Source organism: Chelonus insularis, unplaced genomic scaffold (genome assembly GCF_013357705.1).
Source record: "Chelonus insularis isolate UGA/USDA-ARS -01 unplaced genomic scaffold, ASM1335770v1 contig_42_pilon, whole genome shotgun sequence".
NCBI lineage: Eukaryota > Metazoa > Arthropoda > Insecta > Hymenoptera > Braconidae > Chelonus > Chelonus insularis.
The window spans coordinates 884,114-953,987 of NW_023276578.1; the positions used below are offsets into that span (position 1 = coordinate 884,114).

Here is a 69,874-nt window from a genome sequence, read left to right on the forward strand (position 1 = left end):
GATATAGCTTTTTCGTCCTGGTTTTAATATGTATCTGTCGAAGCTCGTCTACTCGAGAGCAATTAGCTTAGCCTTAAGACTTGAGATGTTGAATGATGATTGAATTGATTGAAGAAAATGATACTCATACACTTATTACTTACATCATTACATAAATATTATTCATTTATATTTATTATCAATTAAAAAACAATACCGAGGATAATTTTGGTCTTTAGAGTAATGAATTATTTATCAAAAATTAATTAACAATTGCAGTTAAAAAATTATTTCCATTAGCCCGATTTTTTGCAGTAATTTAACTCAAAATAAGCCTAAAAATGTGATATAATATTATGATCATTAATAACTTGAATAATCAATACTTTGGTTTAAAAAAAACTGATTTATAAAAGAAAATTAAAGTGTAAGGCTTGGTTAGCGATAACATTAATTAATATCTGGTAAAGTAGCCATTCAGTGTTAATTATGGAGAAAATTATGACTACGGTTATTTTGAGCAATACTGTAAATAAGTTATTGGGATAATTATGAATTGAAAGGCTTGAGAGTCACTGTAGCTGTAATGGGAAGAAGGGAGAGTCGTCTGAAGAAGACGATGGCAGCAAGCAGTGAGGTGAGTTGGCAGTAGAGAAAGAAGGCGAGCAGGCGTGCCCGATGGTTACGGCAATCACCGCACATGCTTCCAAGCTCCTGGCCTCTACCCGTAGCACAAACAAACTCGCTCTGCTCGAGAGCACGCCAAGCAGCACTCCGCTATCCATTATTATGTCCGGCATATAAAATCTTCGAGTTCACATCCGCGTTGGCAAAGGATCGTATAGAGGAGCTCGATGAGCGGTCGTTAATCGTCGTCGACTTCCTCTCTTTTTTCTTCCTTAATATAAAATCCCCTTTCCCGAGTTATTACATAATTATATCGAATTCAATTTCACAGTAGCATTAATTGTTTCCCAGTGAAGCTTAATGAATTACATTTGCTGGTCCCGGTATAAACCATCATCATACACTTGATGTGAAGATCGAGAAGCCAACCCAAGCTGATACATCCAAGTGGTAGCACCTCAGGGCAAGCATCCACCTGCCTGACGTCTGCACAACTGCAACGCGCCCACGCTTTCTGCTCATTTCCTTCTCTGTAACCAACATAGCCTACATAAACAGCGTAATAGCGCACATTGAGAACGCGGAAATGTGGAGGATTAGTATATTTGTGTAATACGCATGTTGGATAGAATATCACGTTTGGCATGGTCATTTGTATGGTCCTGACGTCCATGATCCCCAAGCCCTTCAGTTGGAACCAGAGAAAGAGAATGCCTTGAGGCATTACATGTTACAATGGAAGCTCTTCTGCTTGTGGCATAGCTAGAAACATGTCATACAAGCCGATGAACATCGCATGAACTCAAATGTATTTAGATAAATAGGTTTACAAGCTTTATTTTAAATTCAATTGATATTAAACCTTTTGATACCATATGGATACTATTCCATTTGATGTTTTTGATTTTTATCGATTTCATCTATTATAAATATTTTTATTCCATCTCGTGTAACGGATAATTAGATTATATCTGGGAAATATTAAAGTGATATAATTTTTAAAAAACCTTTTGAACTTTCTAAATAATTGGAAAGTTTATGAAATAAAATATTTCTGTAAGATACAAATAAAATTTATCCATCTTTATACAACAATTTGATAAGAGTATCTCAATGCCATTTATTTCTTTCAAGTTATTCATGCATTTCTATATATGTGCGAAATTGTTGATACAAATCTTTATGAACACTTATATGACTTTGTTAGTTTGTTTAGAATTATTTAAAATATTAAGATTAGACATGTTGAACAAGGTTTTTGCATTTTAATATAGGAATTTACCTATTTTCTGGATATTTTTCACAGGTTTCTATCAGCGATGGGATAGGAAAGGAGAGATTGGAAGAAGGTAGAATGTTTAAAACACGTCGTCCAATGGCTGTGTATAAAACGACGCCGCTGATTGTGAGTATATGATCGTAAAAGGAGTTTTACCTCATCGGGACCGTAATAATTTACTGTAGTGTGCCTGAGCAACGCCAATTAACTCGTGAGGACCATGTGTGTGCTGGATGTCTTCTGCCTACTTTTTGACACACAAGTAAGTGCATTTCTTTACTTTGATGTTTAATTAAAGATACACAAGGCATCTCTAATGGAATTAAACTCTTTTTTATTACAGGGTAAATAGTCAGGCGATCATAATTTTCTTAAGTACACCATTAGGTTCGCGTGCCAATATCAGTTAACTAATGAGAAGCGTGTTGAAATTTTTAAAAATTGAAGAAAAGACTTATGACAATTTTGCGATTTACATGCGAGTGCTAAAAGAGGTGCCTCCAGGCTGACATGAAAATTGGTACTTTACATTTCAAGTGGAACAAAAATGCATATGAATTTTTGCATTCTATTGTCGGTTAGTTAGATGATTGAGAAAGAAAGAAGGCACTCATCTGAAACTTGAAATCAACTGTTATCATCGCGTGAAACTTGCTCACGGGCATCATTAACAAGAGTATAGTAACTTAACAATCTTGGTGTGTTGAGCTTGTCGACAAAGTACCTTTTCTCTTGCAGCGCGTCTCGTTCAATTAAGGATCTTTTTGCTCCGACCAAGCAATGATTTTCCTAGTGCGCGAGTGCGGAGAATGTCACGCGAAGTCAATGAAGCGGAGAGCTTGAACTGGGTCAACTCAATGTCCTCATGATCGAAGAAGGACGAGGAGAAAGTGCTCTTGCAGATCAGACCACCACGAGAAGAAAAAAACTCCCACACTTTATTACTATTATTACTGTTATTTTATTCGTCCATGTTCCTTGTGAAAGATGACGTTCGACAACTAAGTTAAACGCCTACTTGGAATACTTTAAAACGCCGCGGGTGGTCATATGCATCTGTTGTGTTTCTGATGCTTTTCATTATTCGCTCGAGACAATTATTACAATTCGCGCTTTGACCTCATCGCGACGACCTGCGGCTACGACTTTATGCTTCCGCGCCACCCAACCTGAAGAACCTCCTCTTAAGCAACTGGACCACAATAAGGAGGAGCACCATCAGAACAATAGACCAACTCTTCAATGCTTCAATCATCTCATGAAACATTTTATCGCCTATAATTTCAATCTCATCAAGAATTATCTTATAAAAATATATGAAAGAAGAATAAATAATAATTGCGAGAAGAGAAACTCGCTTGGCTTGCAGAGTGTGCGTACTTGATTCTTGCAATTACGATCGTTGTGGTACGTGCACATATGCGTTAGCTTCTTTCTTTTCAGCATGAACACATAAATGCACATAACATAAGCTCGTGCCGCATGCTTGCGGTGCCAGTGCACCAAGGTGTAGTGTAAAATAACTACGGCACGCACGAGAAATTCAAAAAACACCAATCAACGAAAAGAAAAAATTACAAATGCAAGAACCAGAAGCTTGAAATTACAATTTGTCCAAAGTAATAACAAAAAAATATTATTGCTCAAAGTTATGTAATATTTAGTATTGCAAAAAATTAAATTATGTGATTTCAACTCTCATAAATCTTGACGGAAAAAAAAATAATTTTGTATTGAAATAATCTTTAAAGTTAAATATTTATCTAAGAATTCTGGTTGATACTTTATGGATTAGTAATGGTATAAAATTGAAAATAAAACTAAATTAGGGGCAGTAAAAAGAAGAACAGAAGCTTAAAATTACAATTTGTCCAAGAAGCGACGAAAAAAAAAGAAAGAAATAACAATTTATGGAAGGTATTGAAAGATAGCCTGAGGTAACCGACAAATAATAAAGCTAAGATGTCTCATTAAGGGGTGGTAAGATAACGCTGATACTCTGCCTTGGGGTACATTCAGTGCGGGCTCTTGCTTTCTTCTTTGCTCTCTTCTGATACACCATGACTCTCGCCGATGACGTTCGATCGCTGAATTACGCCGTATAATTTGCGCATTATACTCAGATATCCGGTGCTCCTGCCGGCAGCTTCGTCAATCATCTTTAGCCTGTATATTTACATGTTCCAACTAAAACTAAATGCTCCAAAACTGCCAATTTAATATTACAACCTAAACAGAAGCTTTAATAAATAAATATATATATCATGTTTATTTATTCATTCAATAATTCACTAAACAAACTAATTTCTCTAGACATTGTTGAAGAGTTTAGTGAGTTAATCAACATCCTGCGTTTACCGCCTTGTTATTAATTCGTAATTGAATACAGTGATTCATTATCCGGACATTATATGTATCCCAAGACTCTGCCGTGTTTAAGCTTAGTTCACACCCATCAACTTTATCTCCATTGGAATATATTGATAAAACTATATTTACTCTCGCTACTAAATCTTTCATAAAGACAACGTCTAATCTCTAAAACGATTAATCAATCAATCTTCAGTGGTGACACATTAACGTTATCATTAAATTAATTTTTTTCGCATAATTCTAACCGTCTAAACATTTTCCCACGAGCTGTCGTTGCGACGAGAACGTAACCGAAGCCTTTCCCTCCACATCTTTAGTACATGCAGAGTCGTAACTACATAGACGTCTCCGGAGACACCATTCAATTACCTCAGCACGTCGAACGGTATCTTCCAAACCAATAAACTCGATATTTAACCACATCCCGCTGAGAATCTTGCCTTTCTAAAGTCATCATCTAAGCAAGAGTATCACGCAAATCATTAAGAAAAAATTGATAAATACTCAGATGAGTTGTCGTATCGTTTATAAAGAGGATTTCGAGATGCATTTCACCTCCCACGCTGGACGCTCGTGTTATCCTGGAGTACGATTTGGTCGTTTCTCACTGTCACGACGTGTGAACGGGGTCTTAAGCCTATACACTTATGAGCCACTGTGGTCCCACCGACAAGTATGTGCACACTCTATCCATGAATATTCATTATTTTTCCATACGCCTTCCCCCTCTTTGTAAACACATGAACTTGTCCCACGCACACGCGCGCGTTTCGCGTGCGTTGCTCCCAATTTGTCACACACCGTGGCATTATCCCATTTTGTTTAATAAAGTAATATTATACAGGCCGACAGGTGATTCACTTCTTTTCTTTCCTTTCTTCCTTTTTCATATACAATTCTTAGATTTTTTTTTTTTATTTACTTATTCTTTCATCGCACTCGAGGTGCCACGGTGCAATTATGCAACTCTTGGTGGTATAATTGCGATTCGCTAAGAGGACCCAAGAGCATGTGGGGTACCCACCTTGCTGGGTGGGTAACAAGACGTTTCTATACGCATAATGAGACTTGCCTTTATTACTTAGTTCCTGTATATATATTCATATGAATTAAATATATCATGATAATTTATATATAATTTCGAATGTTAATTTTGTACTCATTAATTGCTTATGGACTCAATTGTATGAAATGGATTCTGTCAATAAATACTTCCAACGATTACAGAATAGACGATTAATGTTATTATCATAGATAATAGCCATTTAAATTCAATTGTGAAAAATAGTTTTATATTTTTTTTTTTCTATTATAAATTGTAATTAATTATTCTCCAACAAAGCTATATACTAAGTAATTGCGTATAACTGTATGGGTATGTGTATGCAATACTGGAGGTTATTCACAGAACATTCTTCCCCTCTTTCGTCTTTTAATCTTATCAGCTTGATGTCTACTCTCAGAGATGCTCCCTTATCGTCCACTGTCGTACAGTACATGTACCGGTTCGTTTTACTCTTCCGCAATGCACCCTCTGACCGACCATTTTAACGAATAATTTCAATTAAAATCCTTGTATTAAATCCTCCAATCTTACTTTGAAAGAATTGTTGATACTAAGAACAGAAATATTGAAATTGAATATATTTTTCAATTTATTGATGTTATTTAAAATATAATTTAAATAAATACATTATTTTTGTGTATCATCATTTTTAACTTCAAAGCTAAGATTTCATTCCAGACTTTAATGATGACCAATTAAAAATATTTTATCTCATTTAATAAACATTGCTTTTTAAGGATACCAAAACGATGCTCTCAGAAGTCTTATCGTTAACATTCTCATTAAAGAAATCAAAAAAGAAACATTTTAAATTTACTGGGCTAATTATGATGGGCAGTACAAACTTTTCAAAGTAATCATGTTAAAAAAATAATTAAGACATTTTTATGTGTATTTAATTTTTTTGTTTCTTATTCAATATAAGTAAAATAAAATTAAAAGCAATATTTTTTTCAATCCAAGACAGAAATAATTTAAATTTTTCATTGAAATGACGATTAATTATATCAATGAATAATGAATAAAGATAGAAATAGATTTAGAGGAAGTAACTGATGAATTTTCACTTTAGGAAAGTTGAAGAGAGATCAAAGAGAATTTACACGCGACTGCTGCGTCACTGTACGATATCGTCACCTCGGAGATACGGGCAACACGACTTTGGCTTTCCGCAAGACACAAGGTCTGCCAGGAGTCTCGAGGTGCGTGTCCCAGTCGACACGGCTTGCCCATTAGGAGGACCCTGAGCTTCATCAGATTAGATTTTGCTTCGTTTTCGTCCAGAATATAACTCCTCTCAGACAATGCTTCTAAAAGCCACCGACGAAACCAGAGATTTCCCAGGTAGATCAATGACCTTAAGGAATTTTTTATTTAGCTTGTTTCTTTTTCGATAAGTTTTATTTAGCGATTAAAAACATTGATACGAGATGAATTTTTTTCAGTGACATTTACTGGACAGCAAGTGGAACAGGATTACAAGTGAGCGGTGCCATTTGTCGCCATCGTCGTGGAATTCACAGACTCGTTAGTCCGAATAAATACAGTCAACTTCTGCGGTTTTTGCCGCTATCTCGTTGTGGACTGTGGCACGCGATGCGTCTCGGTGACACTTGGGCTTTATATAAGTACATACAAGGTGCGAACTATGGTACTTGCAACATGTTCTTTGGATCATTTCCTTCTTCAGCCAATCTCTTATGTGTTCACTAACGATCTCACATATTGAAGAAAAAAAAACCCAGTCAAAGAGCAACAAGCGCAACAACACATCTGGGATGTCTCGCACACCATTTTTTCGTCTTTTAAACTGATGTTTATCAAACTCGCGACAATAATCGTTGACTTCTTTTTAAGCCAATTACACGCGCACGCGACTCGGATTTATTTCGCACGAATCCTCGATGTTCTTGCAAAGAAAAGACGATATCGATATACTTTATCGCGGAAGCAAAACACCTCTCACTTTTATTTCCAATTCAGTGTTAGTTCATGGGTGTTTTGCGCGGGTAATTGGAGTAATCGTGGAAATCAGATAATCGAGTAACGAGCTCCATGAAAGATGTTGGGTTTCGACCCAAGCATGAGAGTCATTCCGTGTCGCAGAGTCATTACCGTATAACCAGTTATCACCAGGGCGTTAACGTTATCGCAAAGCAACACCTCGTAGCGTCGTCACGGCGATGTTGCAAATACGTGAAGAGAGAGAAAAATATAACGCAAGAGTAATATCTACGAGCTTGATTCCTCTGCACAAAGAAAAATTCAATAGCAATCAAAGAGAAAAGTATTTCTGAGAGATGCACTTTGTTAAATTCTATTTCGGGATTCAGAGGAGTAACGGGGTAAAATCAGTAGTCTCTTCTGACGGCTCGACTGCCTACATCGTTCCTGGGATATCCAAGCTATCCACTGTGTGCACTCCGTCTAGCTCCGAGGTATTTGATATTGACTTCTCGAGGCGCTGCTTTGAACTCCAGTAGGATACACTAGAACGCTCGAGCCATCGAATATTCCCCTTTCCACTACTCTCCCTTCTGTGTTTAATTAAAAAGCTCGATACACCCTTATGCCATACAATATATACATGTCGATAGTCAATTTCTCTATGTCCTCTATCTTCACCACCAGTTTTTACGGATAAAGTAAAATTAAGTTGACTTTCTGACTTTTTAACGACTTGTTTTTCACTACCAACTACTACACTTTCTCTTCGAGATACAAATAAAATCAAAAGTTGAATCTATTCAATTTCATTGAAATTCATTCCCAATGAAGGTAATTATAATGAATAAAAATACTTTTAAAAACAAAATAATTAATTTATTGTTATGATTTTTATTAAACTTGATGAATTACAGGTGCTTGCTGATAAAATTCAAAATAAACACACGTGTGAGTGTTATTGTCAAAACATTTCCACGGAAGCCAGGTCGTAATATCTTTCATCAGTTCATCTCTAGAGTTTTGTGCTAAGCGACAAAGCAGGAACCCGCCCTCACAGAAACGTGTGAGATGATACGATAACCAAAACTGTCCACTCTAGTCTCTCCATGTTCTAAAAAAATTTAGGTGATTGTTATATGGTAACAAGCTTTGCATTTTGGTCGCTTTTAGTATTTCTTTGAATACCTTGATGTTGATAATCTGCTCAAACAGTAGAAAAGTACAAGGCAGAGGCTGCGACAGGTTTAAACGAGATTATCAAACGATTAAAAGAATTCTCCTTGTGCGTCCAATCGTGTAGTAAGAGAAGAGTAAACGCGACGAAGAAAGCCGCGGGGTAAAATGCGAGGGCGGATGAATTAAATTGAGTGAGAGAGAATCTTGATACAGGTGAAGAGTACAAGAGAGATGTAAGCCAGAAGATGAGCTGAGGAAAAGAGACTTGTGGGGATTAAATGAAGAAAGTCTGCTTTGTGGGGCAATCGAAAGAGCTCTCAAAGAACCATCACGGATACATTTTTAATTGCTTCAAATATCTGTTCCCTTTACTTTAACTACGAGACGGTCTTAATTAAATGTCATATTGTGCCTGGAGGATTACCTCTATGATCAGCTCTCTCCTAAACATAGCGTCAAATGAAGTAGGTAATTTTTCACAGTAGATTTTGTGAAGCAGGTGATTAAATACGTACACTAGTGCAGGTGAATGTTCATGCTTGCACTTGTACACATAGTTTATCGCAAATCGAGACGCAAGAGATCCAGAGTGAAATGCCCATTAGCGTCCAAGGTGGATTTATATCTCGATAACATGAGGATACAATCGTAAACTTTGATATCTTTCGTAATACTAGCATATACATGTTCATGACTGCAGCAATTTCTGTATATTTCTACCGGAAGTTACTGGAAACATATTAAGGGCTTGAATAAGAATCGACAACAGTATAAAATAAATAAAATAACAATAACGATTCGAAAGCAGTGTAAGGTCGTTGAAAAAAAACTATTCAAAGGATATTTTTTAACCAGCCGTGGGATTCTCAATGCTGAAAGCAGAGCAATGTTGGGATGTTGGTAAAAGAAAATGTATTGGGATATTCGGGCCAATCATGGACTAGCAAAGAGACCGAATTTGAATATAACAGCACAGTCATACATGTTGTGTCGTGAGCATAAAGAGGCGACGGATACATATCTATTCGAGGTAGAAGTACCCTTCTCCAATGGAGGACACGTTCGAATTGCAAACATACTAATTTTTCACGTCTACTGAGCACGACGCGTGAATTGAAATACTTATCTCTGTATTCTAAGCCTTCGGGTGGTCTTATTCCATCACATAACCATTTTCTCAATGTGGTTTTGAAAAAAATTATCTTCCTATTCAGAAGAGAAACAATTTTGTTTAGTTTCTGAGACATTCAAGTAAATAATAGTAATCAAATCACTCATATATTTATGACAAAATTTATCATTTATGTATCTATCATGGAATTAATTACATTCATTATCAGAAGTTAAAGAAGCAAAATATATCAAGAATTGTCGTTAATTTTTACTTCCATCCATTTATATGTCTTAGTGATACAGTTTGTTTTTAAATATCAGTACAAAATTTAACAACTATAGATAGTAAAAGATTAGAAAAAATTCATTTTAAACCAAACATTTTTCAAATACGTTTTTTTCTATCTGCACTTAATACACATTTGTCTCTTATCGGTGTTTATGCAAAGTATTACACTGCTGCCGCCACGAGCAAGTGTATATAAATCCTACTCATATAGCAGCACATCAACAGTCGTTCGTTGTACAGTCTTCATCATGTTACGATTATTTTTCACCTTAATTACTTTATGTGGTGTTTCTATTGCTATTCGTCCTAATGTAACACAAAGCTCAGCCGGTTGTCCAGTTTTCTCTGGAGGAGAATGGGACGAATACTACACATCTCCATTGTATATAAATTCACGACCAGATGGTAGAAGAGTCATTGGTAGCATAATGCAAATTCAATTGGGACCGAACGAAGTGGTTAACGCCGCTAGACATCATATAATTCCAGTTGCTTTGCTACAACAGTTTTGGAACACAATGTTACTAAGATCAAAAACTAACAATGATTTTCGTACTTTTTTACGTGCAATTTTATAGTTGTGTCAAGATTATCCACCACCGAGAATGGATCCTAACCTTATGGATTCCTTCGAGTCTTTTATTTCTAGATATATATGGATGCCAGGAAATATTTTTATAGGCCCATCAAGTCGCCATGATGATCCATCAAATGATTTTGAATCAGATGCTGTAGAGATTGTTGATCCAAACAATTTCAGAAGATTACGTGAGTTGAACTCCCTTATGGTGGGCTACATTCATAATCAGAATGTATTGAGTGATAATAGTTGTGTTGGGCCAGTCAGCATGGATCGTATTGTTGAATTAATACGAAATATACGCCACGTTCATACACTGTATAATGGTGGACATTGGAGAATTCAACCAGGCCTATCACCAATGATTCAATGGGAAAATGATCCTAATGTTGTCTTGCAAGTTGCACAACAATAACAACAACTAAGGCTACGACGAAACTCACTTTATAGTGATAATCAGTCATGTCAACGACCATTGGTACAAACATTATCTTACCTGCCTGATCGGTATTGTATTCTAGCACCTTTTACGATTGGAAACAAAATTATTACTGCATTATTGTAATAGAGATTTGTAACATTAAACATCTCTTATCAATCCATAATAAAGTCGGTTGGAATTCATGCTGGCATTATTAATCTCAATGACAATTTTGGAGAAAGATTTGCCAATAAATGATATGTCACTACATCCAAATATAAAAATTGTATTTAATTTTTTCTCCAGATTTATGTTTTGAATTATAAGTATATTATTTAAATGTAAACTTACCTCATAAAATATTAAACTGATTATGTTAACAATTTTGTAATCTCCTTGATTTTCTGTATTTTTCTTAGTTTGTTTGCTTTGCAAAATTTAAGAATGTTATCATCGTCAAACAGTAAAAACTTTTTACTTGCAGAAACTGTAGCGAATCTAAAACAACACATAAATAAGAACGAATGAATGAAAAATAATTAAGTATTAGAAATGATGAAATAAAAATATTAATTCAATAAAATAATATGCATTAAATAATCATAAAGAACTGATAAAATACAAAATATAATATTATTCAGAATCATGTGCTATAAAAATGACATTACCTTTGATACTTTTGTCCAAAAAAATCGAAAATATATTCGTTTCAATTTTCATAATACAATTTTTACTCAACACCTTTCACTATTTTAAGAATAAGTTTGGTTATTATTTTATTTTAATAAAAAACTTGGATTTCCACTATGGTTATATTAAAATTAGCAACAAACTAATCTGATGCATATCGAAATATGTACTTTTTAACTTCCTATTTAGCACCTTCACAAATTTTCAATGAATGAATATGTTTGTATTTTTTTATAACCTCATTAAAAAACTCATAAGTTTTTATGATATCTGATTACAATTAAGTACTCATTATACAATTAGGAAACAAATCGATATCTTCATTTGTCTCTGAAATATGCGAGATGAAAAGATATTTATGAATAAAATTAACGTATACACACTATACATTCGAGAAAATTCAAGTGTTTAGTAATAAATCGTTTGAAGTGTTTACAATGTTGAATACCTGAATGTACAGTGCATACACCTCAATATCTTTTTAAAAATATTAAATTTGAACTGTATAAACCATTAAAGGTGGAGATACGTTGAAATTGAAATTGGAAAAATCAGTTTAAATATAACTTCTAAATGGTAAGTTAATAAATGTTTTACACAATAACATCAAGTGACATTTACCTGAAGAGTGTTGAATATCATTATAACCTCGTATACGATGCCATTGTGTAAATACACTATAAATATATATTAGATGGCATAGTTTAATTCTTATTGAATAATCGAAGGATTGTTCACTTGAAAGTTATTTCAATGTATAAAAAAAAACGACAGTGACATGAGAAAGATTAAGATCATGTCAGATACGTTTAGATTGTCATTTCAAGGGCTAAGATGTCATCATAAGTCAGTTGTAATCACGCTATTGGGTAGGTTATTCGTAAAAGACACGATCATTCTTTGTCAAGAGACGTGTCAAGACTATATGCACAGTCACACTAAGTTTTTTTAAGATTCATAACGTCATTTGATCGATGTGCCAACATGATACAAGAGACAAGGGACTTAGATTAAAACAATCCGTTATATTATGGAGACAAATTTTTTCAATATATAAGAATATCAAGATGAAACTAACGTGATATTACTATGGATATGCAAGTGGAAAACAGAGCAAATTACTTTTCGCATTCCAAGCACGGTGGGAGAGAAAGGTTAGGTTGGACGTAGAATCTCAAATTTTAATCAAACTTTGCCAGGTATGCGTTTGCGGGCTCTTTTCTTAATTCTCAATTCTTTTCCCTTTTTAACTTTCAACTTTTACCTTTGGAAGCATTTAAACGTGGTCAAGATGTTTTGCATATTTGTCATGTGGCTGGTAAACTATTTTATACCTCTCTTAATTTTATTTTACTTTGTGGTTTCTTTGATCTACATTTTTCTAACTAAATTATAAAGAATTACATACTTTTATAATTACATTTAAAATAACATACTTTTAGTAAATATTTAGATATTTCGAATGACATTTCATTGAAAGAATAAATATTTTTCCAGTATATTTAATAACAGTTTTAAATCATGTAGGCTCTTTTTGAAAGTTAAAAAGGATTTTTGGATATTAGAATAAATTATTTAATCAAGAGGTCTTACAGCTAACGTTTTTTTTATTCCATAGGTAAAAGAAAAAATATTTGCTCCATTACAAGTCGAAAGAGTAGCAAAGCAGTAAGCAACAAGCAAACATCAACAACATCTAGATGGGGTAGTGTTGGTGGTGGTCCGGAGAGTTGGATGGAGGGTGGCTCGAGGCAGTAATAAGAACGACGGCATAGTTTTAACTTCTCTTTTATGTTGGCATTTTCCACAGCGTTGCTTTGTGCGAACGAAAGCACAAATTGCTGGGCTGCGCCTTCAGGGAGACATTGAGACACAGAAGAAGAATAAGAAGACGAAGTAAAAGAAGAAGACTCGTAACACAACTTTTGCTTCCTCCACCTACTTTTAAGTCATGTTTGCTTCTGTTTTGCATGGCAGTAAAGGGAGAAAACAACTACCCTATTTCAACTGCCACGTTTACTTGACTTTATACTCTCAACCCCTTCTAGAAAATCCGTCTTTAACGTTGAGTAAAAACTTAACACTGTAGATTGATTTAAATTAAATAAATGATATACTGAACAGACAATAAGGTTCAAGCAGGAAGAAGAGCATGAATTTCAACTGTATCATCAGGTGACATAACAAAAAAATGATAATTAAATGAAGAAGAGACATACGTAATGATTTCCTGCAGGTGTATTTCCTACAACAACACCCTCTTTTCCCTGCTGCTATTGTCGCGTGGATGCACTACAGGTACGCCACTACGAGAGATGCGTTATCGAATGTTTTATTCATGAGAGTTAAACAAAGACCGCGTTTATCCTGAGGACATCTCTCGGTTGAACGCGCGCGACTTCTATACACAACCAACTCTCGTCTGTTTCACATTCATGTACATTTCAAATTCACTGACAAAACCCTCTCTTGAAAAGAAATAAATTAACTGTAATTAAGTTTCGGCATAAAAATTAGTAAGTAGAAAAAATACAACAAAGTCAAAGGAAAAAAAGCATTAATGAATAAAACACGCGAATTTTCCTAAAGTGAGATCTTGATGCTGGAAGATACCAACGACCACTTGTGGGTTGTAGGAATTACCCTAATAAAAAAACCGCCTTCGCTCTGCACTCCATACAAACGTGTACGTCAAGAGGGTATACACTATCAAGTGAGTCTGGAAAAAGGATCCTCGATGGCACTGAAAGATAACCGTGAATACGGTAGCCCTTGGGTCTATCTATATCGTTGTCATTCGTAACACTGCAGGGGTACTGAGACACATGACGTAAGTACTTCTTTTTTAAATAACAAAAAACTTTAGTTATTTTTTTCCTATTACAAAGTATAAATGAATAGAATGCGAATCTTTTATAAAAAAAAAACTGTCCTTAGATATATCATTTTTTAGAAGTAAATCATTTAGTCTGTAAATCGTAAGTACAAAAAATGAAACATTTTTAAATTCAGAAGTAAAAATATTTCGATCTAACTTGAGTTCTGATGAGTAAACTTGATACAAGGTATTGTTGTAAAACAATTACTTACGAGATCTTGAAATTCATTGTTGAACAGAAATATTTGTACTTCTATGATTCAATAAGTAAAGTGTACTTCTCATTTTTGCCAAATCCTTCAAATTTAACAAATATATAATGACTATTTCCTGAAAATACATCAGTGAAAATCATTGCAAAACGATGTATATTCACTGATGTACAGTCCTGGAACCATAACTGTTCTGAATAATGCTATTATTATCACTGCAAACAGTGAATATTCACTGATTCATGTTCAGAGAGCAGTAAATTGAAATCTTATTGAATTTCTTTGTCTAGATTGACCTCGTTAATTATCATATCAGTTTTAACGAATGATATGAGAAAGAAAGGAGCTACGAGAAAGAAAAAACGACACCAAGATAAACGAAAGGGAGAATGAACGAGATGGTAAAAGTAAAAGGCGTGGGTGGATTGTGATGATTTACGAGTTGCGGCGTCCAGGGCTCAAACCAGACTTCTTCAAGGTCTTGCTGATAGCGTCAGAGCCACATAAGTCATCGAGACTACCGTGGGGTATCCTAACTAACCCCTCTCGTACATTTTGTCTCTCTCTCGATCCCTCTTGACCCACCCTTCGACACTGCATCCTATTCTTAATCTTCTTTGGACCCCATTATCGACCGTCCGCCGTTCAATTATAACGCCGGCGATACATGGGGAATTATAATTGCTTTGCAAGCGCTTGCATACGTTCTCTCTCACTATTACATTAATTCCTATGTAATTCTAGTAAACTAGAATTATTGAGAAATGTTTTCACGTTAAATAAATCAAGAATAAAGAGATGAAAATTTCAACAAGTTTGATATCCAATATGTGCAATATGTATAATTTCATTTGATATTTACGTCCATCAGAACAATCTCTAATACATCACGCTCTTATTATCAGGATTATTAATACCATAATGATCACTGCGTGTATTATATGATTCTCGTACACGCCATATACGAGAATATGCGCACATCCCTGTAATTGCATAGCGCACTTAAATGAACTACGATCCTGTGAACACAGGACACCCCACTGCGTTCATATTCATGAGAAATATTAGAAATCCAAACTAAATTATGACATAGTGATACTATTTCAAATGTTGGAAAGCTGCTGGAAAAAAATGAACGTAATAGGAAAATGGAATTTAATTATAAAAAAAGAGAAGAAAAAGGAGAAAAAATGTATTCAGTCATTGAAAAAGGTAATTTGTGTTATACTAGAATTTGTAGAAATATTTTCACTGCTGCTGCTGCATATACTAATCATAATTAATCCAACTAATTTACTAACTGGCTGAATAAAAAAGTATCTCATTTAAATAATTGCTTTGACAAGTGCAAAACTTGTGCATCAATTCAATGTGAATGAAATTAACATTTTAAATTATTTTACAGTTGTAATTCTTTTATATGAAAAAATGAATCTCATTTGTTTCCGGTTGCAGGATGCTTTGGGGTCACGGTAAATGCGCAATCGCAAAATCAACGGTATTGTACTGGGCGTCATTGTCGTCGGCGTCTCTGTGTACACACTTAGTCTTTACATCATTCTCTACCCCTGAGACCTCTGCATGAATATTACATGCTTCGTTATCTACCGGAAAGATAATTGTCAAGAAGTACTAAGTATGGACTGGATAAATCAGTTATACAGGTGGACAAGAAACATGTAATATAAGGATGATAAAAGCAAGTAGACATATCCAGGAAGTGTAAACATTAATCTTCAAGATTTTTTTTTAGAATTAATTCATTTATTTAGACTTGATTTAATGATACCGTCAACAATTATAAATATTAATATTAATAGTGTCCTATATATTCATTGTGATTTGAAAAAAATAGTTAATAGGTCTCCATGACCGTTTTCTAAGATCAGACAGTTTAGCCTGGGAGGCACCGTCCCATTTCCCGGACATAAATCACCATGACGTGCGCGGTTGTTATGGCATTTCGAAGGTGGCCATTATCAACGACCCGACGCTATGTAATTAAGGTAGAATAGAGCGAAACAATCATCATCTTGATGAGAATTCGAAATTCAATTCAGTCTAGATTATCTATCTGAAAAACTTGATTTAAGATAAACATTTTTTGACCTTCAATATGGCCTAGGAGAATGCACATCTTGGATATTTATTTCAAAATTTCTTAATATTTGGTTGAATATGAAATTGTAACATTTTGTGAGTTCGTAGAATTGTGAAACAAACTTCAAGGCAACCCCTCACTTCTATATGACAGATGGATGTCGGGGTTGGCCCGTGCGGGGAGAACCGCTAATTTGGTCGGACAACCACAAAACCACAAGAATAATAACACCCCCCTTTTTAACTCTCGCTCTATTTCTCTTTTGCTACTCTCTCACATTAAAATTCGCCAATAACAATCCTTAAGCCGACCCTGTGATTACTCGTGGATAAATCTCGACGCGGTAGCCACAGTCCTGCCCTCGTCCAACCCATCCTAGACGTTTTCTAGACTCTTCTTTATCCTTGCAATTTAGTTCAGGCACGGGGTAAGAACCCAGACGACAGCCAGACAATTTACCTGAAGACACCTGGCAGCCACATTTTTTAATTTCCTTTTAGTAAAATGCTAATAAAATTTTTTTTACTACTTCCTATTATTTAAAAAAAAAAAATCGATAAATAATTCAGTAGAAAGTGAATTACTTTTCGTTTTATCCATTAATTAAAAAAATAGTTATCTTAACTTGAAGTTTATTGAAGTAATATTATCAATAAATTTATTAATTTCCAATAAAACTGTTCTAAATTTAATTTAGGCAATAAACTTTCTATTTAGTAGTAATTATTGCCATAAAATGTCATGAAAGTTTGCTGATTCATTATAGTTAAATGAAATCTGAAAGATTCAATTGACTTGACTTCTCTTTTAAATATTGATGATTATTTTGACAAGCAATAATAGACTACAATAAAAAGTTTTATTTTCCAGAGCAAATATATGAACATAACTATAGACGTCTGTATTTTAAATTTCAATATATCTCAATTATATCGTAAATAATATATGACTGTTTTCTTGCGTGCGTCCAGTAAATTGGCAGCCAAGGTGTCCGTTAGCGAGACCTGTTCTCCCCTCTTAGAAGAATGTCTATAAGAAATCCTTCCTATACGCACTTGACTCTTCTCTTGGACATTTTGAACTATCTCTGTTTATTCCCATTTCAATTCAAAAAGAAATTCTAATCATCAGTGATGAGAATTTGCTAAATGCTCAACGTTTAACGTTGATGTGATAACGGGAAAGTTAAATGAAAAAACAGCAACGTGATGGGTCACAATATGTGCATATGTTTGATTTATGACACTGAATGAAAAATAAATAATAATTGCCATTATTATTTTTATTAATGAAGAAAAAAGGTGAAAATATTAATGCAAAAAAATTATTAAAAAATAATTGCTTGTCTCAAACTCATGTATCAATTATTAAAGAAACTTTATTCTTGTGTCTATGCTTTTAGATAAAAAGCCATGGCTATAAAGCGGATATAAAGTCGCAAGAAGACATACTTGGCTCGTTTGCAAGGATACTATATCGCCGTATACGAGACTTTATTGCGAAACGAAACTAAAGGTAAAAGAGGAGGCAACGTCCTCGCCTTAGTTTGTGTTAAAGCGACAAGTTTAATATCTCAACCACTTTGGCAAGGGTGTCTACCAGAGAAGAAGAAAAGACTAAGAAAATCAAGCAAGGGAGAGAAAGTGGAAAAGATGTAGGAGGAAAACAGATACTGTGAGCTTAAACTTTAATACAATTTCATTTACTCCATGCTGACAAAATCTCTTATAACAAACCATTCTTTCATAGAATTTTTCAAGGGAAGATTGTTTGTAAAAAGTTGCCAAAATTTACAGATTTTGTTGAAAACTCACACGTAAGAGTCATCAACTATTTGTCTGAAACTAACAAATTATGTAAAAATCCTAAAAAGAAATGTAAAACTCTTCTCGTACTGTTAAAATGAATGAGATAATGTGTAAGAGAAAGAGAAAAAGTATACTAAAGGATTTTAAGTGCTTACGTCGGCGATTTTTTGACGAGTAAGCTACGAAGGATGTAAAGAAGGGTACTAATGAAATTCGCCAGAAAGATGAGAAGTACTCCCTAAGGACAAACTTTTCATTTCTTTTACCTCTTTCTATTTTCCTGTCAAGCTAAAAGTCCAAATAGAACTCACTAGATCAGACAATTAATCTCAAATGAAAAACAAATTTTTTTCTTGATCAGAATATATTTTATTTTACCAAAGAAAAATGTAAATTGTATAAATAAATAATGTAAGGTAGTTTCTGGCAATGTGACGGTGCTGTTTCCCGAAGGAAATTAGAACCATCTCGCCTCCCTCATGTTCACTTGCTCTGGAGTCACAAATGTAATATTCAAGAAATAATCCTACAGTAAGTTTCCAGACTTTTTGCACATTTCGACATTTATATCAAAGACAAATTGTTTCAAATAATTTATTTATTCATATGCCACCTTTCTTTTTAATGTTCATCATAACTCTTTAACACTTTAAGTATATTTTCCTAACTTTATCCATCAACTTTCCACTGCTAATAATTTTCTTTTATTTCAGGTTCTTTTTTTTGTAATACTAGTGAAGTTATTGAAACCTGAGGACTACACATGACTACAATAATGAACAGAGAATCAAGTTGATGACGTCTGAAGCAATTTATTTTTGAAGTTTTCTTAGCGGCTCGCAAATCATTTTGCCCATTAGACCACGTAGGTGGAGATATCGGGTTTGAAAAGAGAAGAAGGAGACAATGAGAAAGAGAATTCGTCCTCTCTACACTATTAAACCGGAGTATGAATATAAGCACAAGTAATCCCTTAGTTGATGTGTGTTATGAGGACTCCCATACACGCCCGCGCACTCATCATCGCCAAGATAATGGAGTGGGCGGATACGCGAGAAGGATGCCACGGATGGAACCTGACCGGTCCAATACATTGCCAACAAGAGCCAGCATTCAATGAGAGTCTACTTGAGCATCCAAGTGCAACCATAAAGTACTAGATGTATTTACATCTTTAAGACATCTTTCTTCTGGTTTGAAAGAGGTCATAACAGACTGATAAAAATGAATATAACTGCACCTCACAGAAATTGTCCCTCCAATCGTGTCAACCCTCACGACAGAGGAGGAACTTGAATGTCGCGACGCTGCTCATTGGTTCGAAAATTTTAATAACCCCTACGTGGATAGGCCAACGGATTACGCATGTCCAGCAAAGTTTGATGTCACCGAGGTGCGCGACACGCGACTCCGAATCAAGAGGATCAAGACTTGATATACCTATATACTCTTTATACTCAAGAATAAAATTGCGCAAGCGCCACGATTGTATTTATTCTTCAAATCAATTTCTTCAACTTCATAATAACGTTCCTACAACTTATAAACTATTATCAAAGTCTATGCTGTTCAATATTATTTTTTACATCACATCAAGATCAATAAAGTAGAAGTAGCAAGTGATAAAGATTTTCTGTTGTATCAGAGATATATACCTATGTATATGATAGTTGAGAAAGCACATAAGACAGCATCATTGTACCAGAGGATCGGTAACGTGTCTCATGGGACCAGAAGCGAAAGATGAATCTGCGGGGGGAAGTAAAGAGTCAAGAGGGTGAAATAGACGAAGGAGTATAACGAGTGAGAGTATCGGACAGACAGGAAAAAAGTGGAGACGAAGATTCGCGAGAGAGCTAGAGATGAGGATGAGTAAGGTGACCCCGGGACTATACAGCAGTCGTCAGAAGATCGATACTGGAAAGGCGCGCGGCGGCTCCTGTCTCCGTGCTGCCATTGGTCATAGCTGCAGCTAGACGCTCCTTGCCTCACTCCTCAGGAAGTCCTCACTACTCGTCTCGACCATCCGTCCTGAGGATCTAGTTCTTTCCTTCCGCTATCCCTTCAATCCCTCTTTCACCCTCAGTAATAGAATCCAAACCCGCCCATTCACTTTTCGAGCAGTAGAATATCTGGGAAATCATAGGAAACCAAGAAAAGTGATGATTGATGTAAAAAGAATAGGATTTTTTCCCTACGATTTAATGGAAAATAATAATTCTGTAATCATGCTAGATGAAAGATAGGTGTGTACAGGCAGGTCATAGCATGAGCATGTGATTGCATTGTATATTAAATCTTTTTATGGAAAAGGTAAAGGGGACATACCCACGATGACTGTCAACACGATGAGAAAAGAATTAAAAGAAAAGACAGAAGCGTTCTTCTAAAGACTAAGACCGGCTGTCTTTCTCTCACTGGCTTCCTTAAGACTTCGTAGCATGTTTTATACGTTCGGAAGTAGCTTCTGAATATGGATGAACGTCGAGTCAACGGACACACTCTCATGCTTACGGGCGGAGACATAATTGCCTTAATTAACGCTAATATGTTAAATCGCGACGGTTTTCCTTTGTCCAAGACTCCTTTGGAATTCGCGGAGAGACTGTGCGAATTGGATTGAACCATGATGACGGTGATCCTTTGTAACAAAGAATAAAAAGAGAGATTCTTTGACAAGAGACACTTGTATATAATTAAATAAAAAGTGAGTTCTGCAGGAAACGAGTAAATCAAATAGTAACTGGGAGTCTCGATGAATTAATCGAGTGGCCGTCGCGAAGTGTATGGACTGCTAGGACTCTTAGGGTACTTCGAACTGCGTTGGAGAATGCAGATACATAAATTCATGAGCCAAGTAACAACCCAGTGACGCCACGCTAGCTTCCGTGCCGGTGTGGCCGCGCGCCGTGGCAATCGTATTCATGAACCGACACAGTAATTAGGGACACTAGCTCGCCTCGCAACCGGAAGTCGTCTTAAGAATCTTCCCCTCACGACCACCGTCAAGAGAATATTCGCCGGAACCATTTATGCATTCCGTTTCGTCTGTTAGAAATATGCAATTTCATGTATTTGTTAGTGTTAGCTCTACCTTTATTGCTTTTTTATTTGTTATTGATTGTAATCAATCCTATTTACATCATTCAAAAGCAATATAATTTAACCATTAAAATAGAATGTCATGGTCAAATGATCAATAATCTCCGACTCAGCTGAAACCCACACACTTTTTACAATTATTCATTCTTTTCTCATAATTATCACAAGTTAATTAAAATGAATTGATAATATTTGTTTTTAGTAATTACTTGTAAAGAGTAGCATTCGATAATATAATTTATGAAAAATGAATAATTAACACCAATGTATTTTTACAGATTCATTCTGGTGAATCAAAAGAAGAGAGCAAGAAGAGAATAAAGGATATTACACGTGGTTGGAAGCCAATTACTCGTGCGGCTTGACCTGAAGGCAATGATACCTGTGGGCAATGCATAATTTTGTTGGCGCTTGAGTCTCTTGCACAGTACGTAACTCTTCGGTCCAAGCTTTATAATGAAGATATAACCAACGTCGACTGCTGAGACATATTTACGTCCACGAGTGTAAGACTTGTTACTTACATTATGTGCAAAAAAGAAGAAAAATGAAAAAAAGTAAGTTACAAGTGTGAAGTCATTTTTAATCAAAAATATAAATAAAAGTCACACAATAAGTAATATAATAAGGTAGTTTTAATTCATTGCAAAACATTGTCACAATTACTAAGAAATGATGCAAACGATAAAACAAAGGCCTGATTTAATTGTTTGATTGTTAAGTAAGAAATTAAAAAAAAAAAGAGACTCACGGAAGTGAATACCACGCCTGCGATTCTCGACAGAATATGTGCATTATAATCCTATTATGGATTTTACTTCTTTTACAGTGCATTTAAATCTTCCTCACTTAGACACCGATCAGGACTTGGCCGACAACCCGACGTAAAATTACCCGGAACGTATTTTTCCATTAGGCTTTGCGTTGTCCAGGTGAGTTAGTAAATTATAGGTGTTCACTTATCGCACGAAAACCGTCGAAAATGAGGAATCAGCAAGAAAAAAAATTCTTCAACAAAATCCCAGAGGGTATAGGCTAGCAGCATTCATGTAAGCTGAGAATTTTAGACTGTAGTACATCAACCTTTAAAAGAAAGAGTCATCAAAGCAATTTTGTGATAATAAAAATTCTACATTAAGTGAATGTATCCTTAAAAAAAAAAATCTGATGAAAATAGAGGTGCAGGGTTAACGAGACGGTCCCTTAGGACGTATGAAACCTTTTGGTTGGGGAAGAAAAAGCATCGGCTCGAAGATAGACCCATTAAAAGTTGGTGACGTAGGGGAGAGTTAAAGGTCTGGTGTAAGTGAGCTGAGGGAATGTCTACCAAAGTGTAGGGATGGTATAAAAAAGAGATGCCTTCTTTTGGTGATTAGCGTTTTTAATATCACACCAAGAACCTTTTAATTCTGCTTGTGATTTGAGAAGACTTGGATATATTTAAGCATTGTGGCTAAAAGGATTTGGCAATAAACAACAGCAAGTTTTAAAATTAGAAGAGCAACGTAATATTCATAAAAATTTTTCAGTCTCTTAGGTAGATATGTAACTCCTATAAATAAATTCAAGAAAAAAAAAATTGTCGTCGTCTGAAATTTCATAATCATTGTCATAAATTCTTGAAGACTTTTATTAGTATTTTATGATTCTTTAATTATTTCCTTGGCATTTAACATAGTGTACTTTGTAGTAAAAATATAAATAACATAATTCTCTATATGTACAAATTTTTTTTATGTATATTAATGTGTAGTCTCAAAGAAGATATTGAGGACAACATTGCTCACAGTGGAGTATTACAAGAAATGCGGCCCTTTTGCGGTAAATGTATCTAATTAGCTCGACGTTTACGTCAACGTTTACAATGATTTACAACAAAATTATGCCATAGACTTGGGCCACGACGTAAACCTAAGAAGAGAATGCGGTGTGGCGTTCGCTAAAAACTACGAGACCATTTAGTCATTTATCATAACCAGCGTCCCGACGATGCCCCGAGGATGTATAGTAGAAAGGAGGAAAAGAGGAGGAATATTATCCATTGGTCGAACTAATCGTGCTCCAAGACTAGCCTATCTTCTTTGAAGTTAGATTATCCGTAATAACTTTACGTTACTGCGACCCACTGACTGACAATACATATTTTAACATTGTATCCATAATAAATACACATAAATTTATGATCTTTTAAATTATATCGATCGTGATCAACTGTTATTCATAAAAAATTCTTTATGTTCTAGCACTTCATAAAGTTGAGAATAAAAAAGCCTGGATGATGAATTGAAAGTAACAGGTGCAAAATCATCTGGATGTTGAGCAATTGCGTTTACCTAAGAGGATCGTGTGACCAAAGGATGCACCAATTGGCCAAAGAACCGAGTGAACGTCATACAGAATATCCAAAGCAACACCTACATCTTTCGATACACACATAACGCCTTCAAATTACAGAGTACTAGACTCCATCCATCACTGCAGGGTCCAACAGACCCATGAGGTCCTCAGTACCGCCCCGGTGTTTAAGTCGTTAGCAATTTCCTGCGCAGGACTATTTTTTTGGTCCCAAATTCCATATGCTTCGATAATATGCTCAATACTCCCTTCTTCCTTTTTCTCAACCAACAACCACTCTGTTCTCTTGAAGGTAATCAAGCAAATCGATCGTTTCACGGTTGTTTTGATGCATTCATTGACCTATTGATATGTCTGAAAAATATCAGGTTTTAACATATAATATATTAAAGGTAATTAGAATTATTTTAGTTTATTTTTTAAATTGAAATTTAATTGATGGTTTTATTTGTTCTTGCAGACTACGCTAGAGAGCACAAGTTGATGGACTTGACTGTCAGTTATGAATACGATAAGGCAGGCAGCTGTATTCATGTTTTTCTACTGTAGAAATGGTAGGTAAGTTGTGTAGATTGCAGTTGCCAGAGTTTATTATCTTCAGACCTAAGTTAATCTTTTTAATCTCAGATTCCTTTATTTTTTTCAATGATGATCTTGATGAATACATACTTTATCGAGCTTTGAGAGTTGTTATACATAACGAGTTTGAAGATTTCTTCAATTTTTAATTAAATTTCAATACTTACATACTCGTATATTAAACTTTTATCGACATTAATTAATTACAAAACTTCTCAATACGTTCTTTTTATTTTTCAGATAATTACACTTCGTTAACTATTAGCTATAATGACTACAATTACCATAGACTAATGCCAATAATTATTCAATCTCCAATAAAGCTTTAATTAAGATGGTTGAAAAATGATAAACATCCTGTGAGAAAAGGTAAGTTATAAATATGATAATTTTTTCCAACGAAAGGTTTTATTAAGTAAAATGATAAATTTTTTTATTATCCACAATGATATTTATTATTTCAAGGAGATACAGATCCAAATAATTTATTCTTAAAACTCATACAAAAATAAACTAATCTACTCAACATACACACAGTTATTGAATGATCGTAATGGAAATAAAGTATTACGAAATCACAAAAGTATAAGCGAAATAAAGAAAATTGTGAAATTGAAATGATTAAGTGATAAATGAAAATGGAATATATTGAATTCGAAATTAAATAATACTTTTCAATCAGTTCAATGTAGTCTAAAAGTAGAAAGTAGTTAAATACTTATTATCTAATTCATTCCTTCACCATTCGAAAAACCCCATTTAAATATCAATTTAAAACAGCATCTATCAATTTTATTTAATGTCTAAATCAAGTATTTAATTTCTAGCTTCTAGTCCAGGATTATCTGTACTCTCTTTACGTTCTATTCTAGTACTTGGTCTAAATCTATCATAGTCTTGATATTGTCCAAAAATTTTTCTTCCAGAAACCTTCTGATTATCTTTGACATTGATTTCAGTTCCAATTTGGACAGGCCATGGTAATTTTTCTTGTCGTCGTGCTCCTGAAGGATCTGCGAGTAATTTAGCTGCTTCATCAGCACTGCGAACTTCTTTGTAAGTGTCATGATCTAAATTTTGATCCAAATAACGAACCTCGTCAACTCTATCAGTATAATGCACGTAAGGGCGATCTAAGTAAGTGGATCTTTTGATATAAGGATCATAACCACCATAAGGATAGCTTCTGTAGCGATATCTAGTTTCGACATCTCGATCCATCATGTTGGGAATTTTTTTAGGGAAGCCATCACGTGTCATCATAGGAATAGAAGGTCTGATATGATCATGAGGTCTTTGATAGCTTCGAAGATCAACAGGCTTGCGAACAATCTCAGGTAATGTTGCATAATAAATTATTCTTTTAGGCTTTGGTGTTGGTCGATTTCGATATAAATCATAGTCTTCAATACGATAACGGTCTGATGAATAAGCTGTCGGCTCGTTTAATCCTCTAACGTAGTATTCTCGTTCTGTTCTAAAGTGATCTGGATAGTAATAACCTCGGGAGTAAGTTGCATCGAATTCACGATCGCGAAGAGGAGTTCTGAATGATACATCATCATATGTTCTTGATATCGGGAAATCTCTTGACTCCCTAGATTCTCGCACATCATAATTCCTCCTATTTGCTGTGATAAAATCGGTCCTCGGAGCTTCATCTCTCTGTGATGGAGATCGAGATGTTTCATCATCTTCACTAGCAGCTTCTTCAGCATCAGTTCTATGACGGAATTCAACAGAAAGAGGCTGTGTTGACCAAGATTCAGGAGAACCCAAACGAGGTTCTCGAGCACTTTTTGTTCCAGATATTTTCTCCATTTGATTTTCATCTGCCTCTCTACGTATTCTAGAATGATCTTCAATTATTTCCAATGATGTTTCGTCCGGTTTTTCATGACTTTCAGAACAAGACCCATAATGTCTAGCTTTACGACGTGTTTCTTTTTCCCAGGGTTCTGATAATACTTCTACATCGTCGTTTGGATTTCTTATGGCTCCTTTGAAAAGTGGATGATCGTATAATAATTCTGGAGAACGGCTATCCTCCATATCTTCTAGTTCTTTTGCAATACGATTTCCTCTCACTTCACCTGTTTGATCAAATTCTTTTAAATCTACAAGTGTTTCAGGAATTTTTATTGTTGGAGAAGACTCTCGAGATGCCAAACGACCAACTCCACTGATGCTACGCACTTCAAACGCTGATAGGTCAAGACGAGGCCAAGTTGGATGAGTTGTGTGTTCTGCATTGGTGTTTGAAGATATTTCCCATGCTTTTCCAACACCTACAGCAGAGCTGTTTGCTAGGAGGTTGACCAGAATCGCAAAAAATGCAATCATGATGCCTGAAACATAAATATTTAAAAGAATAATAATTCATCAAACTCAAATCTATGGGAATATCACTCCTATCTACATTGTATGATCAGTGTTCACTGGTCCATAAATGTCACGGTAATTTTTCTTTCACTATGACATATAATAGCAAATACGTATTTGTTTGATTCTATAGCATGACCCAAACGTTACCACGACAAAAATAATTTCCCTAAGCACTTCCGTAGCTTTTATAAAACAGAAGATTGACGAGGCTGAGATCCGGCTGACACTATCCGGTTGGTGAGAGTCATGACACGATGTAAAAAGTTAGTTCACCTTGTTAACAAATAGCTTATGATTTTTTGAAATATTTCATAAAATAGTGGTGCAAGATAACAATAGAAATCGGAAGTGTTTGAGTGGTAATAAAGTATAGCGGTATGGTAATATTCGAAGCGACAACTAAGATACTTGTCATGGATAGCGGAACAAATCTTCGAGAGAATCAAGTTACATCCTGCGATTGCCACTGTGTAAACTAACAGTTCCGGGTTTATACAGTTATGCCTAGTTCAATGTACTACACAAATTTGCAATTAACACATTAATTACTTTTACAAATGGATGAGAATCAGTGTATGACATTTTTCATTCATTCTAAGAGATTAAAACGACTTTATTATGACAATTGGTACAATTTAGATTATTAGAGCGTTGACTTATTTCTAGATTTACTCAAAAAGCTATTTTTCATCTCGATAACATCTTTTATAAAATTTATTTTAAAAGTAATGAATGAAAAACGTTTCTTAATTAGCACGAATTGATTGATGTATTAAATATGTCTCGAAATAAGCTTATGAATATCTTTTATCTGAATAATTGTAAATGCTTATTCGATGTAACAAGAAAAGGATAAATTGATAATATGTGTAAATGATATGCAGTAATGATTAAAGAATAAAAATGTTTTACCTTGTAGATAGTGTCAGTAATAATTTCTTCACCACCCCCGCGATACTGTCCGGTTGAAGTTGAAATGATGACTGGAGTTACGAAGCTTAACACTTGTCGACTGTTTATAGTCACATCTATACTGCGTCACCGTTTCCCAACGGTAATGAACATTCACCCCTTCCATGGTGACTGCAATCAGTTTACGAGGGAATTGTTTAAGCTGTATATACGTATCCTTCGTGCTAAAATATGTCTAGAGATGTATCTAATGAACACTGAAAATAAATTGCACACTTAATATTCCATAAGTAAGGTACTCTCATTAGGGCCATTAAATGATCCCGTTGCGTGCCTAGAATGTGACCTCTTGATGCTTTGATCATTATATATTATGTATCCAGAATCTTTGTAACTTATTCTCACGTTTTTATAATTTAGATAAAATTGCAATAACGTTTAAAAATACCGTTACTTTATAATCATTAATGAATTAGAGCTGAATAATTTATAGTAACTGTTCTTATAGCTTTTTAATAAAAATTGTAGTCAAAGCTATTTTAATCAAACAATTAATGTGTCGGTTTAATTTTTTATATTGAAAATTGCGCGATAAGTGTTTGAACTGCAGTTGATAAAACAGTGTGGTTTGAATTCAGGTGATAGATGGCGTCATGAGGAATGTCTCTGGCCAATGAGAAGTTGAGTATCAGCAACATGCCGCGCGTACAGTTCATCGCCATTTCTTTTTCTCGTTCACAAAAGGTATATGTAGCACGCTTTTCACATTGTGTTAAAAATCGTTTTATAACAATGACATCGCTAATTATTTTAGTCGGTGCAAAATCGAATTACAATCTAGAATGTGTGAATAATAACGTGGTTTGTTTATTTCAGCAGCCTGATCCTCCAAAATCATGTCTGACAACGAAGTGTAAGTCTTATTTATAAATTTATGGATTTAATTTATTCGCCTAATTTTTCAATAAATTAAAAAATTTTAATGTAAATAATCGTTGAATATTTATATATATTTGACAGAATCTTTCTTGTTTATATTCTCGTTCTAAAAATCGTAAGAAATTATCTGTTATAACCTATGTTATTAAATTGTTTATTTTAACCTACCAACAATTTATTTACCTAAAATTATTTATATATATTGTTTGATTATAGTGACGATACCTCTGCGGAATTCCCTGCGGGAAATTTTATGGACGTGAATCAAGCTTTACAAGAGGTCTTGAAAAATGCATTAATCCATGATGGTGTTGTACATGGCCTCCATGAAGCTGCCAAAGCTCTTGACAAGTATAATTTTATTGTACCATTGAATATTAAATGATATCGTGATTTACTTTGATCAAGTGAGTATTAACAATTATATTACTTGTAATTTTCAGGAGACAGGCTATGCTCTGCATACTTGCAGAAAATTGTGACGAACCAATGTACAAGAAACTTGTCCAAGCTCTTTGCAATGAACACCAAATTCCATTGATTAAAGTAGACAACAACAAAAAATTAGGAGAATGGGCAGGTTTATGTAAAATAGACAGCGCTGGTAAAGCAAGGAAAGTAGTTGGCTGCTCTTGCGTCGTAATAAAGGTATTCAAAAAAAATTCAATTGGAATTTTAATTATACTTATTTTATTCAATTTATATGATGAGAATCTAGGCTCCCTCTACTGAAATGAACCCAATAAAACCATGCTGAGAAAGCCTTGTCTGACATAGTTTTTGTATTTAAATCTAAAATTTCTAAATAATGTAGCATTTTGTCTAAAAAAAATGAATTTATTCCAGGATTTCGGCGATGAGACTCCTGCTAAAGATATCTTGATGGAATATTTAAAGCAAAATTCTGTACACTAAGATAATTTTAATAAAACAACAAAATTTTATTTAATTGTATAATTATTTTTGTAGAAGTGAAATTTCATTTCTCAGCATCTCCCATTTTCTTTACTAATTGTTCGCAAATTTTTTTATGAGTATTCCAATCTTTAACTTGACATGCTCTGTAACATACCAATTATTTTCAATTCAAACCATAATGCATGTTTAATTGAATATCTTACGTACCTCCCACAATACCAAACACTTTTACATTTTGAACATCGTTTAGAAGCAACTTCTTTGCACAAAGCACATTTATCTTTCTCTTCAAAAATGATTTTATCTACATCATAAGCATCACTTAGAACTTGTGCTGTTTCTTTTACGTAATTCATATCCTTACTATGAAAGAGCTGAAGTTGTGTATCAGCTAATTTTTTCCACTGTTTTTTATACTTTTCTAAGATAGTTGCTTGAATCTATACAAAATTAATATCATGTACGATTAATTGTTATACCTCATATATTTTTTCTTATTCACTATACCTGTGGAATAAGTTCAACACAAATCGTAGGTTTAGTTTCTGAAGGCTGTGAAGAAATATTTAAATAGCTTAACCATCGTCGTAGATCAATTAAAGGAGAAATTTGATCAAGAACTTTTTCATGTAAATATTTTTGCAATTTTGTCAATTCCGATATTCTAAACTGAGTAATTTGATAATAAGGAGCACATTTAGGGTTCAAAAGTAATCCTCTCAAACAAATCCAAATCTGTCCTTCTATTTTACTTATCTTGTCTTCTTCTCCTTTTGTTACTCTATCCCATTTTGATGTATATATCATTCTCTCTCCATTAATAACTTTAATCCAAGGCTTCTTTTCAATTAACTGAGTAAATAAATATGGTACATCATGGGTTGATAGCAATCGCTTCAAAAAAGCTAATGGTAAATTATCAGAACGAGTTGCAAGATACCCTATGATTGCAATACATTTAATACTAATATCAAATTCAATTTCATCTTTTTTAATTAATATCTCTGTAGTCCATGAATTATCAGGCCTTTGTACATTTGTTTTTGTTTTAGGAAAAATAATAGATGTTAGATAGCTAACAGCATAATCAATGAGGTCTAGAGTAGAATCATCCATAGACTCAATGCTATCAGAATGAAATAAAATATTTTCCATAAGAGACACTGCAATGTTTTCATGATACAAGATACTATAAATCATAAAAGTATTGGATAACTCTTTGTTTGATTCGATTAAATATGGGAATATTTTCTGTTTCCAAATTGATATTTGTATTGCTTCATGAATTAAAATAGGAATCTGGTGAGAAGCAAGTAATAATACTTTTTTCTTTTCAATTTGACCATTGAATTTATAAGAAATTATCATACTTACTTTTTGAAAAGTAACAAACCATTCTTTAACAGCTTCATCATGCATGTGACTGATATCTAGGATACTTTGTTGATTCAAATGCATGAGTTTTTTATGGTATTCAAACCATGATGTTTTACCAATATCTTCTAGATCAGATATTTCTAAATTTTCGATATAACTTTCGATCTCCCAAGGTTGCAATATGTATTCATATTCTTCTGACATTTTTCTGCAAATAGAAATTTTATTTCTACAATATAGAAGTGTTCCTATAAACTGTTTCCTTGGATAATTCTGTTTCCTTGGATACTTTGAAGATATTTATTGAATAATCAAGAACCCATTAATAAAAAGTCATACAAACTACGTAAAAAATATTAATGATTAATTTTGTAAATTAGTGCTAGTAAAAAATCTATTCTTTTTAAACAGTTTAATTGCTTGATTAAAAATGTAATTTCAATTTTGGGCTGACGTTCATTTTTTTTTAAATATGAGCGCCTCAGAGCTTTACTACTTGCGCGACATCTGCAGACGTAAAGGTTCATAATTAATTTTGGGTAATTAAGATACGCGTCTTGTTGCAACACAATCCGCCAAATAACTAATCAATTGAAAATCTATTCTTTTTATTAATAAACCATTCAAAACACAATTAAAAAATTGTTTACTTAATATTATCAGCAGTTGTCTGTCATTGATTATAGTGTGAATATTTAATAATCATCAAATGGAAGACGAACACATGTAATTGAAATAAAATCGAAGTTTTACCAGAAATAAAATATTGTGTATTTTTAATATTTTATAAATTTGAAGAAACAAAATCATAAAAAAAAAACGAGTAAAGAAAATATGTGAAATAGTGTTTAATCATGAATAAAGTAATAATGGATACTGCAAGTCAAAATAGTGAACTTAATCCGCAATATTTACTAAATCAATTAAATATTGCTCGTAAAGAAATAAATAATTTGAGGTATTATTATGCAATTTATATTCTTCAATATTATTCATTAAAAATGTATCTTTCAACGTGAATTATTTTCAGACAACAAATTAAAAGTCTACGGTACATTTTTGAGAAAGATGTGAATGGAATAAAACGTCTTATTGAATTGCATTCAGATGGAATCCAAGCATTTTCTAATTCTGTCATTCAGAATCAGCAACCTTCTGCTATAGAATCAGCATCAACTTCTCAATCCAATACTTCAATTAGTTTGGAGCCAATAGGAATTATTAATACTGGCTTTCCTAATAAACGTGGAACTCCACGGCAGCCAGGAGTTTGCAAAGAATCACGTGGGAAAATAACTCTATTCAATTCTGTTTTCACAAATCCAGATCATGCACTTAATGGTTTACATGAATTTTCACACATGTGGTACAGTTTATTTACCTTTTTTAGATGTTATATATTACTGATTATAAAAACATACTAATGCATTCACTGTTTTTAGGATTCTTTTTCATTTTCATAGAAATGATTCAACTCATGTACGAGCAAAGGTTGCTCCTCCAAGATTAAACGGAGCAAGAACTGGAGTATTTTCTACTCGATCTCCGCATCGTCCATGTCCAATTGGACTTAGTTTAGTGAAAATAATAAAAATTAAAGGAAATACAATATTATTTGAAGGTGTTGATACTGTGGATGGTACTCCAGTGTTAGATATAAAGCCATATATCCCTCAATATGACAATCCACTACATGTGGAACAATTAATTAGACGAGAAAATTCAGATTTTAATAATTATAGACTCAGTCCAAATAATATAGAATTTAATAGAGATTTAGAAGATGAAGAATCTCAAGAATTTGATGTTTCAAGAGATGAAGAATTAGCAATGAGACTACAAGCTGAAGAATTTCAACAAGGACCAAATGTCTATGAAGTTAATTCACCATTACGATACTCACAATCTTCAGAAGCATCTCTGTCTGCTAACAATCTTCCTGAAAATGCTGATGTTTTTGTAAATAATGAAGATACAAATCAAGACGCAGCAGCAGTTAATCAAGGAAATTCCCAAGACACAGATGTTTTATCAATAAATGAAGCTAGTAATTTAGTTCAAAATATAAACTTAGAATCTCAAGATTCTAGAAACTCAAGACTTCTGGATGGTGCAGATGGACCAAGGACAATATGTGTCACAGACATGGATTTAATTAATCGACGAGCATTGATTTCACGATTAGACAATTCACCAGTAAGAATGGGTGTTAGAGAAGCTCCTGATGGAGAAGAAGGTTTAGAATCACAATCTTTAAGACCATCTCTAACTATTGGAAACATTCAAAATATTTCTGCTAATGTTAATAATACCCTTCAGAATTATTCGAGCTCATCCAACGTTGACGTAACTGAAAATAGTCAATTCCAGGTACGTGTTCCAGATTGGATTACGCAACCACAAACTAGATCATTGTCTGTTATTTTCAATGAACGAGCTATTAGACAGCTTACTGAAATTGTTAATGATAAAGCTGATGAAGAAAAGCATGCTATTATCAACGTTTTACGAGAGGACCCAAGATCGGTATACCTGAGACAACGATGGGCAAACCAATTTTATACTTTTTTAATTCATGATTTGCATATTAGTTGTAAGTTCGATGATAACAGAGGAATTGTAACTGTTTTCCAAATACGTCATGCAGGACGTACTTGTGAATGTGGTGAACCTGAATGGCAATGCCTCGGTCATTCACCCATTTCATAATTTTGATATTTTTTTATCAATTTTTATATCAAATTTTATAATATTCTTTGATTATAATAATATGCTTGTCCTAAGAAGTTTAACTCATACATTAATGATTTAATTGATTATTATTTATGAACAAGTATATGTGCAATGATAAGACTAATTATTACAGGAATTAATTATTTATCAGAATCACGAATACATTCTTATTGTAGTATCAGCCCCAGCTGAGAAAACCCACGGTTGTATCGGATGAAACATGACGTCTAGTATCCCAAAATCATTTGATTTTTCATGATTGCTAAGCTTCTTAAGAGGAACAATTAATGGATTTTGTAACAAATCGTTATAAACCATTCCATGAGATACAATAAGACTACAATCATCAGCTCCCGATGCAAAGAGTGGATAACGTTTATGAAAAGCTACTCCTCGAACGCCAGTTCCATGCAACCTTAACGTCTGATATGGTTTTGTACTTAAATCCAGATCGAACCATAAAATTTTCCTGTCATATGTTCCTACCAGAAGATTATCACCACCTAGAAATAATAATATTAATTATTCGAATGCTCTTCCATTTGTTATTTAATTATTTAAATAATTATTTTTTCATTACCTGGATGAATTGCCATACTAGAAACCCACTGAGAGTTGGAAAACAATTTTTTTACCATCTCTTGTTTAATTAAATCGTATATACGAACATTTCGTTGAGTCTGAAAAATGAAATGAGAATAAATAGGGTATTGAAATAAAAGTTATAATAATTAATCCATGCTTGGGTTTTGTATGTAGTACTTAAAAAATTTTCTTTAAATTATAATCTGATGATGTATGATTAAAATAGTTATAAACTGTTTCTTCAGTCAAATAAATGTTTTTGTAGACTTTACTAAATTATGAATTTAAATTTATTCATTCTTACCGCAACAAATAAGAAAGGCCTGATTGGATGGAATAAAACACATTGTATAAGTCCTTTAGACCTGGTGAAAGGTAACTGTGATCGTCTTTTGGACAATTGACTTATAATCACCGATCTGTTTTGTCCATCAGGCATCACTGCTGCAAAGTAATCTCCTTTAGGATGCCATGTAACTTGTTTGACAGTCTTAAAATGGTTAATAATAATCCTTATTCCTTTTTGCCAATTTTCTCCTTCCGCCTGTTCCCACTGAACAGCTGAAGCAACTCTCTCAGGCATTACTTTATCGCTTTCAGGAATTATTTCAAGAAGCTTGTCTGTTTTACTCGTTACTAAATGATCTCCAACACCAGGATTTATCAATAAAATTTTTCTATCAGCTGCTACGGCTATCAAAGATACAGATTCACTTGGTGACCAAGCAATGCTTCTAACAATACCTCCACAAGGTATAGATTTAACACATCGGCCTGTTGCAACTTCCCATATTCTTATCGTCATGTCATCACCTCCAGAAGCAATATATTGACCTCTGTTTTGAGCTGTGATTGTTCTCACCATGTCTGTATGTCCTTTGAATACCATAGACATTGTTGTAGGGAATGGCTGTAAGTCCTGTGGACTTGGGAGTTGTGGTACTAATGCTGAAGGTTCAATGTTTAGCTTCATTTTTAAAGCTCTCGGACACAGATAAAGATCCAAACATCGTTGGAACCGCTCTTTAATAAATCGAGGATAAGCGGGAACCTCTCGCAAGGAAGAATATTTTTCAGGAATAAAGTGTAATTTTCTTTTCCAAGGTGTTTCTTTTAATTTATTCCACTCTCGACGTTCTTTCTTGTCAAATAAAAACTCTGGAGGTGGATTATAACTTTCTGCATGGCCAGGTAAATGTCTTTTTGGTGCTGAAATATGTTTATGGATTCTCCTCATTTCTTCTGGTTGATCATCACTTTGCCAGAGCATGTAAAACTGTGGTTCTTTTTGCTTTTGTTCTCGCTCTTTTTCCATTTCTGCTGTTGATTTCATCCAACCCATCTTCAAAGCATGAACTAACTTAGATACCTTTCTAGCTTCAACTTTAGATGGTAAGAATGATCTTTTATGCTCTGGGAACTTCCTCAAGGGCATTTTTTCAACTTGAGATGTGAACCAGTCCACCCATGGAGCATATTCATCAAACTGAGCATCAGGAATTTTTTGTTTTTGAATTCGAGTAATTAATTCAATATCTTCTTCACTCAAGATAACATCTTGGCCAGTTTGAGGATCTTTAACACTTCTCCAGAAATCTGGATCTTCCATTCTCTTCAGAAAATTATCTAATTGATCACCTTTTTCAGGTTTTATTATTTTTCTCCCTTCCCAATCATAACCGATGTGAGGATATTCATCATACCATTTCATTGGAATATTACCTACGGTATTCCTTATGTCCTCTTCGTCAGAACTGTCATACTCATACTCATTATTGATAATCGTTTTAATTATCCTTTCTTTTTGTTCTGACTTCTCTCCACTGTCATTTTCAGCTGGTAATTTCTCTAAATTTTTTTCGTTTTTTCTTATACTATTTTTTGAAGTTAAGAAAGGTTTTTTAACCATTTTTTTTTGTTCTTTAATTTCTTCTTCCTCTTCATCTTCATCATCAAATTCTTCTTCTGCTTCACTTTCTGTTAAATTATCATTCGAATCCTCTTCTTCATCATCTTCATCTTCATCTGCCTCATCCTCATCATCATCTTCGGTATCATCACTTTCATCATCAGAGCCAAATACTACTTGATCGTCTTCCTCACCAGAATCAATAGATGGTTCTTCTGCATTTGATTCTGCATCAGAACTATCAGCGGAATCATTTAATTCAGCACTTAGTAAATCTTCAGCTCCTGAATCCTAATAAAAAAACAATTAATTAAATAACTTGAATAGAGTTAAATGACAGCAATCAAAACGTAAACAATACCTCTTCAGAAGAATTATGTGTATTCTTTGCATCTTCTTGCTCCTCAATTTTTTGTTTTAAAGGTTTTAATTTTCTTTTTGACGTATTTTTTATAGGCGGTGCCATTATAATTTATCTTTTTAATAAAATATTCAAAAAACTGTTTATTTATTTTGATGCTATTTAATGTAACGATAACGAACACGTGTACTCCTTTAAGGTTATGTTTTTGGAGTCAAAGCAAGCCTGCTAATTATCAATAAAAGTTAGGTCGACCACGTGATCAAAATGATCGTCTACTTGGAGAAATGAACACCAGGTGGTGAGTTGTGGAAAATGAATACGAGGAAAAATGGTTAAATAAATTTATTTTTGACTAAAAATGTCAAAAACAATTGATTAAATAATTACAATAAAATAGTATTTGATGATATTGTAATAATTAATAAAAAATTTAATCAAAAAATAATCGTAAATAATTATTATAATGATTTAAAAGTGAAATTAATCATGAATCGAGTTTATCAAAATTACTATTCAGTTATCATCATGATAAGAATGGTGCTATTATAAAAATATATTTTACTGAATGTTAATTAATAGTAATAATAATAAAAAGTGTAGAATGTGATTTGATAGATTACATGTTGATAATATGAGTCATACATAACCTATTTGTCGTAGAAATTAATTAAAATTTGGTTAAGTATCATGGCTCAGTGTAAATTAACTCCGAGGGAGTTTATAGGAAATGTTTTCTCCCCACAAATTGGTGCTGTTTGTTCACCTGCTGCTGAAGCAGCATGTCAGAAAAATAATTTGTCTTTCATTGAATTACTCCAGCCTTTTTGCCACCTTAGTGCCGAAGGTATATGTTCTGATTTTTCTCCTTTTTCAATAGTATACAATTTTTTACAATCATGATTCATACCAGAGACAAAGACACAATTAGAAAAAAAAATGAAGTAGACTTTAATCAATTTTTTTTATTATTCTAATAAATCATAGCTATATATGTACTCAATATAATCACAAAAATTGGCTATCTTTTCAAAGTTCAATGATATAAAGTTGAATGTTTATTTTCAGGACATATTAAAGATCCTCAAGGTGCGACAATTTCTGTACGAAATCTTCGACTCTCTATTAAAGATATTTATGGTCAGCCACCTGAGCCTACGGTCGCAAGAAAAATGCTCAATGATTCTGTTAGCTCTGAACAATGTGAAAGAACAACTTCTATAAAAATAGGTACAACTGATTTAGATATTCCAGCAGCAATTCCTTGGTTTGAAGCTTGGAGAGATATGTTTCTCACTGTTCAATTTCCATCTGACCATGAATTTACCAAGCATTTTTTGGCTTGTTTAATTGTTGTGTCTACAGCAGATGACAACCCATTAGAGAAGATACAACAAATGGCTGCTCAATTGCATCAAAGTATGCCTGGCAAATTGCCAAAATGGTTCAATAACAATGCATTAAGATATTATATTTTAATTTGCGATACTACTCAAGATGATAAAGCAAGGTAAAGTTGAATAAATGCATTCAATGATATATTTATTATATTAGAATCATTTGACATTAGTTAATTTTTTATTTATTTTGATAATATTTTTTTTTAGGGCTGAATCAGTATTTACAGAGATGAAAAATCTTTACGATGTTAATAATTGTTTTTTACTCCAAATGAACTCACGACCCCCAGGTCAAGCAGAAGAGAATATTCATCTCCCCGACCCTTGGAGCCAATTTCTAGTAAAATACACCGACTTGTCAAGTAGCGATCATAGTAGTAGCCCGAGAACTCCAGCAGACACTGGTGGGTTAAGTGCAATGCCAAATGAAGTAAACAGTGGAACTGATAAATCAAGTCAAGCAGGGACTCCAATAGCTCCTCAGAATCCTCCGGTATTATTATCGCCGGATGTGACTGATAAAATAAGTTTGTCGTCGGAGATATCAGAAATTGCAGTTATACCAGTAGAAATAGGTCAAGATGTTACTACTCAATCTGTAATGATTCACCCATTGAGTCCTGAAAATGAAAAGCGATTTACTTCGTCCTATATAGAGAACATAAAGCCACAAGTTCAATCATCAGGATCTCCAATAAATGCAAATGTGTGGGCGGATTCACCCAGTCGTCCTATGGCACAGCATGGTGCACGATTATCAACGCAAGATCTAGATAAAATAAAAACGATGATCACTGATTTCTGTTTAAAAAGTTTGTTGCCTTATGTTGAGAAGCAGATAAGTCTCCTAAATGATGTAATTACCAACAAAAAAGGGGTAAGTCGTTCATTATTTAGTGCAACAAAACGGTGGTTCGGTACAAACAAACCAGGGGCTCCAGGATCAACGACAACTAATGCAGTAATTTATACTGCTGAGTCACCTGAACTCCAACTACGTCGATTAGGTGATCTCTGTTTTATGTTTAATCATTATGCTCTAGCATACCAAGCTTATCACAGCGCAAAAAGAGATTTTGCTGCTGATCAAGCGTGGCTTTATTATGCAGGAGCTTTAGAAATGGCTGCTCTGAGTGCATTTATGCAAGGAGAAATGACCAGAAAGACTATTGAATACATGGATGATGCAATTTTAACATATTTAAATAGTTGCAAAATGCCTCAGTTTGCCACAAGAGCAACTTTACTTAGCTCTGAATGTTTAAAAGGTCGAAATTTATTCGGAGATGCTGCTAAGCAGCTAATTCGTATGACTAGTGAAGATTCTGATTTACGATCTGCTCTTTTACTCGAACAAGCGTCATATTGTTTCATTTCATCCAAAATGATACATAAATATGCGTTTCATGCAGTTTTAGCTGGACATAGATTCTCCAAAGCAGGACAGAGAAAGCATTCTTTACGGTGTTATCAACAAGCCTATCAAGTTTATCGGGATAGAGGATGGTCTTTAGCTGAGGATCACATTCATTTTACTATTGGAAGACAAGCAGCATCCTTGAAGAAAATGGATGAAGCAGTGAAAGCTTTTGAGAAATTACTTAGTCCGTCGAGTAAACAACCAGCGACTCAACAAACAGCATTTCTCCGTGAATTTTTACACATTCATAATTTATTACTACAAGAAGCTCCATCACACTTTCACGGTCTTCCAGTTCTACCTCTACCTTTAATAGATGGTAATGAAATAAAAGTATACTTAGGACCACTAATGCCAATGGAAGATAATAACGTAGTTGATGTTTTCAATCGCCAAGATGAAGATGACACACGATGGATAAAACTTGAGGAAATACTTGTTACAGAAGCTCAGGGTACTGTTCCTATGATTTTTAAACCAACAATTCCACTATATTCAAATAAAACTAATAATACTTCCAAACCTAATGCTGTGGTTGATGAACCAATTCATTTATCTATTGAATTACATAATCCCCTTCGTATTCCAACTCCTTTATCGAAAATTAAACTAATATGGGCTTTCACCAAAGATGGGCAAACTGTTAGTAATGAAACATTTACAGAAAATTCATTATTGGAATCTAGTTCAGTTGAAACTGCCATTGTGGATTCAATTGTAATTCCAGCAATGTCTAAACAGCGCCTGGTATTATCATGTACACCTACACAAACAGGAGATTTAAAAATTCTTGGAATATCTTATAATTTATCAAATCCCACAGTTGGATCTGATCTTCCAGTTATTAATCCATCAATGAATATTCGTGGTAAACGACTGTTCGAGATCCGTGGACCGAAGCTCAAAAATGTTAAAGAGAAGCCAGGTGCAATGATGTACAGTGCTGATTATAGATTGGAAATGAATGTTGTTGACAAAGCACCTTTTATGCAGGTTTCATTTAGCGAAATAACACCACAGATGTTATGTGGAGAAATGAAAAGACTCGAAGTGACATTAAAGAACATAGGAAATGCTCCTTTGATGAATATATTAATTGGATCTACTGATGCAAGATTATTTTGTTTAGAAAATCAGACATGTGGATTGAATAAGGAAGAAAAAGAGAAACTTAATAGTCCAGTAAGTAGGATATGTCTACCGATATCTTCTAAAGGATGTTTAGATATTGGAGAAACATTTAAAATGCCTCTCTGGATACGAGCACCCCATGAAAAAGGAAACCACCGTCTAGACTTGATGTTTTATTATGAAAATCCTGAGCCCAAAAGTATTCCTAAATATCGGGTTTCAAGACATTCTTGGAAATTAGAAGTTATTTATTCATTGCAAATAAAAGCTATTGCAAGGCCTAGTGCGGTTACTAAAGATAAATCTTCAACAATGAATCTCATAGTTCAATTAAAAAATCAAACTATGAATTCTGATGTTTCTGAAATATCTCTAACTAAAATGTTACTAAAAAGTAATAACTGGAAATTGGATTCAAGTGACCAATTATTTAACTATAAAATAAAATCTCAGGAATCCTGTCATTTATTGCTCAAAATAGTAAGAAGAATGAATGAAATTGGTCTAAATTCTTACTCTGATGTTTTACTTGATAATAATGAAAATCAATCCATTGATTTGCCTTATATTGAATTTATTGAAAGGCGGAATATTAACCCCCAATGTTTAAATGAGAATTTTGTAGCTAATTCAACGATTCCTGCAAAAGAATCGTCTCTAGTCGATACTGTGAAAATTGGTGCAACAATAATCTTACGATGGCGAGCTAAAATTCTTGAGAATAATAGTTCTAATACTCGTGATGTTATAGGACAGCATTACCTAGATCTTGACCTAGTTAATAAGATGTATAAACATCCTACAGAGCCACAAGTTGAACAAACGGAGTATTCAAGCCGGTTAAAAATATTTGGACCAGATCGTAACATCCCTGACTCTACAAATACGAAGAAAAAAGACATTATTAATGAATCTGAGCTTCAAAAAAATGTGATAACCTATTCTTTGAGTCATGTTAGGAAATTAATACATAATTTTGATCAACAATTACTCTGTATCATTCCTGTAATGTTACATCTTCAGAATAATACCCAATCAAAGGTTTCAGTCAGAGTTAATACGATTGGTACCAGTAGGTAAGTTTAGAAAAAGTATCTAAAATGTCAAGTCATTGCGAAAATCTTTGCCAAAATAGTGTTATAAATGAATTTAAAATTAGAAATCTACCAAAATTAATTAAATTTATGATAAATAAGTGTTGTTATATAAAAAAGAAACTGTAAAGGCTTTTGTAGTAGACTATTCAGTTGGATGATAGAAGACTAGGCATTTTAATAATAGTATTATACTGTATCATTAACAAGTTGATTTCTTTTTCAGTCAATCATTTTTGCCAAATGTGAAATCGCAACTCTACTCGCCCCAGGCATCTACATTTTTTCGCTACACCTGTCATACGACTATTTGCTGTCAAATAGAACCGTATGGAAGATACACAGTTAATCTTCATGCCGTTACTTCTTCGCCGGGTACTTATGATTTAGCATCAAGATTAGATCTTTTTGCGAAACTCGAAGAATTTGCTAATTTCGTACCGCAAAAGTGGCGAACAGAAAGCGTATGTACCGTTAGTGAAGGAGATGTGTAAATTAAAAAATGTTTTTTAGATAAATACGAATGCAAAATCATTCCTTAGAAAAAAAAACATTCATTGTAAATAATTTATTCTACGAATAAAAACCATTTGAATATTTTATAGGAGAGTTTCGAGAGAAGATAAAACAAGAAATTTACTATTTAAATTAGTATTTTTAATTCACAAATGATTTAATACTCTTATGTGCATTTTAAAACATTTTACTTATTATCAATTAAATATATTTTAAGTTATAAAAATCTGAAGATAATTAACTATGCTTATTTATAAATTCAAATGAATGAATGGCAATAATAGAAACACACACTGCGAGTAGAAAAATTTAATTCCATCCACTTTTTGGTTAATAAACCTATAAAAAACATAACGGAAACATATCGCAAAAAACAGTTATTGCCAAAAATAATGCACTAATTATTTTATCACAATATTTAAAAAATACCTCTGTATAGAAAAATTAATAATAATTTAATGTATAATTAAAATTATGCAAAAGTTTATACATATTATATATTTAATTATTAATATTCATCAACCGAATATGTTGTATAAATTGTGAAATACTTTCATTGTATATATTTTTGAATTAAAAGAATAAATAACAAAATAGAATTTAATTTTCATGACATTGAACATCTGTTGCAATAAAAGTTGAAAAATATTTAATATTCTACTTCTTATCTGAGTCTTTTGTTAAATGATAAGTAAACAATTGTTACTATTTTTTTAGTTATTTATCAATACTATTCATTATGTTGTAATAAACAATTTAACAAACAATCATTCAATTATGTAAAGTAGTACATGACAATACCGACTGATTTGGAGTATGTAGTGGAGGCTTGATTATGACAAGTAATCAAGCCTTGATGTCTTGAACTGTCATATCAATTTTATATTTAGTTATGGAATATATTATAAAATTTTTTATGACGTGTAAACAAATTAGAATAATTAAAATTATAGCATAAATAATTTTTCTAATAATGTCAATGTGTAAAATAAAGCATCAACATTTTACATAATCTTAACCTATCATTTATGATAGCTTCTGTATGCATAAAGTTGTTAAAAGTAATTTATAATTATAAACAATGGGGGGGAATCACATTGGAAGTATTATCATATGGTAATCAACTTAATAAATAATATATTTTGTATATTTTTGTCTTTATAATCTTATTTTTCATTAACAACATTTGTATTTGCAGTGTTCTAGTGTTGTTCACTTTTGGAGTAATCTATGTGACGACGAAAATAGTGAAGTCTTTTGTAGATAATCAAGGAGATATATTAAATTCTCCGGTATCATATAGTTGGACCATGAGGTTAAGTCTTAATTTATTAGGTTATTCCACTATTTTACTACCTGGATACATAGTTTATAAATATGTAAGATACAGCAAGTACCTGCAACGAGCTGGTGAGTATATTTATTTTTAGATCCATTTAATGTTTCTATAAAACCGGTAATTGAATAAATAATATCTTTCATTATTTTAGGAACCGGAATCATCCCAAAAATAGTCCAAAAATGTTTTGTAGGAAGTGGAGAATCGGGAATACTTGATTCTTCTACTTATGTTCTCCAACCAACTAACAGTCATATACAACGTACATTTTCTCATGATGCCATTCTACTTGCTTATTGTTTTATTGGGTTACAAGTTAGCTATTTAACATGGGGATATTTGCAAGAAAAAATTATGACACAGGTAAAAACAATAGATATTTTTTTCTTTTAGAAAATAAATCAGACAAATAAGTGATATAAATATTTACTGATAATGTTTTTAAAAGGAATATGAAAATGACGCTGGTGAGAAAGAACATTTCAAAGACTCACAATTCTTAGTATTTGTAAATAGAATTCTTGCATTCACCATATCAGGACTGTACTTACTTGTAACAAAGCAACCTCAACATACTACTCCAATGTACAAATATGCATTCTGCTCTTTATCAAATATTATGAGCAGCTGGTGTCAATATGAGGCTCTTAAATATGTTAGTTTTCCTACTCAGGTACGTTGATTATTGTTCAATAAATATTTCATCATCTAAAAATAACAAAAACAAAACTATAACTAATAATAAGGAAATTATTTAAATGTTCACTATCAATTGATATTTTATTGACCAGGTTTTAGCCAAGGCCTCGAGAATAATTCCTGTAATGATAATGGGTAAAATTGTGTCACGGAATTCGTATGAGTACTATGAATATATTACAGCCCTATTAATATCAATTGGTATGACATTATTTATGTTAGGCAGTACAGAACGTGAGAATGGTATGCAAATTTTAACATTAAAAGAAAAGTTCTAAATTTCAATTCTTAGACTATATGAACAAAATTAACAATTTTAGACAGTGCTACAACAATTTCTGGAGTATTGATTCTTATCGGATATATGATATCAGACAGTTTTACTAGCAATTGGCAGAATGCTCTCTTCACAGAGTATGGAGTAACTAGTATTCAAATGATGTGTGCAGTTAACATGTTCTCATGTTTATTGACAGCAACATCGTTATCTCAACAATCTGGTTTCACACATTCGCTATACTTTATAATGAAGGTGAATTATTTTGTGATAAATTAACAAAATAACTTCATTTATTATGACTTGATAAATAATTACCTTTGTTCCAATTTCAGTATCCTTCCTTCATAGTAGATTTATTTCTTATTTCTATTTTTTCCGCGAGCGGACAACTATTTATTTTCTACACCATATCTAAGTTTGGTGCTGTTACATTCATTATAATAATGACGATCAGACAGGTAAAATATAAACTACATTTGCTACAATGATAAATCAATTGAATAAATAATAAATAAATCTATTCTAGGGATTGGCCATTCTCTTGTCATGTGTAATATACAAACATAAAATTACCATTTTTGGAGTAATAGGAATATTTGTTGTGTTTGGATCGATATTTTTACGAATTTATTGCAATAATAGACTTCGAGCAATTAGAAGACGACGAGCAGAGAGCGCAGCTATAAAAGATTAGTTAATTAATATTTATATTAATATTATTACAATACAGTAACTATTTTTTTTAACTTCATCTTTTTTTGTAAGAATTCCGCTTTCTATGGTAAGCAACATGAATTTTTTTGTTTCATTAAACTACGTCTAATAATTATTAATATATGCCAAGACAATAATAGTGTCAATAAATTCTTCGAAGGCATCTTTAGATATTTTATTGACTTTAAAGATACGTTTATCGCCATAGTTTATAAAGCAAAACCCCATTGATTCACGTTACAATCAAAATGTACAAAGTTATAACAGTATAATATCCAAAAACTTTTAGTTAAAAATGGCATGATGAAAAATACTGAAAGCTCGTTCAACAATTTGTTGAGCCATTCAATAGACTTATTGATAAATGTTATTTAAATTAAAGAAGTAATCTAAATAAGCATATGTTAAAAAAAAAGAATCGTGCATAATTTGAAAGGGTAATATATATATATAACAAAAGCAGACTTATGTTTATTGGCAATATGACGTCATATTTTTATTTGTATGAGTTGAATAAAAATAATAATTCATGAAACTTTACATGCACGACAATGACATATTTGTACAGAAAATACAATTGTATGATGTTTGTCAAAGTGAGCTATGTTAATGTAGCCATGTGTAATGTAAATGATGTTAATTAAACTAATGAAAAATGAAAGATGTTATTATAATAATAAATATCTTTAGTTGCTCAACAATATAAGTTTCATAAAATTATAGCAAAAGTTACGATACGATTTACTTAAAAAATACTCCTGTATATAATGAAGAGATAGTTTTTCATGACTATTCATTAAGTTAGCAATATCTAACTTAATAAATGTACGATATTTCACATTCATTTAAACGAAAAGATAAAAAGTTTTATTGAGTTGAAGTATTTACAATCAAGGACTTGCTTATACTTTGAAAAGTGTTAAATTCTTCTATCGTATCAGAATTTTTGCAATGATTCAATATCCCGTACATACTCTTACACAATTTAAGTGCAACTTTCACATACAAATCTATAATATCTTATGTGAGTCATTTAATACATTAATTGGACAGTGAATAATAACATAGAATTATTAATTACAGCTATCATTCTTACTATTATAATAGTTCTCTGATTTGCATCTATCGATGTCTGGAATGATTTAATTTGTAAAAAAATTATTTAACAAAGTTGAAAGCTATACTCGTTGATAAATGACTACTATAGAGCTTTTAATGTTTGACAAGGCGATGAATCATCATGATATGATGCATTATTGATCAGGCTGCATGCTTGGGATGAACAAAACAAGGCTTTAATGTCGTAATTTCATTCTTCAAAATGTGGAGGACGATAAATCGCTATAAGGCATAGCACAGAGATGAAGAGTTCAGATGTAAGCAGGACCAATTGTATACTACACAGGATCACCTCTAGCCTAAGGACATAACTTTGCCAGATGAGGAAATAAAGTGTTGCCAGTGCACTAGGTATTGTAAGGACAATTCCAAGTAATATTGGTAGTCCTCTTTCAGTCAAATTTCCCCTTCTACCAAGGTATACTCTTCCACCCTCTGTAACTATCAGAAACATCAGCAAAGAAAATTCTGTGATCGTTGTACCAGAACTTGATGCTGGAAGGCTTGTGGCTTTGTAGAGTCCCATGCCCAATTCGCATACAGCAAACATTCCAAAGTAGAATGAGTTTAAATACATTAAAATTTCGTAAGTAAGCGATGAGTTTGCGACTGATGGCATTTTGTCTTGACTTTAATTGTAAAAATATTTTTATTTTTTATTTAAATCATTCAGTCATTCAAGTCCACAATATATCCATTTCTGATAAAATTTATTGCTTATTCAACTCATCCAAGTTTCTTCATGGGTCAGAAAGTTGTCTACTTTATAATTCAACCCAGTAATTGATAAATTCATTGAATAATAGCTCACTGCACTCATTTTAGATTACTTTATCACACTTATCATTATTTTCTTTTTTATTTATTATCTTACGCTACTCCACGACACTGCAGAGATAATTTTCTATGAACATTGCGCGACAGCTCAACAATTATTTTTGGTATTCAGTAAATATGTATGCTTTTTCCCTTTTTGTTTATTTTTAACCTCCGCAACACAGCAACGCGTTGCCTCCGGACGGCTTCGTCCGTGGATGCATACAACGTAAATAGATATACCTCCAATTTGTCAACATATAAAAATGCAGGGGTGCGTGGGCCATTCTCGTACGCGCACGGTGGCGGGAAACATTACCACTTATTTAAATACATCAATTATACACTCTATAAATTTACTCAAATTCATAAAAATTTTAATAAAATTTCAATCTACTGAAAATTTACTGAAAAATATTCCTTTGTATAAAATAGTTAAATAACTTGTATTCTAATTAATAAACTTCCTATCAATTGAGAAAATACTCTGGAAAAATAAATAAACATTTGCGTCATTTAACAGTAAATACAATCAAGTTAGTGGAAATATTTTTTATTAATTTTTAATTAGTTAGTATGTTTCATGCTTACTTTCTATATCAGATAACTTATTAATCAATAAGATATTATCATTCTAATTATGTGCTTATATCATTTCAAATAATTATTAAAAATGATGATAGAAGAAAAAATAAAAATAATCATTGAGAGAAATTGCGATTTTTGCTTTTATTTTCATTATGTATAGTGATGCAAATGAATAACGTTAATTTAATACAAAAAAAAATCGTTATCACGAATCTCGGTCATCAAGAAAAGAGAAATGAGAAAAAAAGTGAAAATGTTGACGATACTTGAGGTAAATAATAATTAAAATACCATAGAATTATTGTAGAAAAAAAAACAACATTAACAATAATGATATTTCATTCAAACATCATTAAATAAAACGTTTAATTATTTTTAATTACTCCAAAAAAAATATAAAATACTTTTACTACTAATTAATAATTATTATGTATTTTTTTCATCCATAAGTTATCAATAAAATGAATTTTTTTAAACGCAAAATGTTAAAGTTATTCAATAGCTCAATTATTCAATTAATCAATAACGAGACAACCAGTTAATAGCTGTTAAAACAAATAACATAAATGTATGATTAATTTAATTCGCCAATCAACTAATTATTATCATCAGTCTCGATAAAATTAGGTCAGTAGGCATCAACAGGAAATAATTTACTTCCTGAAGAAGAAGAGGAAGAAGAAGCGAAAGAAAAAGAAATTTAATATTCTGAAGTCAACTTCACTACTCGTTTATCTCAGCATATCCAGCATATACTAACTTTCAGTTCACAAAAGGAACATTTTATTTTTTAGTTTAATGAAAGGTGTTTGTGGACCAGGATGTTGTTTTTGAGTGTATTAATTGTGTTGATAGATTTCAAAATACATCATTGGTTTAATACGTTTATAATAGTTTAATGTTGCTGAACTACTTGAAGTGATAACTTTCATACTAAAAGGTATTTATCATATTGAATATTTTTCCAGCAATAATTTAAGTTTATTTTTTATTCTAAAAGTCTAAGTAGAATGGTTACTTTAAAAACGAAAATTAGAGAAAAAGTGAATTGTAAATCAGTAGAAAATAATTCGTTATATCCTGTTGCAGTGAAAGTTCTACATCCTGGTATTAAAAAATAGTTTTTAGACCGTTAACTACATAATTCTTGATTTAATCTGACATATTATATTCTGATTTACAGCAATCACTAACTCTTCAATGAATCATTGATAATTAATAAGAAGATATTTTTTTGGGACAGTTGGTATAGGTGACACATACCTTGATGATGAGAGCCTTATTAGGATAGTCTGACGACTAGTGTCTGGGTTTATTGAACTGTATTAATGTATTCTTTAGAAGGATGAAGAACCAGCAGAACATGAAATTGGAGGCTGATAACCTTTTGAAATTCTCAAATAATTTCTTGGTTCAAACAACCGTTATTTTTCTTCCTGCTCACATGGACTCTTACGTCTCGTAAAATCTACAGAAAACCAGACCGTTCATGAAGGTTCTACATCTAATTATATATTCTTTGGAGTAGGATTTTGAATACTTTTGGTAGAATAGCTGATCAGTTTTTGTTTAGAAATTTTTTCTTCTTATTTTAAAATAAAAATAACTGTATTTGCTTGTTTTATATAACATTGATAAATATTTTTGTGATAAACGATTGCAAAAATTTCATTGTTTATTGATTGTTGGAGATCTTGACAGATGTTAAAGTCTGGTATTTGATGCAAGGACAAGATCAAGTTCTTCCTCTTATTACAAAATGCTTTGGAGCTATAAATGTTACAGACAGATCGTATATAATCATACCATTCACGATTTCGACCGGTCGTTAGTGGCTTTGCTTCCTGGTCGATTGCTGGAGCACCTTCGTCTTGATCCAGTCTAACACGCAGGAAAAAAAACTTGTGTTACAACGCATATATAGACGTCAAGTTTCTCTTAGTACTATATGATGCACGTGTTCAGTATATTTACTTTTATCAACTCATTATCGTAAAAATAATTAACATAATATTGATGAAATTCTTGATAATCACTTAAGTCATGTGTATATATACTTTTTGGATTAATGTATTAATTCAATTGTCTGATATTTTTTTTAAATATTTTATCAAGTTTATTCAAAGTTCTCAGGAAATTTTTATTTTTTAAAATCATTCAGATTCGTATGAAAAATATGCAAACAGTATTTATCACAGAATGGCATCAGGTTAAATAAATAATAAATCGATTAATTGATGTATTTATAATAAAACGTCTTGATACTTGGTGTGTTGTAATAAAATTGTAATGAAATTCGTGCTTGAATATTAATGAAATTTTATTGATAATTAAAAAATAGTTTTGTTGGCTGTTGATTTTATTGGGTCACTGTTAGCATCAATCTGAATCATCAGGCAACATTATACTACACATAACAAAGTGGTTCTAGAGGTAGTCATGCAAATTATCTGGTTGTTCGATAATCCTGCAATGTTTTGACCTTCACTTTTTCTTTATGCTTCCAAAATTAGTTTCTACTCACGTTCTTGGAGATCAATAACCCTCGTGACCTGCGAACGGAAGAATAAAAAATTGGTGAAAAGAAGTGAAAAAAAAAGAAAAAATCTTTTAAAAAAATTACGAACTACTTTAAAGTCCCTCTTGAAGGTTTCTACACATTCACGAGAAATAGAATTTCCCATAATAGTAAGACAATAAAGAAGTGTCTTTCTTAAAAGGCCATTCCCACAGATCTAGACTAAGAGTATACCATAACTTCCGCATGTTTTTATAGTAAGCATCACAATGGTGATATTCTCCAATAAACAATATGGAAGTAAAAAAAGGAATAAATCATAACAACATCAATAAGTTGAACCTTTTGGAGTCCAAGTAATCTTGTCCTGATGAAATATTTTTCTTGATTTCAAACAAGTTCCAATCAACAACTCACTCTGATCTATACATCCTTCTCTCCTTCAATATACTCCAAGCAAGTATATCATTTCCCCTTAGTCCGTTCTATGCGGTTCTATGTATAGAAATTCATTACCTCCCCCTAAACTCGTCCCAGAACGTTTCGATCCGGTCGAACTCCTATCTCTTCTTCTATCGCTGCATAGCATCGACCATCGTTCAAATGCAACCGCTGTCCCTCGTACATCCTTCTAACGCATGATAGAAGCCCAGGTGGTCTCTCGACACACCAAACATCTTCTAATGGTTCCCCTACTCTTGAATATCCAGCTCCAAAACTCATCATACGATCGCCGTTATATGAATACCTGTACCGGCTTCCTCTATCGATCCTTTTTCTCTTGATCACCTTTCTCTTTCTTTTTACCTTTCTCCTCTTCGCTTTCTTCGCTGCTTCTTGCTACTCACTCTTCGTTTTTATTGATGAATCCACGTGATGTCCAAGTTTATCCTTCCTATCGCCTTCTCTTACTTTTCAGGTCTCTCAAGCGTAGGGAGGGAAGGAGAGAAACATGATCGTCTTTACTCGATCGACTACACGTAAGCCTGTGACATAATATCACCTGGATACCTTTTTTCTTTCCTTATTCCAGGGTATTTATAAGATGGCGTGGTTGATTACCTGTTATCCTGCCGAGTAATTGATGCAATTATTGTTGAATGTAAATTCATGCAGTTGTATATATATGTATATATATATATGTTTCTCCTCCTTCTTCCCTCTCCTTCCATATCGTTGGTACCACTCGAGGCACACTGCAGTGATTACATTCCCTATCCCCCCATTACAATACTACGCCAGATCACCGGACATGTAAACAACAGGAACGAAGACAGCGTTTGTCTGTGATGACGATCACATTTCGGCTCTCGTTGAATCTCGGTCGTATCCAAGGCATTCCGGGCCATTTTTGTCCGGAGTTAAATTGTAAAAAAAGTGATAGCACAACACACGAAGGCTTGCAATGTGCGCGAAGATAACGACTGCACACGTGCGTAAAATGCATGCGTGACTAAAAGGAGGAAAAACGAACAAGAGGTAGAAAAACGAAGACGACAGAGAGAAAAAAAGAGGGATTCCGTTCTCTTCCTCGCGCCTTCCTTCTCGCTTTAACTTCTTCCCCTGGTCCTGACTTGATCTTTGCGTCTCTTCGCCCCTCCGTAGCCCTCCCCCTCTCCCATCGTAGCTTTGTCCCTCACTCCCTCTCCTTGCTTCCTCTTTCTCCCCTATCTTTTCGAAAATATACGTGTCCTGAGACTTTTTAGGATCAGTACGGTCACAGACGCTTGGGGAAGCGGTACTACCGCATCACCCGCGTTCGACTCGGACTCTTTACCCTTATTTTTTATTTCTTCTTTTCCCGCTCATTAAACAAGCTGTCATCTGATTACACTGTGGTCTTCGTTTTAAGCCTGATTATCTAAATGAACGTGCCACGAGGAAATTAATATCAATTTCATTTTTCTACTGTCAAGATCAAGGACTTTTATTTGTACACAATTTTTCTTCAGGCCAAATATTAACATATCTTCAGTTGATTTCAATACTTGACCTTCTCAAGTAAGTACTTGCAATTGTCATCATTGTCATTTCGGTTTCCGGCCTGATCCATGACAAAACGTGTTGTGATAATCTACTGATTATAATCGGCCCACGCTGTCTCGAGCTCCAACGCAGTCTGTCTGTTGTAGCCGACCATTTTAAATACTTTTATTCGCGCTTTATTTTCAAGTGTTTATAATCAACCACTCATCATTATTTGTACAGTGGTTAAACATCATTATTTATATTTATCCAATTATTATTTTTTTTTTTCATTTGAGTTTATGTGAGTTTCTTTTTTTTTTTTTTTACTTTTTACTTTTAATCATACATCGACACTTTAATTAATTCATTTTAAATTATTTAATTAATATTCGATTAATGTTGAGTAATATACACACAATTGAGAATATTTAAGAAACGTTTTAATTTAAAAATATTCGCGCAATCGATAAGATTATTAGGTAGACGTCTCATTAATTTAAATAAATTTCATATAATCTATTTTAATATCAAAATTTTTTGTTTATTTAAATTTCAAGTATTCACTATTTATTTTTTATTTTTTTTTAATTATTTTCAATTGTATTAAACATTTTTCACAGTACACAATTTATTCAATGACAAATATAATATCCCCATTTATTGATGATGATAAGTGAGAGAGGATATCAAATGTGATAACAATGAGTACTGGTGTTATAAATAAAGAACGCAATGAAAATCAGTATGGTCGAGGTCAGTGGAGAGAGATGAATTTTTTTTGTTAACCTTCAATTTTACTTAATGATCTAATTTTTTCTTCTCTCCAATATCATAGTAATAAAAGAAAAAAAAATTTCTTATTATTATTTATAATAAATTTATAAATATAAAAAAATTAATTTTTTAAATTTTTTTCTGTCATATATTTTTTGCATAATGTTTAGAATGTTATTATCGGTCATTCACCAATGCAATTAGCCTTATTAGATAACCCAATAATAATTCTATTATAATACAGAAGAATAGACATAAAGGAAGAGCTCGAGGGATTTTTTTTTCTCCTTTTTTATTCGATGACAATGAAATTTTGCAATATTTATCCGCATTCATTAACCCCAACTTAAATACTTTCGCAACTCAAACAAACTGTCATCGATAATAATTCACGTTGATAAAAGTAATTATACGGATAATTGATGCGTATAATATTGCGTGATCTAGTGACTCGTTTTCTAATCATCATATTTCGCATGTGCACAGAGGGGATAAGATAAATAAATTTGCGCTCGACTTTACTGAGATATCAGAGTAGAACCACACTGATTAGAGAGCTAATAGTGAATTCTACCATTTTAGAGGGGAACGCAATTAACTACTGAGAAAAGTAAGATAATAAGAAATCATCAGAAGCCCCTATAAGAATTTATATCAGTTGGGCCGGCAGTAATCGGTACTTTACTACTGCGAATCACTCACTGTTGCTATCATTCAATGAATTTATTTTTCACTTATCGAATTGATAAAAATGTACGTTTTTATCTGAAAAGTAATCTAATAATTATATTCGCTTTTTTTTTGTAGAGAAAAATGCATCGAAAAAAGTTTGGAATGCTCGCCTTAGAGGCTTGGTTTGAAGCTATCACTGCTATGTTTATTGCAGTCATTGTTTTTGCCACGAGGTACAAGCCACTCTGGTGGTTTGGAACCGGAAATCATAAGTCTCACAAGTCTGATAGTAAGTCATTTTTACTTATTTATTCATAAAATTATTTATTGATTTTTAATTCTCATCCTTTGGCTTTGTTTTCTTTTTTTTTCTTACTAATACTTTCCTAAGATTGATATTTTGTTTCATTTTTAATTTAGTATTTTGTTGATTCAAAAAAAAAAAAAAACTTTATAATTATAATCACAATTTATACTAAATACATATTTTAATACCTAGGATTAATAATGTATTTATATAATTAAATTAAATATTTTATTAAATTAAAAAAACTAAATAAAACTAATCTATAATAGTAAATTATATTAAATTTGCAATTAAAATAAATCAAGTTGTAAAAATTAGAATCTTTTTATAATTAGAAATAAATTAGAATAAATAAGTAGAAGAAAGTAGTTTACATTTTTTTATTATATTATTTCTATAAATGATTCATAAAACTATTTATTAGTGGTGATAAAAATTTTATAAAAAAATAATCAAAACTAGCAAAAAAAAAAAAAAACATATTTGGATAAAATCATATCTAACATATTTCAGTCGATCAAAGTACATTCATTACAAATAAGTAGAATTATTTAACTTCTGATATCATTACTATCGATAAGAAAAAAAGTGTAGTTGATTGATGGGAATCAGAGTCGATAGTAAAGTAAACCGGTTAGGTAGTAAAAAGGAAAAGCACGCGACACGTTATGTTGATGATGATAGTCAGTGAATCTGAGTGATAAAATGATTACTGTTGGTGTTATTGCCTAATGAGGGGGTTTATAACGGTATTCACATTGCAATGTCTTAGCATTAACAAAATTCTCATTCCTACAAGTTGTCCCAGCTTATTTATGAGTCAAGGTTTTCAAATTTAAAATACTTTCGAAATATTTCTAAAAAAAGCTTCGAGTCTATTCCATAATCAATTCCACTCTTTATTTTTATTGTATTCAACCAAAATGAAGAAGACTCGTCTGTGTATAAAGACTTGCCATTATTCAATTCATAAGAGATCCATAAAAAACTAAAAACAGAGTTGGAGCTTCCAATGCAACTGCAAGTTTCAACTCACCACTATGGGTAATAAATTAAACCTAATTTGTTTTTTTATTTCTTCTCCAATGTTCACAGCATCTCCAGAAGATAAAATGCAAAGTCGATTTCCATCTGTTGATGATATTCCAGGACCATTTTCATTACCAATTTTGGGAACAAGGTGGATATTCTCGTTATTTGGATATTATCGAATGGATAAAATCCATGATGCTTACAAAGGTAGGTTTCTTTTTAATAAAGTTTTTTAGTTAATTATTTTTTATTATCATTTCATATCACTAATTATTTTTGATTATTCAATGTTAAATTTTCATCACTGATTTCTTTTTTATATCAACCAAAATTATTCATGATAATTTTATCTAACTTAAGAATTCATATTGTAGAAAAGGAAATTAACTAAAACAAGCCAAGTATTCATAATAATCTTTAGCGATGATAAGAATCAGTGATAATAATGGCTTTCATAGAATTCCAAATCATTAAACTTAAAACACTTGGATTGACATTATTATCTTTATTTGCAACATGAAAAATTTCTTTAACTCATTTCTAATTTAGATTTTGATTTCCTTTGATTTCTCTTTTGTTGCCAACACTTCCAAGAATTCTAAATATATTCTTTCCAACTTAATTCCCACTCTTATATTCTTTTCAATCACAATCATAATCTCTAAAAAAAATCACTAACTAAATTACTTGTTAGCATTGGGATTTTATCGAAAAAATATCATTTAATAATCAATGATAATTAGCTTATGTAAATTAAGTAATAAGTTAATAACATAAAATATAATTAACTAATCAAGACTGATATATGATCTGGTTTTTAATCCTTGATTGAAGAATAGACCTGAATCGACGTTACGGTCCATTGTGCAAAGAGGAAGCTTTATGGAATTATCCTGTGATATCAGTATTTTCCCGTAACGACATTGAATTGATCCTAAAAAAAGGATCACGTTATCCACTACGTCCACCCCAGGAGATTATATCGCAATATCGACAATCTCGTCGAGATCGATACACCAATCTTGGTCTTGTAAATGAGTGAGTATCGTCGCATCATTTCCCTAGTCAATTATGCAAACTGCAAGTCTATCCTCCAAGCCTTCCTCTAAGATGAATGTCTCCCATACTAGACTTGTTTCTCATTAATTTCTTGATCTATGAATAAAATAGACGAATAAGAATTATTTTTTTTTTTAATTTCCTTAATTAAATAGACAAGGAGAAACGTGGCATAAATTGAGAGAAGCTCTTACTCCAGAACTTATGGGAGCTAACACCGTCTTAGGATTTTTTCCTGCTTTAAATCAAGTTGCTGATGATTTCATTAATCTGATTCGAGTTCGAAGAACTGGAAATAATATTATTGGCTTTGAAGATCTTGCTTATAAAATGGGATTAGAGAGTAATTGATTATTTTATTATATTTTTTTTTTTTTTTTTATGTCACATATTGATTCAGTTTTATTAAATAATATTGAAAATTATTCTATAATTTTAGGCACATGTACTTTAATTCTTGGAAGACATTTAGGATTTTTAAAACCATCATCTAGTACTTTAACATCAAAACTAGCTGAAGCTGTGAGAATTCATTTCACTGCTTCTCGTGATGCTTTTTATGGTCTACCACTCTGGAAGATAATTCCTACAGCTGCTTATAGACAGCTTATTGAAAGTGAAGATGCAATTTACAAGTAAGTTATTTCATATATAACGTATCAACTGTGTTAATAAAATTAGTCTGCTACAGTGGATATCATTTTAAAAAAAAATCCACATCATCTGTTTCAGCATTATTTCAGAACTTTTAGAAACAACTATTTGGGAACAAAAAGAAAATGCAAGAGATGAACCTGTTGAAGCGGTATTCCAGTCAATTTTAAGAGATAAAAGTTTAGATATGAGAGATAAAAAAGCAGCAATTATTGATTTCATAGCTGCCGGAATTCACACGGTAAGTATTTTTATATCAAGATAGTAAATTTTTTACATATTTCTTCATATTTAAGTAATTTCAAATGATTGTTAAATTTAGAAAACATCATATCAGTTGCTATATAATTAAAATATGTCGTGGTTAAATATTTTTTATAAACGGTTGATATACGTTATCAAAGATATATCTTGAGTAACCAAAAAGAGGCTTAATTGCTTTTTGAAGTTGAACAAGTGTATAACTTGACTGATACCAATCATTATAAAGACGTTTGATTAGATTTCATACATTGTTAAAAAAGCTTTTAATTGGCCATTAAGACTGTAAATAAGAAATAAGTAATTCTTTATTCTAAAAATATACCCAGTTAACTAATCAAGATTTGGTTTATAAATAATAATTATTTTGCAGTTGGGTAATACTTTAGTATTCCTTTTCTATTTGATTGGCCGTAATTCCAAGGTTCAAGAGGTGCTATTTGAAGAAGTTCGTAATCTAGCTCCATCAGGTTGTGATATCACAGCAGATGATCTTCGTAATGCTAAATATTTGCGTGCGTGTATTACAGAGGCATTCCGTGTCATTCCAACAACACCTTGTATCGCAAGAATCCTAGATGAATCAATAGAATTGTCTGGTTATCATCTAAATCCTGGTGTAAGTATTAGATGTTAAGATTAATAACACAAATAGCTGCAACAGACCGATGTTTCATAGAAATGATTGGAAAAATTATTTCTTTTTACTGCAGACTGTTGTTCTCTTGCATACGTGGATAGCAGGTTTGGAAGATTGTAATTTCAAGAATGCCTCAGAATGGATGCCTGAACGGTGGCTGAAACCCACCACACCGCACTCTCCACTTCTGGTTGCGCCTTTTGGTACTGGTCGAAGAATATGCCCTGGCAAACGGTTCGTTGAGAAAGCACTGCAACTCATCGTCGCAAAGGTCGTCCGAGAATTTGAAATTATTGCACACGATGAGCTCAGTTTACAGTTTGAATATATTCTCGCTCCTAAGGGACCGGTTTCTCTTACTTTTCAAGACCGTACAGATATTTAAAAATGTTTCGTGGAAGAAATCTTTCATTTAATTGATCGTAAATCATGTGATTATCAAGTACAGACTGCCTATTTAAGAGTCTAATTTTTACACACTCATAAATCATTGCAGTGGTTTACACGTTTTCTTCCCATTTTATTTTTAAGTGCAATTGACCTTTTCTTAATTTTGGAAATCTAATTGATCTATGAAAGTCTCGAATTAATTCTATTAGCTATTAATATTATTATTATAATTATTATTATTATTACTATTATTACGATAATTATATTACTACAATTAGGTATTTAAAAATAATTATAAGGTTTTCTTTTAATTAGATTGTTGCAATAATCTACCTCGTAATATATCATTTAGGCATCAAGTAATTAATTAAAAATATTTATAACATCATTAATTGTATTTAAGAGAAATATTAAATCATCATTATCGTGTTAATTATTCATTTGATAAAATTATTATAGATTTTTGCAACGATTTAATCCATGAAATGGTAAATGAAAGTGTAGAGATGGTAGCGTTGATTTAGATTTAAAAAAAAAGTGTAAAAATCACACGCTTAAGTATGTGTAAAAATGTCTGTATAATGAATATCATGAACTGATTAAGGTCCCTCCATTTTTTCATCGATTTATCTTTCTGATTGCGATTTTAATATTAGTCGTGTATTATTTATAATCGTTTTTACTCGTTGAAAGGTACTCAGAAGTCCATTGAAGGTATTTATTGTTATACTTTCCCATTGTTATTGTATTTATATATTACATCCGCCAATGAACACACTCAAATTGACTGATTACGGAATCATTTTATGTAGATAGTTCATATAAGATTTATAGAAAAATTCATATTCATCTATTAATACTTAATGAATCGTAGTTAGTCAATTTTGATAAGAAAAATCATTAATATTCAATTCAGTCATTTAAACAATGACACCGAACTGTAATTTTATGTTGTATTAATTATTATATTAAATATAATTATAATTATTATTATTACACATTGGCGAATGTTTATAAATATAAATCCGAGATATTCAAATAAATTGACTGATATAATATTATTATTTTTGCTCAAATGTTTAAAGACTGAAATTATTTTTTGTAAATGCATTTTGTCACATAAATTATTAGTTATGCATCAAGAACGTCCGACAAATCGGTATTCCAAAATAAGAGAAATTGATTTGTTTTTGCGTGTTTCTTAGTGTTAAAAGATTTATTTTCTCAAAATAGTAAATCGATTTATACTTATACCGTCTATTATATACATGTTATCTTCCTTATATGAAATGAATGATATAAAAAAAAAAATTGTAAATACTAAATTTCTGTACATACATTAATTTGTACAACATAAAGGGTATATTGAAATGTTGAAGGATTTCATTAATTAATATATTATCAGTGAAACCTTTACATTAATTAATTTATAAAAAATTTTTGTTTTGATTAATTCTTTTTATTTTTTTTTTATCAATCAACAATCGTCACAACCAGTGCGATCTATAAAATATAATTTATTATAAATTCCATTAATATTCATTTTCCCTAACGAATGCCTTTTAGATAAAAGTTGTGATAAAAAATTGATAAAGTTAGTTTGAGCGGCAATTAAAGTGATATATCAATCGCTATTAACGATCAGTGTACCTAAAAAAGAAAGCCGGCTCAGTTGCAAGTCACATGGCACTTAAATATCATCATTAAACCTTTAAGTTACATTAATGATTTTTCAAACTATCTAAAATTTTTTTATGATCTTGAACTCATGACTATATGAACTGATTCGTTGGCTATCGTACGTTTATTATTGGTTTCGATAAACTTTGGTAATCGTTATTGATGAATTTCAATGTCAGAATAAAAAATATCCAAATACCAAACTGTCAATCTTCTCTTTTAGACATTAATTATTTAAGATATAACTTATAAATAACATCTTTAATATGGACTATTTACGTTTGGTGTTAAGATAAATTTAAATATACAATTATAAAATTCATTACATCGATGGTTAATAAAATTTGTTAACGAGTTTGATAAACTTTACATAAGACTATAATCGGTTACGCTTTAAAAGCGCCAATAAAACTATAAAATATTTTTTTTTTCAGTAATTCAGGAGTATTAAACTCTCTTTGCCATCCTGCAAATTAATCTAAAGCATTTTATCAGTCCGATATTTAATATTGGATGTAATTAAATATCCTATTAAAAAGTTGGTATTTTTATTACCTTTTATCATCCCTAATTACTTTACCATACTCTTTATGCTTTTAGGAAGATTAGGAATTGATCCTTTGTTTACACTAGAAGTTGTTGGCCTCATAAAACTGTGATTTCGAGGTTGGACAAGTTTACTTCTACTCGGAGTCGATGTTAAAGTCCTTGAACTTACTGTTCTGTTTTGTAACATTGGATGAGTAGAAACACTGCTGCTACTTCTGGTAACTACTGGTCGAGGTCTTACAGCCACATTGTTTGATAAATCGCTCAAGCCCTAAATAAAAGTATTTTTTAATTAGATAATCTCATAATTAACTTTAAGGATACAATAAAAAAAAAATAATACTTACGTTAGGAACTTTTTTAATATTTCGAGCAACAGGGCCAACACTACTACCACTGCTACTACTTCTACTGGCTGGAATTCTCGTAACACTGGTCCGAGATGCAGTCTGTCGTTTATCGTTTTCTTTCGTACTAGAAGAAAGTCCTTTAGTATTACCGGTATTTTTACGGAGATCACTTGTCATGGCACATTCAGCAATAGCTGTATTATATCCTCTGAGTCGGGTGTGAGAAGGAGCTAACTTACGAACAGTGTTAACAGAGGTTGCACTATTTAATGAACTTCTCGAGCTTTTTAAACTACTTCTTGATCCTGATTTCTCCACTTCGTTACGCAATGAAGAGCTTTTCTTAATTAAAGGAACAATTTTCTTGTTAGAATCAGTTTTCTTCAATACTTCACGCTTTGGGCTTTCAGATTTCTTCGGTAGGAAACTGGACTTTTCATTATTTATTTGGTTTGAAGACCCTGTTCGAGGTCTAAACGCTTTTAAACGAGCAATCTCATCTTTTCCTATAACTCTTTTCTTATTTTCTCCAGAATCTTTTTCAACAAAATGCATCTCAGCTGGAGAACAACGTGGAGTATCATGAATATCTGTTTCATAATTTCCCGAAGATGTTTCCTGACTCAGCGATTCAGAAACAAGACTTTGAGTTTCTTCAAACCCTTCATCATTTAATTCTTGCTCTTTTCCTTTTACAACCAGCGGAGAAGAAGATGATATATTGATATCAGTAATAATTTTTCTCTTAAACAATGTAGATTCTTTTGGTGGACTTGTTGACATTTTATCTTCATCAATATCCATTGTAGAATCAACTTGATTGTTCTGAATTTCGTTTAACCTGTTAACATCAACAACACTCTGATCTACCTGATCATTCTGTGGCTCTGGGGAAGGAACTCGATGCACTGGAAGTAATTCATGATCACTAGTAAGACCAATAATCATTGTGTTTGATTCATTGTTCACCTGACTTGGTGGATTATTTGTCAGACTCAAAGCTTCTTTAACTTGACTAGGATCTATCATACTTCTATGTCTTTCTCTACAAGAAATAGCTCTCTCAGGCCACACTGGAATCATTTCTCGTGGTCTGGACTCTTGCATAACTGGGCTAAGTACTGTATTAGTCACTGCTAACACTGGTGCTGGCTGACTAATAGGTAATCTTGAATGCCTTGGACGACCTGCTTTTTGAAGCTCTTCTCCGGACTTTGCAATCTCTGCCAGAACTGAATCCATATCATTAGATGCGTGACGACGTTTCAACTTATCCTGCCATACTTTTAGCATCTGGTCTTCATCTAGATTACTATCTTCAGTCAGAGCAAGAGTACTTGGCCTTTGAGGCTTTTCTTCAGTATTTTCTGAATCCTGTTTGCCAATTTGATCCTTGTCTAACGGATTTTCTTGGTTCTTTTTATATCTTCTTGTCTTCCGGGCTGCTGCATACCGATCGAAATTGCCACTTCCTAAATCAGAGCTTGTTGTTACTGGTTTTGTAGTGTTTACTTTCACTTCTTTTCCTTGTAAAGAACTATTACATCGTTCTCGTTTACACGGCTCTTTTTCCACTGGCTTTACCTCCCTTGGAGGACTAAATACCCTTCTTGTAACTGGCGGTGTTTCAATATTATCTGAATCAATTTCAATTTTATCACTGACTTTGTCTTCTTCATTAATTTTTTTATTTGATTTCGAAAATCGACGAACAGCAGAGCTTGGTGCTGTGATACATGGAGCACGAAGATATATTGTGAGCTCATCTTGGCCATCAGAAAGAAGATCAGTCGGTTTATTTTTCTTACGTTCTTCTTCTCTTATAGCATGCAGAGTGCTTGATCCTAACACATTATCTGAGACTAAACGTGATCGATGTCTTCGAGAATGTCTTGGATCTATTTCCTCGGGACTACTTGGAACATTTAAGCTGGATTTTCTCCAAGGTGATTTGTCAGTTTGTGGTTGAGGTTGCACTTCTACATCAACATTAAAATAATACAGATGAATGTATTTGTAAGATAAATTTAAAATTTAACTATTAACAATAATTTTATACCTTCAATTGCTTCCATCGTTCTCATTACATCAGTTTTCTCAACAGATGGACGCCAATCATAAACATTCGAATATCCTGCGCGAACTGAATTCTCTTCTGCCTGTGTGTTTGTCTTGCCTTCGTTTTCTGTGAATAATTAGAATTATTTTAAATAAAGCAGTAAATTAAAAAACGAATTTTCGTATTAAGAAAGAATATATACCCGAATCCTCGAAGGACTTTCGGTTAGCCTGCAATTGTCGCGCTTTTCTCTGCAATTCCACTCCTGCACGTTCCTCTTTCTCATTTTCTGATAACCATGCTTCTATTTTTTGTCGCCAAGCTCGTCTGTAATTAATAAATTTAATGTTTAGTCTATCCGTTTATTTTATAACATCTTTATAAAAATGAAACATTCTTCCTAAAATAACTTGAAAAATTTTCAATAAATCTTTAAAAAGCATACCCAGTTGGTTTTGTCTCCTCTTCCTGCAAGAATGGTTTATTTTCAGCAAGTGGCGATGGAGAATTTGGCCTTTCTCTGTCTCCAGAAAAATCTGCGTTCAATAAATCACTTCGGCGTGGTTGTCCTCTTGCTCTTCTTGCCCATGATCGATCTAAAAACAATATATTCATATTTATTTAAGTAATTAAAAAATTATTTTTATTCTCTAAAAATGTAATAGTCTTACCTAAACTTCCCCATGATTTTCTTTCTCGTGTATTTTCTTGTCCAGACGTCCTCAAAAAGTCCATTAAATTATTATCATCGTCTTCAACAGGTATACGACTACGTCGACGACGAAGGGTACCATTGGGTGTTATATCAGGTGAGTATGTGTCTTCTTTGGTAACTTGTTGATCAGGACCGCCTGAACATGATCCAAGACGACGTCGAATGCTCGGAGATCCAGTAATTGAAATATCTTCATCAGAAGTAACACCACCATTTTGTAATCTTTTTAATTTGGCTTCACTTCGATTGTATGACTGCCTTGCAAAGCTTTGAATATCTAGCAACCCATAATCCATCAAGTTAGATTCTGATTCTGATCCAGGAACTTCTGCTTGATTATTAACTGTAGAAAATATATAACATCAAAATTATTGTTCAGTGTTTTATTTTTAGAAAATTAACTCTAAAAATAACTTACGAAGTCGTTTCTTAGCCATCAGTTGTTCTTCTCGCTGTCTACGTCTAGCATTAACTTGCTCTTCCTGTATTCTACGTCTCTCATTTTCAGCAATAGCTTGATTAAATTTCTGGCAAAATTGATGAAATATTTTGAAACACTCTTCAATTTTAAAAGTATTTATATCTTCACAGAAAAATTCAGCAAGAGAGCGTCTAACACCTTCTAACTCTCCCATATCACGTTTCAATTGAGCCATTTCTTGCTCAGCCATCTAGATATAATTTCAAAAGTAAATAAACAATTCATAGAAAGATTTTTGATTCAATAACTTACCTGTAAAAATTGTGCCATTTGTTCCTGAATATCACTTTCTGTAGATGGCAATTGAATTTGAGTCTTTATTTTTTTTATTTTCGTATCTAATGTATTAAATTCGTTATTCAATTGTTCGATAGTAGTCCTGTTAAATAAATATATCAATCAATGAGCATTGGAATTTTAATATATGATTGGATTATGTGTAAAATAAGCGATATAATTATAATTACTTTGTCGCTGCTTCTAGAGCATTCATATTTCGTGAAAAATTCAATAAATCTTTCCTCTTCCTCTCTGCTTGCAATGCAACATAATGGATAAGATTCATGCCTGGTTTATTTGCTCGAATTTCAGTTAATTTTTGGAGTGATGACAATTTTACACCAGCAGCATTGCCAGCATATCCTCCCTACAAAAGATAAAAATTTATCAAGTTTAATTTCTTGATTATCATTCATTTTATTACTTAAAACAAAAAGTAAATAAAAGAATTACCGAATTTAAAAAGTTTCCTGCAACTACTACCATATAAAGCACCTCTTGAAGTGGCTTATTAGTCATCAAATCTTCTCCAGCAAGAATCATTGAACTAATACTGGGTTCCAAGTAACTCATATTAGCAGCAAATTCTTCTTTTAATAGCATGCACTCAATGCGCAACTTGTAGCTAAATAAAAAATTTTAATCAATTAAAAATTTAATTTAATCAACCAACACTTATGACGAATAGTTTTAATTGGTTTCAATTTAAAAATAATTAAGAATGACGGTGTATAAAAATTTAATTAATATTAAATTAATTACTTGGGCACTTGAATTAGTTGAAGGAAAAATTTTTCAGCATTTCCAAGCTTCGATTTATCCCCATCGAAACTCTTAAGCATTTCGAGTTCATCAACTTCTGGCAAAATTTTCAATAAACCTCTTAATTTTTCAGCACCAATATCATCATGTCCTCCATCACGAATTAATTGAATTATATCTTCATTTGAGCTACGGAATTGTTTGAGGAAGATATTCACATTTAAGCTTCTCTTTCCATCAAGCAATGCAATCTAAAATTATATTCAAAGAGTTTATTATTATTACTGTACTTAAAATAAATATTAATAATTGTAACAAATTGTTTCTTTGAATTTGTATGTTTATTACTTCAGTTGGTTCTCGTCGACGACGTTCAGCATCAACACCAGGTCCATTACTTGAAACACAAGTGGCTGGAGGACCTACTGGTGGTATTTGCTGACAGAATAATCCTTCCATTTCAGCCCAGTCTAAATCAGCCATCGGTGAATTCTGATGTTCATTGGCAACTAAGGACCAAATGTTTCTCTTGCCAATGACCTAAGAGCAAAAGAATACCACTTGATGAAGCTATTCCTAATTCGTCTCGAGTCTAAATAACTGTTAAAAATATCATCTGTCCTTGAATCAAGTGCTATATACAATAGTAATCTAAGCTAAATGCGTACAAAAAATGTGAAAGTGATTATTTTTTGGTAATAAAAGCAATAAGAATATGTTGCGTCGGATTTTTTCTGCAGAATTTATTACCATTCAAAATAATCTGAACATTTTTTTTGAATTATTAATTTTCTTTTGTAGTCATCAAAGAATATTTTTTAGATATTATCACGAGAACACGTTTATTTTTTTTTTACTCCAAAAAAAGCTATCAATCTTATATTTACTTTTTTTAACTTTATTATTATTCTTTGAATATTAAATTCAATCTTACCTTATGATTTGGGATTTTATTCCAATTAATAGTCTTCATTTTAGTCTTCGGAGTAGGTGTTTCCTGTTGTGGCAACAGCTTAGCATTATTATTGGGAGGTTCAGGGGTTGGAACCCGGTGAACAGCTGGAACATGAAGTGGAGGAGGTAGAGGTGGTTCCATTGCTACATCAGGGGTAGAAACGTTGACAAGAAGAGGAGGAGGTGGTGGTGGCACCAGAGTAATCGTAGGTGGATCAGGAGGTGCTAAAGGAGGAGGTGGAGGAATGACTGAAGATGAATCTGGAACGACTTCAGTAGCTGGTAGCGGAGGAGGCGGAGGAGCTGGACTACTGGCTGGAAGCGAAGCTTTTCGAGATGATCCACAAGTTTGATCGCCCACTCGACAGTGACAGCATAAATTTGTCTGTAGAATAATGTCATTTACATATTGAAAAGAAAAATTACATGACTATTAATCTTTTTAAATTCTTTACCTGGCTTGGTGATCTTAGAAGCTTCGCAACATCTTCACGACTCTCTAGCAATGTTGCTCTGTGAACTAGTGTTTCAGCTGTATCCCAAGCAAGATCACTGGCAGGTTCTTTGGGATCTAATCGCAAAAGATGTTGCAAAATACTTAGAAATGGAATTTCTTGTGGAGTATCGGCAATCTAGAGTAAAAAGGTAATTAATAAGACATTTTAAATTGATGTAATTGACTATTAATTGCAAGATTGAATTAAAAAATAGTTTTTTACCTGTCCTAGAATAGCATAGAATACATCGACATGTGATGATAAATCTATGCCAGGTGGTCCTTGATTAGTTAACTCTTCATCAGTCTCTCTTTGATCATCAAACACCTCTAACTGGACTCTCAAATCAGAGTATTGACTCTTCTGCTTCCTGAAATTACAACGACCCGGTTTTACTTTTTCTAACATAGAAATCCATTGAGTATCCATATTTCTTTTCTCATAACATTTGTTGTTCATTCTTCAATCGTCATTCACATGTTTTAATAGAACATTTTTTTTCAAATGAAATATTTTTAGCTGCAGAGACTAATTTGAGACTTAAATATATTCATTTCCGTTGACTTGGTGGAACTAACTGTCACTTAGTGTTAGAACTTTTAAAGAGAACAGGATGAAGGTGCCAGCACCCCTCCTTCTATATCACTTGACCCGTTAGGTGATTGTATTGTCCCAGCGATTAATAGATGAGTAAATGGCGAGAAAAAAATTAATGATAATGATGTCTCAGTTAATTTCTTTAATAGCTGATTTATTCGTGTTATAGTTTTCACAGTATTATTAACATTGTATTTTTTTTGTTCTTGAAAGAAAGTCTTTTTATTTACCATGAATCAGCTTTCATCAGTTCTTATCTCACCATTTTCTTTGATTTAATCTATGTGCATCAAGTCGAGAAAATTTTTAAGAAAGTAAATAATGAATTCTTTCCAACAATATTTCAATTTTTATACTAACAAGCAATTTGTTAATTAAAGCTAATTGTTAACAATTTATTTATTTAACAAACAAGTTAATTTAAAATAGAAATAAAGAATAAATAATAGATTTAACAAAGATTTTTCTTACCAAAACAATTTTTTAAAAATAATTTTCCACTTTTTTTTTTAATTCTCACAAACTGATTAAAAAAAAAAATAGCAAAATAGCACAAGCGAATGATACAATAATTGAATAACCTGGTGGAGGAGTTAAAAAACAACGAATGACACGTGCGACCGTCGCGCGTTTGACTGAGAAAAAAGTTTTGAAATGTTAGGAAGTGAGAACCGAAAGACGAGGGTCCAAAGATAAATTGAAAATAAACGCGAGTTGGTTCACTAATGTAGCTTCTCGTTCCAGCGGAAGAGTATGCAGATACAGAGGTGCAGGTGCACCATTGCTAGAGTATTAAGCTACAGCCACAAGTTAATTCGGTCTTTTCTCTTTCCCTCTCTCCTCAAAAGTCATCCCTCTTCTTCTATTTGTTACACAGTTTTCCTTTTACCCTCGTCTATCTCTTTCCCTTTAACACTAACTCCTAGACGTTCCTAAGAATGTGGAGAAAGAGAAAGAGAAAGTGTGATGCCTAAGTCGTATATATTCGGTTCTATTTTTCGCCCCTAAGGCGCCTTAAGATTTTTATTCTTTATTTCATCTCTTTGCCATGACAAATTTCCTTGCTCCAAATTTTACCCTTTCATTTATTCTCTCTTAAATCGTTCAAATGCTTTTACTTGTTGATAAAAACTCACCGTAGGTCATTTAAGATTGGGAGCAGCTTCAATCCTACAAAAACATTGTTATGATTAATTTTTTATTGACATTTTTTTTTCTTCTTCATCATTTCAATTAGTTAAAATAAACATATGATGAAATTGTGCAATTATTTACCAATGAATTCATTGCGTATGCGAACACGATCCTTGAGAACTGGTGTTGAGATAACCAAGCAGTTGATGAATGCCAGCAATGCTGCTTGATAATCTTCAGCTGTAGCTTTTTGCAGTTCATCTACAATAGCTCGCAACCGATAACGTTCACCTTTTCGTTCCTACATCATGAAATAATACATTGAATTCCCGTTAGTTTACCTCCAAAGCTTGCACATGGGTGCAATAAATAATACTATTTTTGAAAAATAAATGAACGGGAGCCATTCAAGTCATCTAAGTCCACACAAGAGTATATCCGTTTACAGTAAACAAACCGTTCTTTCCTTCGATTAAAAAGTCAATGAATAATTCAAAGCTTTTCGAATTGAGATGTACTCGAGTGTCCCTCGTTCTCGATCAATGTGTCTTCCTTTGTATGTTATACATGTCTTCCCAGCAAACAAACGAACATATTCATGCGTCCATTCATGACTATTCTCTGAGCGTCAGAAATAAATTCTCCAGATGTTATTCCTGGATATATTAGCTCGATGGGAAATGTCTTATGGTAATAAACTCAGTTTTCTTCTACTCCTTACCTTTCTACCACCTTACACTTGAGCTCCACAAAAAGCTGAATAAATATCAATATTATCAACTTACCTGGTAGATATGAAGAGTATCGATAGCACGTTGTCTACCATCCTGACTATAAACACAGAGAGCCGACAATAGCTCTACGACTTGTTTCTTCACGGAAGTGCATGCTGTGTCGAGAGCTGAAATAGATAAATTTTACGGAATTACCAGCTTAGTAAATGGAGTAAAATTAGAGCCAGTGTTTTACAAGACATTAATACTTGACAGATAGGAAAATTTCAATAATGTGTTTCTCTGGGTTAAATATTAATTTTATTTATCTAAATTAAAATAGGGTATTATATTTTTATAACAAGTATTGATTAACAAGTCATATGTCTTTAAGATGTTCAACTTTTAGAATATAAATAAACACAAATCTGTTGATATTTCTTATTTATTTGTTTATTTATTTTGTTCTACTGGATTTAGGAATTTGTTGTGAAAAATAAATGACTTGGATAATTCTTAGATTTTTAAATTAGTCATTCAAGTATAATATTTATTTATTCAATAGAAATTATCATTTACATAGAATCTACAGCAAAAAAGTTACTTCTTCTACTATGTCATTTGTCAATGCAGTAGTTATACTTCAATTAGATATTATATAGTAGTGTTATTTAAATTCAATTGACCTGAGGCATATTTTTTTATAACAATTCATTTATATGAGGAATTTATTGCTGTTAAAAAATAATGAAAACAATATTTTTTAATCATCAACATCTAGATTGATCCTTAAGTATGTAGAAGAGTTAAATGTTTTTTTAATTCTTCATGATATAACAGCTCATCAGGCAAAAAGAAAATTAGCAATTATAATTCAAAAACAGAAGCTGCAATTCTTATTGTATTTAAGCTAATAGATTGTTGATAAAAACTGGTAAATACCTGAAGCAAGTTTATTGCAATAATCTGGGTTATCAACAATGTAGTCAAGACCGACGTTGGAATCCATGTTGACTGCA

At 32.5% G+C, this 69,874-nt stretch overlaps 10 protein-coding genes and 1 long non-coding RNA gene across 13 annotated transcripts in view; 5 read left to right on the forward strand and 6 right to left on the reverse strand.

The window, feature by feature from the left end:
• Positions 1-9,841: 9,841 nt before the first annotated feature.
• LOC118069726 (uncharacterized) lies at positions 9,842-12,612 on the reverse strand. 2 transcript variants are annotated; one of them, XR_004690678.1, is made up of 5 exons: positions 12,162-12,612; positions 11,202-11,348; positions 10,926-11,115; positions 10,467-10,856; positions 9,842-10,346 (listed from the first exon to the last, which is right to left on the reverse strand). It is a non-coding gene; the product is annotated as an uncharacterized lncRNA (long non-coding RNA). The 2 variants fall into 2 exon arrangements; XR_004690677.1 differs by lacking the exon at positions 12,162-12,612 and adding an exon at positions 11,519-11,869.
• A 12,726-nt stretch (positions 12,613-25,338) lies between these two features.
• Positions 25,339-27,979, reverse strand: LOC118069749 (uncharacterized). The gene is made up of 2 exons (XM_035088063.1): positions 27,873-27,979; positions 25,339-26,923 (listed from the first exon to the last, which is right to left on the reverse strand). The coding sequence occupies exon 2, from the start codon at positions 26,916-26,918 to the stop codon at positions 25,392-25,394; it is 1,527 nt and encodes a 508-aa protein (XP_034943954.1). The 5' UTR covers positions 26,919-26,923; positions 27,873-27,979; the 3' UTR covers positions 25,339-25,391.
• A 582-nt stretch (positions 27,980-28,561) lies between these two features.
• RpS12 (ribosomal protein S12) lies at positions 28,562-29,760 on the forward strand. The gene is made up of 5 exons (XM_035088065.1): positions 28,562-28,616; positions 28,749-28,785; positions 29,028-29,162; positions 29,255-29,459; positions 29,658-29,760. Exons 2-5 carry the CDS (start codon positions 28,769-28,771, stop codon positions 29,724-29,726), a joined length of 426 nt encoding a protein of 141 aa, XP_034943956.1. The 5' UTR covers positions 28,562-28,616; positions 28,749-28,768; the 3' UTR covers positions 29,727-29,760.
• On the reverse strand, positions 29,485-31,505 carry Zmynd10 (zinc finger MYND-type containing 10). The gene is made up of 4 exons (XM_035088064.1): positions 31,104-31,505; positions 30,237-31,028; positions 29,937-30,169; positions 29,485-29,872 (listed from the first exon to the last, which is right to left on the reverse strand). The coding sequence occupies exons 1-4, from the start codon at positions 31,308-31,310 to the stop codon at positions 29,791-29,793; spliced, it is 1,314 nt and encodes a 437-aa protein (XP_034943955.1). The 5' UTR covers positions 31,311-31,505; the 3' UTR covers positions 29,485-29,790.
• Positions 31,506-31,668: 163 nt separating this feature from the next.
• LOC118069688 (tRNA (adenine(37)-N6)-methyltransferase) lies at positions 31,669-33,895 on the forward strand. Its single transcript, XM_035087967.1, has 3 exons — positions 31,669-32,064; positions 32,137-32,472; positions 32,549-33,895. The coding sequence occupies exons 1-3, from the start codon at positions 31,961-31,963 to the stop codon at positions 33,813-33,815; spliced, it is 1,707 nt and encodes a 568-aa protein (XP_034943858.1). The 5' UTR covers positions 31,669-31,960; the 3' UTR covers positions 33,816-33,895.
• LOC118069687 (ribosome biogenesis protein BOP1 homolog) lies at positions 33,894-37,010 on the reverse strand. The gene is made up of 4 exons (XM_035087966.1): positions 36,695-37,010; positions 34,729-36,624; positions 34,420-34,519; positions 33,894-34,342 (listed from the first exon to the last, which is right to left on the reverse strand). The coding sequence occupies exons 1-4, from the start codon at positions 36,797-36,799 to the stop codon at positions 33,993-33,995; spliced, it is 2,451 nt and encodes an 816-aa protein (XP_034943857.1). The 5' UTR covers positions 36,800-37,010; the 3' UTR covers positions 33,894-33,992.
• Positions 37,011-37,147: 137 nt separating this feature from the next.
• Positions 37,148-42,772, forward strand: l(3)76BDm (trafficking protein particle complex subunit 8 homolog l(3)76BDm). The gene is made up of 4 exons (XM_035087965.1): positions 37,148-37,541; positions 37,763-38,204; positions 38,302-41,721; positions 41,966-42,772. Exons 1-4 carry the CDS (start codon positions 37,385-37,387, stop codon positions 42,231-42,233), a joined length of 4,287 nt encoding a protein of 1,428 aa, XP_034943856.1. The 5' UTR covers positions 37,148-37,384; the 3' UTR covers positions 42,234-42,772.
• A 310-nt stretch (positions 42,773-43,082) lies between these two features.
• Positions 43,083-45,337, forward strand: sll (slalom). The gene is made up of 8 exons (XM_035088068.1): positions 43,083-43,371; positions 43,454-43,665; positions 43,746-43,957; positions 44,043-44,267; positions 44,386-44,536; positions 44,614-44,825; positions 44,906-45,031; positions 45,100-45,337. The coding sequence occupies exons 1-8, from the start codon at positions 43,337-43,339 to the stop codon at positions 45,265-45,267; spliced, it is 1,341 nt and encodes a 446-aa protein (XP_034943959.1). The 5' UTR covers positions 43,083-43,336; the 3' UTR covers positions 45,268-45,337.
• An 11-nt stretch (positions 45,338-45,348) lies between these two features.
• On the reverse strand, positions 45,349-47,458 carry LOC118069754 (transmembrane protein 216-like). Its single transcript, XM_035088069.1, has one exon. The coding sequence runs from the start codon at positions 47,023-47,025 to the stop codon at positions 46,597-46,599; it is 429 nt and encodes a 142-aa protein (XP_034943960.1). The 5' UTR covers positions 47,026-47,458; the 3' UTR covers positions 45,349-46,596.
• A 4,127-nt stretch (positions 47,459-51,585) lies between these two features.
• shd (cytochrome P450 family 24 subfamily A member shade) lies at positions 51,586-58,684 on the forward strand. 2 transcript variants are annotated; one of them, XM_035088041.1, is made up of 9 exons: positions 51,586-52,329; positions 53,878-54,031; positions 55,145-55,288; positions 55,921-56,119; positions 56,296-56,483; positions 56,580-56,775; positions 56,873-57,035; positions 57,429-57,674; positions 57,769-58,684. In XM_035088041.1, the coding sequence occupies exons 2-9, from the start codon at positions 53,884-53,886 to the stop codon at positions 58,078-58,080; spliced, it is 1,596 nt and encodes a 531-aa protein (XP_034943932.1). In that variant the 5' UTR covers positions 51,586-52,329; positions 53,878-53,883; the 3' UTR covers positions 58,081-58,684. The 2 variants fall into 2 exon arrangements, with proteins under 2 accessions (XP_034943932.1, XP_034943933.1); XM_035088042.1 differs by lacking the exon at positions 51,586-52,329 and adding an exon at positions 52,472-52,597.
• Positions 58,685-59,522: 838 nt separating this feature from the next.
• form3 (formin 3) overlaps positions 59,523-69,874 on the reverse strand; it is a 15,140-nt gene continuing 4,788 nt past the window's right edge. Inside the window, exons 2-20 of the mRNA XM_035088006.1 lie at positions 69,798-69,874; positions 68,928-69,043; positions 68,284-68,443; positions 68,145-68,178; positions 66,634-66,781; positions 66,370-66,546; positions 65,895-66,299; positions 65,309-65,500; positions 64,961-65,211; positions 64,652-64,823; positions 64,387-64,565; positions 64,172-64,298; positions 63,857-64,109; positions 63,395-63,781; positions 63,169-63,319; positions 62,926-63,050; positions 62,724-62,849; positions 60,662-62,643; positions 59,523-60,585 (exon numbers count right to left, since the gene is read on the reverse strand). The exon at positions 69,798-69,874 is cut by the window's right edge and continues 23 nt beyond it. Coding sequence (XP_034943897.1) covers positions 60,337-60,585; positions 60,662-62,643; positions 62,724-62,849; positions 62,926-63,050; positions 63,169-63,319; positions 63,395-63,781; positions 63,857-64,109; positions 64,172-64,298; positions 64,387-64,565; positions 64,652-64,823; positions 64,961-65,211; positions 65,309-65,500; positions 65,895-66,299; positions 66,370-66,546; positions 66,634-66,781; positions 68,145-68,178; positions 68,284-68,443; positions 68,928-69,043; positions 69,798-69,864 — 5,301 coding nt within the window. The 5' untranslated portion in view covers positions 69,865-69,874 and the 3' untranslated portion in view covers positions 59,523-60,336. The remainder of the gene's footprint in view (positions 60,586-60,661; positions 62,644-62,723; positions 62,850-62,925; positions 63,051-63,168; positions 63,320-63,394; positions 63,782-63,856; positions 64,110-64,171; positions 64,299-64,386; positions 64,566-64,651; positions 64,824-64,960; positions 65,212-65,308; positions 65,501-65,894; positions 66,300-66,369; positions 66,547-66,633; positions 66,782-68,144; positions 68,179-68,283; positions 68,444-68,927; positions 69,044-69,797) is intronic.

Excerpts from the sequence above, each read along its gene's own strand:
- LOC118069687 (XM_035087966.1), bottom strand. The coding sequence starts at position 36,799 with ATGGCACCGCCTATAAAAAATACGTCAAAAAGAAAATTAAAACCTTTA. Across the intron at positions 36,625-36,694 it reads CACATAATTCTTCTGAAGAG|GATTCAGGAGCTGAAGATTT; the intron begins GTATTGTTTACG and ends TTTTTTTATTAG. Across the intron at positions 34,343-34,419 it reads TAGTATGGCAATTCATCCAG|GTGGTGATAATCTTCTGGTA; the intron begins GTAATGAAAAAA and ends TATTATTTCTAG.
- LOC118069688 (XM_035087967.1), top strand. The coding sequence starts at position 31,961 with ATGAATAAAGTAATAATGGATACTGCAAGTCAAAATAGTGAACTTAAT. Across the intron at positions 32,065-32,136 it reads AAAGAAATAAATAATTTGAG|ACAACAAATTAAAAGTCTAC; the intron begins GTATTATTATGC and ends AATTATTTTCAG. Across the intron at positions 32,473-32,548 it reads CATGAATTTTCACACATGTG|GATTCTTTTTCATTTTCATA; the intron begins GTACAGTTTATT and ends CACTGTTTTTAG.
- Zmynd10 (XM_035088064.1), bottom strand. The coding sequence starts at position 31,310 with ATGTCAGAAGAATATGAATACATATTGCAACCTTGGGAGATCGAAAGT. Across the intron at positions 31,029-31,103 it reads GGTTTGTTACTTTTCAAAAA|ATTCCTATTTTAATTCATGA; the intron begins GTAAGTATGATA and ends GCTTCTCACCAG. Across the intron at positions 29,873-29,936 it reads AGTGTTTGGTATTGTGGGAG|AGCATGTCAAGTTAAAGATT; the intron begins GTACGTAAGATA and ends GGTATGTTACAG.
- sll (XM_035088068.1), top strand. The coding sequence starts at position 43,337 with ATGGGGGGGAATCACATTGGAAGTATTATCATATG. Across the intron at positions 43,958-44,042 it reads AAGAAAAAATTATGACACAG|GAATATGAAAATGACGCTGG; the intron begins GTAAAAACAATA and ends TGTTTTTAAAAG. Across the intron at positions 44,826-44,905 it reads CGCTATACTTTATAATGAAG|TATCCTTCCTTCATAGTAGA; the intron begins GTGAATTATTTT and ends TTCCAATTTCAG.
- shd (XM_035088041.1), top strand. The coding sequence starts at position 53,884 with ATGCATCGAAAAAAGTTTGGAATGCTCGCCTTAGAGGCTTGGTTTGAA. Across the intron at positions 56,120-56,295 it reads AATCTTGGTCTTGTAAATGA|ACAAGGAGAAACGTGGCATA; the intron begins GTGAGTATCGTC and ends TTAATTAAATAG. Across the intron at positions 56,484-56,579 it reads TTATAAAATGGGATTAGAGA|GCACATGTACTTTAATTCTT; the intron begins GTAATTGATTAT and ends CTATAATTTTAG.
- RpS12 (XM_035088065.1), top strand. Across the intron at positions 29,163-29,254 it reads GCTGCCAAAGCTCTTGACAA|GAGACAGGCTATGCTCTGCA; the intron begins GTATAATTTTAT and ends TGTAATTTTCAG. Across the intron at positions 29,460-29,657 it reads GCTCTTGCGTCGTAATAAAG|GATTTCGGCGATGAGACTCC; the intron begins GTATTCAAAAAA and ends AATTTATTCCAG.
- LOC118069754 (XM_035088069.1), bottom strand. The coding sequence starts at position 47,025 with ATGCCATCAGTCGCAAACTCATCGCTTACTTACGAAATTTTAATGTAT.
- LOC118069749 (XM_035088063.1), bottom strand. The coding sequence starts at position 26,918 with ATGATTGCATTTTTTGCGATTCTGGTCAACCTCCTAGCAAACAGCTCT.